The sequence below is a fragment of the Lampetra fluviatilis genome (genome assembly GCF_964198595.1).
Source record: "Lampetra fluviatilis chromosome 45 unlocalized genomic scaffold, kcLamFluv1.1 SUPER_45_unloc_2, whole genome shotgun sequence".
Classification (NCBI taxonomy): Eukaryota; Metazoa; Chordata; class Hyperoartia; order Petromyzontiformes; family Petromyzontidae; genus Lampetra; species Lampetra fluviatilis.
In genome coordinates, this window is record NW_027620426.1 from 410,090 (window position 1) to 482,178 (window position 72,089).

General features: G+C 50.3%; 2 protein-coding genes across 2 annotated transcripts; both read right to left on the bottom strand.

Moving 5' to 3' along the window:
- Nucleotides 1-3,364: 3,364 nt before the first annotated feature.
- On the bottom strand, nt 3,365-7,400 carry LOC144953829 (tumor necrosis factor receptor superfamily member 6B-like). Its single transcript, XM_078884480.1, has 4 exons — nt 7,338-7,400; nt 4,693-4,771; nt 4,218-4,346; nt 3,365-3,559 (listed from the first exon to the last, which is right to left on the bottom strand). The coding sequence occupies exons 1-4, from the start codon at nt 7,386-7,388 to the stop codon at nt 3,399-3,401; spliced, it is 420 nt and encodes a 139-aa protein (XP_078740606.1). The 5' UTR covers nt 7,389-7,400; the 3' UTR covers nt 3,365-3,398.
- A 10,925-nt stretch (nt 7,401-18,325) lies between these two features.
- LOC144953825 (uncharacterized) lies at nt 18,326-48,263 on the bottom strand. Its single transcript, XM_078884474.1, has 11 exons — nt 48,003-48,263; nt 44,475-44,633; nt 38,781-38,853; nt 38,257-38,385; nt 36,583-36,681; nt 25,764-25,871; nt 23,713-23,805; nt 22,832-23,146; nt 21,118-21,429; nt 19,854-19,964; nt 18,326-18,755 (listed from the first exon to the last, which is right to left on the bottom strand). Exons 1-11 carry the CDS (start codon nt 48,015-48,017, stop codon nt 18,415-18,417), a joined length of 1,755 nt encoding a protein of 584 aa, XP_078740600.1. The 5' UTR covers nt 48,018-48,263; the 3' UTR covers nt 18,326-18,414.
- Nucleotides 48,264-72,089: the final 23,826 nt, after the last annotated feature.

Genomic DNA, 72,089 nt, shown 5'->3' on the forward strand with positions numbered 1-72,089 from the left:
AACACACGCAGGGTTGTGTGTGTGTCTGTGTGTGTTACTGTCTCTCTGTATCTGTGTCTGTCTCTCTGTGTCTCTGTGTGTTTCTCTGTATGTGTCTATGTATGTTGATGATCTGGTGATTGCTGCTCACTCAGGAGAGGAGTTGGAGGTGCTGCTGCTGAACATGAAATGTGCCACTACGAGGTGGGGTCTTATCATTAGCCCCACCAAAACTAAGCATGGGTAGTTTGTGTGATGGAGCAGTTGTGCAAAGAGTGGAGAGTTTACCATGTCTAAGCAGTGTGCTTATGACCAGCTGCTGTTTGCACAGCAGAGGTCTCACTCTGAATTAGTCGGGCGGCATTATCTTTTCATCGGCTGTGCAATGCTGTGTGGAAGCTACCTGGTCTCTCGCTCCGCATGAAGCTCCAGGTCTCCGCGGCAACAGTCATGCCCTCCCTTTACTACGCTTGTGAAACATGGACCCCTCTAATGAAACATCTTCACCGGTTAGAAATATTCAGGCTGGCATGCCTACGATACATCCCAGGTTTAACCAGGCTGGATTGTGTGAGGAGCTCACAAATCCTTGAAAGATGTGGACACATTTTCATCAGTGGGCTCCTCGGGTAGGCAAGGCTGCATTGGCTGGATCATGTAGCCTGCATGCCCAGCCACAACATGCCCAAGCTGCTTCTGTTTGGCCGCATAGAGGGGGCTAAACGTGCACGACATGGGTTGGAAAAGAGATGGACTGATGCGGCATGAGAGGATGTGGAGCTGAGTAGACTTTCCAATGACTGGTTCCAGCGGTGTCAAGATCGGCCTCTATGGGGAAGGCTCGTGAAGGATGTGACTGGGCAGTTGGTGGCAGTCGCCCTCCATCATAAACGGAGGGCAGAGGAGCGACACTCACAACAACGAGTGGAGCACCGGGCGGATTAAAATACGGCACCTTGGCGCAGTGGGGTGTACAGCTGGTGGTGCATCTACTGGTTATCTCAGTCAGCCAACCCATGGAACCTGTTGGGTCTGTCCCGAGACCTTCTGCCAGCGAGGCTTCGACACTTGACATGGCCTCAAAGTGCACCTGGTCTGACACAGGCACCGAGGTGATGTCACCGTCACTTAGTGGCTAATGGCGGGTATTGGTGTTTGTGTTGGTGTCTTTGTGTGTGTGTGGGTAGCAGCAGTGTAGCGGTTAGCGCGCTTCGCTACAAACCCGGTGGTCCGAGTTCGATTCCCGCTCATGGCCAACAACCAGTGACAATTATCTGAACTGCTCCTGGGCCTCCCCTAGGTCGACTCGGCCTCAAATGAGTACCTGGTGCGGTATCTAAACATCGGCACTAAGGAAAAAAAGGCGGCCGGGCGTGGTGCTGGCCACCCACCCCCTCTTGTACCATGCCGGCCTTTATATGTACTCGCAAATAGCACTTTCCCAAACTGTGTTCAGGCTATATGGGGAATCTTTGTCGTTGTGTCTCCGGCAAAAGAAAACCGTACCTCCTCGCTGGTCCTGGATGGCAACGCTGAGATGGATGTGAGCAATGCCATGGAGAGAAAGCCAGATCCAAAATCGGCCACACCTCTTCATGGCACTTGTAGCCACCACAGCGGCCTAAAGGGGGCTCTGGACAGGTGCGAGAGGCTGGTAAACCCTCCACCTTTATTGAGTTACCACTAAACCACGTGAAAAACATAGAATGAAGCTTGTGTCAGAGGCCCCGGGGGGACAAGCGTCTATGACGTCTCCTGGTCAAACCTCATTTGGTGGAGCCTGGAGACTGAATCCTTACCCTCGGGTCTAATCCAGAAACAACAAAAAGTAATTGCGGGTGGCCACATTGAATGTTTGAATGCTCACTGGAGAGGAGAGGCTGCCACTCCTCTGTCGGGAGCTGGACCAGTACCGCCTGGATCTCTGCGGTATTCAGGAGGTCAGGTGGACTGGCTCTGGCTCCTGCCACCATGAGCGGTGGACAGTCCTCTACTCGGGGCAGGAGACTGCCAAACAACAGGGAGTGGTTCTTCTTCTGAACAAAATAAATAAGGGGGCGTGGGAGCGTGGCGGTGAGGTGTGGGAAGCTGTAATCCCCAGGCTACTGTGGGCTTGCCTTCTCATTAACCAGAGGTGAGGAGTGGTGGTCGTGGTTACTTATGCCCCCACCGAAGATAAACATCCATGGAGGGATGCAGGCAATTCCGATGAGCCAGATGCCTTCTATGACCTCCTGTCACAGGTGCTGGCTAAAGTGGCCCCTCGGGACAGAGTCATCCTGTTGGGTGACTTTAACGTCCAAGTGGGTCATGATGCTGGCACCTGGTCTGGAGTGATTGGAAGGCATTGGCCATATCAGCTGAATAACAATGGTAGGAGGCTGCTAGACTTTGTAGTTACCAACACACTGTTCTTGCATCTGCGCATTCACACAACATCATGGATGCACTGCGCTCCAATCAAGAACATCTGTTGGACTATATCGTCACGGAACAGCGTGTTATAGGCTACATAGGTGATCTCTGTCTGTATGTATCTAGGGACCTCTGCAAAAGTTAAATGTGCTGAAGCTGTGTCATCGGGTCGGCCAATCGGTGAATCTCAATGCAGCAACAATCACAACAAACATCTCCCGTATGTGACGTGGTGTGCGTACGTCCATCGGTTTGTCTTCGCATTCCGTTCCATGTCCGATGATGCACAAACGTGAATGTACGTCATAAGTTCGTCTCCCAATTTCATTTAGTTTCCGATGACGTACGTGACGGGGTGTACATCATCAGTGTGCCTTCCCGTTCCATTTCTGATTATGCACGTAACATGACTTGGTGTACATTGCGACGCGTGCGTGTGTGTGTGTACGTCATCCGAAATGGAAACCGGAAGTGAAAAAACTAAACATTTTTAAATATTGCTTTTGTATCGTCAAGTGCTGCAGTCAGTTCGTGTCGCTGCCGTTTTCTATCTCTCTGTGCGGTGAGTAACGACGTCTTCATAACAAAACAAGGGCTGCTTCTGCTGCTGCTGCTACTGCAGCTATCCAAGCCTCTCATGGTAAATCAAATTAAGGCCGAAACCGCTTCCGCACCACACGTGTGGGTGAGTGGGTGAGTGGGTGTATGTGTGTACGTGCGGTGAACTTCTTTCGCACCGTACGTAGCCGACTGTGGTAATATGTGAGTCAATATGGGTGTCTCTATGTGGGTATCTGTGGGTCTATTGGTGTCTTTGGGTCTCTGTGTATGTTTGTGCGTTGAACTTATTTAGCAACGTTCTGAGCCAACTGTGATCATCAGAGGCGCTAGCATCACACTAACACCGTGGCAACAAGCATCAGGGTTGCGGATCAAACCCACGACCTCCTGCACACCAGACGAGGTAGCCAACATCTAACTAAGCCACCGTGAGCATGGGGGCCTCAGCCTGCGTTCGTTTTACCACTGGATGCACCGGTCGGAGTTTGCGTTGCATTGCTTGGATCTTGTGTGCAGAAGTCGTGTCCGTCTACTTTGTGGAAGCCGGCTTTACATCGGCACAGCCTGTCGGAGCTCTCGGTGCAAGGCTGGTCAATTTCCTCATCTGTACAGGGAGACATGGGCGGGATAAACAATGAAAAATCCATGTGGTGACCACCACGGTGAGAGAGAGAGACGCAGACTAAAGATATACAGCAGCAGGTGTCGTCAGGGTCACGGGATCGAGCCCACGACCTCCCGCATACCAGGCGAAGGAGATAACAACTCGAAGGTAATACCACACGCAGTTCATCACATCTACGCCTCTATTTATGGAACGAAACAGGTGGACTTCTCCACAAATCTGGCTCTCGCCTGATGAAGCGGGTTGTAATTACTGGCAAAACGTCACGGTATTCAGATTGTAAATGTTGTGGCTTGGCTCTAAAACACACCGGTGTACTGTACTAGTACACTACATTATACACTACACTACTATACACTACACTACTATACACTACTATATACTACTCAACTATACTCTACACTAGTATACACTATATACCACTTTACACTACGATACACTGCACTACTATACACTACTACACCCGACACAACAACAGACTACACTACTATACACTATACTACTATATACTACACTACTGTATACTGCACTACTATACACTACACACTACACTACTATATGCATCCATACATCCAAATCGAATATTTAGAGGAACGCCAAATCGCATTGATAAAGATGCAAGGGAAGTGGCTGTTACCTTTCTCACATTCCTTGCATTTCCAACATCTTGATAGGTAGTTTTCTACGGCCATGTAGTATCCGTTAGGACAGTCCCCACAGGTCGAGGGGCCTTTGTTTTCCTTGCATCCAATCTCAACGAATTGCCCTGCAAGAGACAAGAGATGCAAAAGGTACAAACAAACATCATCTTCATCATCGTCATGCACCTCGTTATTCACGAATTTGGCTCTCCGCGAATCGTGCCTGGAACTCAATGCGACTGACTGCATCGAGAGAGATGCAGACTCCAAATACACAGCAGCAGTGCATGGTCATGGTCAGGGAATCGAACCCACGACCTCCTGCACACTAAGCGAGGTAGTCAACATCTCCCTAGCCACCATTGCTCACAAATGCACGCCTCAAAAACGGTAACTTTATTTTTGTCTACGACAGCGCTGCTTTACTTTAATGCCGTGACTGCACGATTTAGTTTCTGGCTCTGCCCTTACCTGGCTTGCACAGCTCACAGCAAAGGTTAGTTTCTACCACCCGGTGGAATCCATGAGGACACGGATACTCTGTTGGTGTCTGTGGGTGACAGAAAAGGGTTGCATTGGCTTAGAGCTTGTTTTTTTGTGTGTGTTTTTTTTTACGCGAGTATGTAACTTTGTTTGTGTAATAAAGCTCGTTGAGGCGACTTCTGGAATCCGTCTTTTATTCAACTTGTATTACAGCTTTCCTTCACGCTGCTGACAGGCAGCATGAGAGGGACAGATAGAGAGCAAGACACACTGCCACGTGGCAACCCGAAGCCCCGCTCCCGCGTGGCCCCCTTCCTCCGTTCGTTCCCATTCTGACCACGTGTCGTTCGTCTCCACCCCTATTTAATACCCGGGTCACGTGGTACGTTTCCGCCAATCCTCGTTAGCCTCCATGGAACATTCCAGGCTCCCTCGTAGGCTCCCGGGACCACGCCCCTGACTCATCTCCCCATTGGCTGTGGCCAAAGCCAGCAGAACCAATCCTTACAGCTGTTACCTTTCCATTACGTCAGGGCCACGCCCCTAGGCTTCCCCCCATTGGCTGTAAACCAGGACCGGCAGAGCCAATCATCATGACGAGTTGTGATACGTCTCTGAGCCGGATTTATCCTCACATTACATTTGTATGAGGTCGACACACTCCATCATCATCGTCGTCATCAAAGCAAAAACAAGGACGAAGATCCCCCGTATAGGCTACCGGCACTGTGGCACACACAGAGGGGGTGGGTGGCCAGCACCACGCCCGGCTGCCTTTGTCTCCCCCAGTGGTGGTGCAAATACACCATAGCACCAGGCACTCATTTGTGGCCGAGTCGACCTAGGGGAAGCCCAGGACTGGTTCAGATAATCGCTACCACTGGTGTTAGTGGCCGTGAGTGGGAATAGAATTCGGGATTCCGGGTGTGTAGCGTAGCGATAACCGCTACTGCACTACCACTCCCAAACACACGCAAACAGATACACAAACATATACACACACACACATAGATATATACACACAGACACACACAGACACACAGACACATACACAAAGACGAAGACAAAGATTCCCATATAGCCTTAATAGACTGTTGGGGCAAGTGCTGTTATCGAGTATCTATGAAGGCCAGCACAGCACACGAGGGGGTGGGTGGCCAGCACCGCACCCAACCGCCTCTGTCTCCCCAGTGGCGATGTTAACACATCGCACCAGGTACTCATTTGAGGCTGAGTCGACATGGGCGGGAATTGAACCCGGGTCGCCAGGTTCATAGGGCAGCGTGCACACCGCTACACTACCACTCACCCACTCAGATACAACAACAACCGCCATTCGCCACTAAGTGGCGGTGACGTCATCACGACGCTTGTGTCAGGCCATGTGCTCCTTGAGGCCTCGTGAAGTGTCGAGGAGGTCACGGGGCAGACCCAGGTGCCATGGGTCGACTGGCTGAGATGACCGAGATGACTGGCTGATGCACCACCTGTGCCCCCTACGGTGCCAACTTGCTGTGCTTAAGCCACCCGGCGCTCCGCTCGTTGTTATGAGCGTCGCTCCTCCGCCCTCTGTTGTTGTTGGAGGGCGACTGCCTCCAACTGCCCAGTAGCGTCCTTCACGAGCCTCCTCCACAGAGGCCGATCTTGACACCGTTGGTACCAGTCATCGGCAAGACCACTCAGCTCCACGTCCTCCTGTACTATCTCACGCCATCTCTTCTCTAGCCCGTGCCGCGCCCGTTTAGCCCCCTCGATCCAGCCGAACAAAAGCTGTTTGGGCATGCGGTGATTGGGCATGCGGGCTACATGACCCAGCCAACGCAGTGATGCCTGCCGGAGGTGCTCACCGATGGGACTTTGTCCAGATCTGTGAGCTCCTCACACAAACTAGCCTGGTTAAACCCAGGATGGATCGTAGGCAGGCCTGCCTAAATGTTTCTAACCAGAAAAGATGTTCCATTTGGGGGATCCACGTTTTGCAAGCGTAGAGAAGGGAGGGAATGACTGTGGCCGAGAAGACTTGAAGCTTCGTGCGGAGCGACAGATTCGGTAGCTTCCACACGACGTTATGCAACCGATGCAAAGATAATGCAGCTCGACTGATTCGGAGTGAGACCTCTGCTGTCAAACCGGAGCTGGTCATGAGCACACTGCCCAGGAATCGGAAATTCTCCACTCTCTCAATTGCCTCATCACCAATTGGGAGTTGTGGGGGTGGAGTGTCCGATGGAACAAAATACCCAGGCAGGTGCTTAGTTTTGGTGGCTTACTTTTATCTAACCGGGTGTGGCTAGAATCCACGCAGTGACTACCACGGGGAGAGAGAGAGACGCAGACTTCAAATATACAGCAGCAGGCATCGTCAGGGTCACAGACTCGAACCCACGACCTCCTGTACAACAGGCGAGGTAGTCAACATCTCCTAGCCACCGTGGTCATGAGAGAGATGCAGACTTCAAATATACAGCAGCAGGCATCGTCAGGGTCATGGGATCGAACCTCTTGTACACCAGGAGAGGGAGTTAACATTTCTCTCGCCGCTGTGGTGCCCATGATGATGATGATGAATGTCACCTACTGATAGCAGTGACCATCATCATCATGATCATCAACCCCTCCACCCCTTCTCTTACCGCAGCCACCAATCCGGCACAGCAGCACAGCGCCAGCACCGCCGTAAGCATCTTCCCCCGTTCGGAAACCACCATCGCCACCAACCACCAACTTTCTCTTCTTCTTATAATGATGATCCGATGGGCATCTCCTGAGCAACGCACCGCGCACACCACGAGATCGCAAAGAGGCCCCTTGAGTTGTTGCTGTGTTTTCATTTCACACGGTTCCGTGAGTGCCAACCCGTGTGTGTGTCTGCGTGTCTGTATGTGTCTGCGTGTGTGTGGTGTCTGCGTGTGTCTGTGTGGTCTGGCAAAAACAACCCCCTACCTCTTCGTTGGTGCCGGACGGTAACGCTGTGGTGGGCAGTGCCGTGGCGTGAGGGCCAATTTAGATTGGCCATTCCCTTCATAGCGTTTTTAGCCACCACAGCGGCCAAAAGGGCTCTGGATGGGTGCGAGGGGCTGGTAATCCTTCCAACTTAAAATGAATTACCACGATAGCTTGGGAAAAAATATCAAACGAAGCTTGTACCGGAGGCCCCGGGGGGACAGGCGTCTATGACATCTCCTGGCCAAACCCCATTTGGCGGAGCCAGGAGACTGAATCCATAACCCTCGGGGTTCCTCTAAAAGCAGCAAAAAGCCACTGCGGGTGGCCACGTGGAATGTTCAAACGCTCACTGTCGAGCAGAGGCTGCCACTCCTCTGTCAGGAGCTGGACTGGTACTGCCTGGATCTCTGTGGTATTCAGGAGGTCCGGTGTACTGGATCGAGATCCTGCCACCAAGAGGGGTGGACAGTCCTCTACTCGGGGCAGGAGACTGATTTAAAGGCAAGCTTTAAATCGAAATTTGACCTTCATGATGGTGAGCGGGCCCAGATTAAACTACGTGGCCAGGAGTCGGAGCCCTTCCCTGTTCACCTTGGGGTGCGACAGGGATGTCCTCTGGCTCCCACATTATTTAACATCTATTTCGACCACGTAGTTCGTGAAGCCTTCGATGGCTGTATCGGAGGAATTTCCATCTGGTACAGATACAATGGGAGGCTGATCGATACCCGGGTGTGCGGTCAAGGGATGGCTCCCTATTGGTCAACCATGTCTCGAACCCACTAGAGGGTTCCAGGGGCCTCTCTGTGAGGGCTACTGTGACCCTTGTCCCAGTTCGTCCGCTCTGCCGGCACACGTGTAGAAACATCGCCACTAGGGAGACAAAGGCGGCCGGGCGTGGTGCTAGCCACCCACCCCCTCGTGTACAGTTTGGGCGCTCGCACAGAGACTCACAGGCTCACGGAGACCCACACAGAGACTCACAGACACAGAGACCCACAGACACACAGACACCCACAGACCCACACAGAGACCCACAGACTCAGAGACCCACAGACACACACAGAGACAGAGACCCACATACTCACACAGAGACTCACAGACTCAGAGACCCACAGACCCGCACAAACTAGATCACAGATTCCCACACAAACTCACTACAAACACCCACACAGAGAGAGACCCATAGACTCACACAGATGCCCACAGACACGCACAAACTCACCACAGTTCCCATCACAGATTCCCACACAGAGGCTCGCTACAAATAACCACACACACAGAGAGAGACCTATAGACACACACAAACTCTCCACAGATACCCACAAGCTCACCGCAGATTTCCACACAGAGACTCACCACAAATGAGAGCACAAACTCTACGAGCGAAGTTCCTCTTCCTCGGATGGAGTTTAAGCTCCAGGTGTCTCCATCCCGCTGTCTCTCTCTCTCACCCCTCACCTGCCTCTGTCTCTAACTCCGATTAAAGCGAGAGACAGAGAGACAGACAGACAGACACAGAGAGACAGAGCGAGCGAGCAAGCGGCCCTCTACTTCCTCTTTCAGTTTGTACCCCGAGCCAGGGGGGAAGGGAGGGGGTAAGAGTGTACCTGGTTCCATGGTGTGTGTGTTGTCTGGCGTAGTAAACGTCGCCATTTTGGGAAGACAAAGGCGGCCGGGCGGGCGACCGGGTACCCGATACCCGTACCCTACCCGATACCCGTACCCGGCCGGGTACGGGTACCCGTTTGCGACCCTGGTGCGACCGGGTACGGGTAGACCGTGAGTCACTGGTGAGTAACTGTTTGTCACTCATTTCCCAACGTCTTGTGTCTCTACTCACAATTCAAGTTCCTAGAACCAACCCACCCGCGCCTGCAACATGGCTTCATCCCAGAGGTCGCAATCGGGTTACCCGTACCCTACCCATACCCGGCCGGGTATCGGGTAGGGTTCGGGTACCCGATTGTGACCCTGGTGCGGCCGGGTACGGGTAAGGAATCAAAACCCGTTTGTGACCTCTGCCTGACCCCCTACTCCCTCTGAGTGGTTGTCATCCCGAGGACAGATCCCTCCATACGGATTTATGGCTGAACCGCTGGAAGACAAAGGTGGCCGAGGAGGCTTCTCTATGGAATACATTTTCTCTTAGTTGCAGCGTGGTTGACCTATTTTGACTTTCTATTCTTCTGGATGACCCCTTGTTCTAATACCTAATAATTATTATTCGGTTTGTGATTTACCACGGTTATTACCACGTATATTCCTAGGGTTCATTGACGTTTGTTGTCTATCTGTATACAGGGATTACACTGTTTTACTCGAGTTATATTTTAATGTCCTGAGGTTAGATGTAACTAAGTTTTCACTTAAGCTTTCTTGACTGATGGAATTCGTATTCTTTGGTTTTTGGTAAGGTCACGTAGATATAAAGACACACAATATATATATGCGGTGAGTACGAGTAAAATAAGGGAATTACTAATAAAGCCACTATTGTAGACTACAGTCTTATCACGTTGATTTGTTCTTTTTGCTGAGTTTCAACTTTTACCGTTCAGGAAAACCGTTAAACAAAACGCGAGTTGTAACATTCTTAGGTTTTTTCCGTAAAGTCACGTAGGTAAAAACATTAAAATTAATAAAAGTAAAATAAAATAAAAATCACGACGTTTCGGAGGCAACACAAGCCTCCGTCTTCAGGTGGAACCGTCACAGCCACGACAGCTGTATCAAGTAAACTCAATTTTATTTTACTTTTATTAATTTTAATGTTTTTACCTATGTGACTTTACCGAAAACAACTAAGAATATGAATCCTTGCAGTCACGAAAGCTTCAAATCTAGAAAGTTGTAACATTGTTTGTCTTTGCTCTGAGCGTGTGTTTTTCTCTGGCCCCGCGTATTTTGTGCACCTCCAGAGCGGTTTGGGAATGTCGGGTCATAGACCTTTCGTCAATCTGGAGATTTCCAGATAGCCTCTAACCCCCATTTGCTCCGAAGTTTGTTGTTGAATGGTATTTTACGACCTCCAGATGCTTGGTGTGGCTTGTGAGGGGTAGAGTTGCGTTTTGGGGGTATCTGTTTTTTTTATATATATATACTTTTTTCCATTATGATTAAAAATTATTGGCCGAATTATTCTTAATATGAATTTGGAAAAAGGGGCATAAATACAACACCCCTCCACCCCACGGATCACGTGTGTGCGTTGCTAGGGGCAACCACCACGAGTCGGCCTTCTTGCGCATGCGCAGATGCGTGTTCTGGCACCACCCTGTTCTTATAAAAGGAAAAAAAAATGTTAATTTAACTACTTTAAAGTTGACATGTGAAATACGAAAAGCGCTTTTTCGTTCTGGGGCATACAGTGTGGCAAGGCCGTAATTACAGTATATATTGGGGGACACACATCCCACCCAATATTCAAATATGCTCAAAATGTCCCCCCCAATATATTGATATTAAAATAGATATATTTAAATAATTACTATGCTACGAAAGGCAACCACGCACCACCATCCGAAATAATCATGAGCAAATGTAACCATAATCATAACTAAACTTAACAACTTGCCATTATTATAACTACCAGTTCTAGTATTACGGTGCACTGCAAGTTCTGTGTGTGGTTTGTCCAAGTTGTGTTGCCCGTACCCCAGCAGAAGCCGTTGCTCGACTGCTGTGGGCAGGTACAATGTCAAACACTGTCCTGTCTCTCCATTTCATTACTTTAAAATTTATTTAAAAAATTTGGAAAACTAGACTTTAATATGAGTGTTACGTAGGCTATCACACTGTCGAGTGGAAACAAACGTTTTTTTGTGAAAACGGGCCGATTTGCGATTGCTAATCAATCATTTGAAAAGTTACTTGGAAAGTTAATTAGCCGCACATTCAGCCAGCGACCAACAATGGCGCTCACGGGCGTATTCAACTAACATTAATGTCTTTATTACGTTACATTTGTCAGGAAGCCCACGTGAAGTCTGAGTAAAGTGTTAACCATTTATGTTGCGCTGCACGTATAATATTTGTAGACAGTAGCTTTCATTGCATATTCGTATAGTATAGTGTGTAGTGTAGTGTGTAGTGTAGTGTGTAGTGTAGTGTATAGTGTAGTGTATACCATAGGTGGGACAAAGTCATTGTTATGCAAGTCCAAGTCGAGTCGCAAGTCATCAAATTCATGACTCGAGTCTGACTCGAGTCCAAGTCACATGACTCGAGTCCACATCTCATAGGTGGGACAAAGTCATTGTTATGCAAGTCCAAGTCGAGTCGCAAGTCATCAAATTCATGACTCGAGTCTGACTCGAGTCCAAGTCACATGACTCGAGTCCACATCTCATAGGTGGGACAAAGTCATTGTTATGCAAGTCCAAGTCGAGTCGTAAGTCATCAAATTCATGACTCGAGTCTGACTCGAGTCCAAGTCACATGACTCGAGTCCACATCTCATAGGTGGGACAAAGTCATTGTTATGCAAGTCCAAGTCGAGTCGCAAGTCATCAAATTCATGACTCGAGTCTGACTCGAGTCCAAGTCACATGACTCGAGTCCACATCTCATAGGTGGGACAAAGTCATTGTTATGCAAGTCCAAGTCGAGTCGCAAGTCATCAAATTCATGACTCGAGTCTGACTCGAGTCCAAGTCACATGACTCGAGTCCACATCTCATAGGTGGGACAAAGTCATTGTTATGCAAGTCCAAGTCGAGTCGTAAGTCATCAAATTCATGACTCGAGTCTGACTCGAGTCCAAGTCACATGACTCGAGTCCACATCTCATAGGTGGGACAAAGTCATTGTTATGCAAGTCCAAGTCGAGTCGCAAGTCATCAAATTCATGACTCGAGTCTGACTCGAGTCCAAGTCACATGACTCGAGTCCACATCTCATAGGTGGGACAAAGTCATTGTTATGCAAGTCCAAGTCGAGTCGCAAGTCATCAAATTCATGACTCGAGTCTGACTCGAGTCCAAGTCACATGACTCGAGTCCACATCTCATAGGTGGGACAAAGTCATTGTTATGCAAGTCCAAGTCGAGTCGCAAGTCATCAAATTCATGACTCGAGTCTGACTCGAGTCCAAGTCACATGACTCGAGTCCACATCTCATAGGTGGGACAAAGTCATTGTTATGCAAGTCCAAGTCGAGTCGCAAGTCATCAAATTCATGACTCGAGTCTGACTCGAGTCCAAGTCACATGACTCGAGTCCACATCTCATAGGTGGGACAAATTCATTGTTATGCAAGTCCAAGTCGAGTCGCAAGTCATCAAATTCATGACTCGAGTCTGACTCGAGTCCAAGTCACATGACTCGAGTCCACATCTCATAGGTGGGACAAAGTCATTGTTATGCAAGTCCAAGTCGAGTCGCAAGTCATCAAATTCATGACTCGAGTCTGACTCGAGTCCAAGTCACATGACTCGAGTCCACATCTCATAGGTGGGACAAAGTCATTGTTATGCAAGTCCAAGTCGAGTCGCAAGTCATCAAATTCATGACTCGAGTCTGACTCGAGTCCAAGTCACATGACTCGAGTCCACATCTCATAGGTGGGACAAAGTCATTGTTATGCAAGTCCAAGTCGAGTCGCAAGTCATCAAATTCATGACTCGAGTCTGACTCGAGTCCAAGTCACATGACTCGAGTCCACATCTCATAGGTGGGACAAAGTCATTGTTATGCAAGTCCAAGTCGAGTCGCAAGTCATCAAATTCATGACTCGAGTCTGACTCGAGTCCAAGTCACATGACTCGAGTCCACACCTCTGGTGTATAGCTGTACTTGCTTATGATAAATAGCATTATTAGTGTTTCTTTGATTAAAGCGCAAGCAGTTTTATTAGTCAGCTTTCATTCACAGTGAGTGTCATCATGAGCAAGAGGAAGGGTGGCAGTGACATTCGTCAGTTTTTTGGGCAGCTGCAGAAAAGAATAAAAGTAAAGTGTTGCGCCCGAAACGACGTGATTTTTTTTATTTTATATCTACGTGACTTTACCAAAAGAACCAAAGAGTATGGATTCCTGCAGTCACAAAAGCTTCAAATCAAGTTATGGTTATACTTTATTCATCCTTAATCTCTGCCATTACATATGTAATGTGAGGATATATCCGGGTCGCTGACGGATCACAACTCGTCACGATGATTGGCTCTGCCGGTCCTGGTCCATAGCCAATGGGGGGAAGCCTAGGGGCGTGGCCCTGACGTAATGGTAAGGTGACAGCTGTAAGTAGAGGATTGGTTCTGCTGGCTTTAGCCACAGCCAATGGGGAGACGAGTCAGGGGCGTGGCCCTGACGTAATGGGAAGGTAACAGCTGTAAGTAGATGATTGGTTCTGCTGGCTTTAGCCACAGCCAATGGGGGGACGAGTCAGGGGCGTGGTCCCGGGAGCCTACGATGGAGTCTAGAAGATTCCATAGAGGCTAACCAGGATTGGTGGAAAGGTACCACGTGACCCGGCTATTAAATAGGGGTGGAGACGAACAACACGTGGTCAGAACTGGAACAAACGGAGGGTGAGGCCACGCTGGAGCGGGGTCCAGGCTGCCACGTTGCTGCGCGTGTCTCTCTCTATCCCTCTCACGCTGTCTGTCAGCAGCGTGAAGGAGTGTTGTAATGAAAGACGAATAAAGACCGGATTCCAGATGTCGCTTCAACGACCTTTATTACAAATGTATAGGTTATATTTATTTTAGTTTCGACCACAATTATTGATGCTCTCTCTGGTCGCAGTAAGTCAGACAGATTGTTGCAAGGCAGGCTGTGTTTAGGGCACCTTTTCTAGCCCCCTAACCCATTTGGGGTGAGTAGAGTGGATCCTTGTGGGCTGCTCAGTCACAGCTACAGCTGCCGGGATGCTCTCCTGCCCTAATCCGAGTGCGTGACGACCTTCTATTAGCTGCCGCCTTGCTGCTGGGTTGTGACTAGGAGCTTCTAGCTGCATAGGCCTGCCCCGCTCGCCACTTGCCAATTGCCCAAGGGCTTTGGGTGTGTAGTGTGGTGGTGCGATGGCACAGTTTCTCTGGAGGGTGCCAGTGTGTGAATTAATGTATGTGCAGTGTGTGTTGCACACCAGCCTACTGCACGGGGCTTAACCAGGAACCAAGCTTAGGTCCAATGGTGAGGCAGAAAACCAAGCCGATTGGTAGGCTTCTCCGCCATATGCCATTGGCCATCTGGACTGTGGCTAATTCACACCACCGTGGTCGGCCGTTAGCCACTTGATATCCACCCGGGATGTTTTCAGGTTTTACTCCCTTAGCCTAAGTGGCTAACCAGTGCCCCGTTAGCCAGCGTGTTTCCATGTTGCGTCCAGACAGGCCTTCATGGTTACCGAAGCGGCCCAGGTGGTCGAATCACCCACCATACTTCGCCCTGTCAGGCAATCCTGTACTTCACCTGTTACTACCTCCCACTACGTGGACGAGGGGTTGGTTTTTGGGAGGCAGTCACCCACAGTCACTCACTCACCAACACACACACTCAACAACAAAACAACTGCCATTCGTCACTAAGTGGCACTTGTGCCAGGATATGTACACGTTGAGGCCAAGTGAAGTGTCGAACGCCCGCTAGCAGGTCACGGGGCAGATCCAGGTGCCACGGGTTGACAAATTGAGATGAGTAGCCAATGCGCCACCTGTGCTCCCTACTGTGCCAACTTGCTGTGCTTTAGCCACCTGGCGCTCTGCTCATTGTTGTGAGCATCGCTCCTCTGCCCTCCGTTGTTGTTGGAGGGCGACTGCATCCGACTGCCTAATAGCATCCTTCACAAGCCTCCTCCACAGAGGCTGATCTTCCTGTACCACATCACTTCTCCAGCCCATGCCGTGCCTGTTTAGCCCCATCTATCCGGCTGAACAAAACTTGTTTAGGCATGCGGTGGCTGGGCATGCGGGCTACATGAACCAGCCAATGCAGCCCTGCCTGCCAGAGGAGCTCACCATTGGGACTTTGTCCAGATCTTTAAGGATGTGTGAGCTCCTCACACAATCCTGCCTGGTTAAACCCAGGATGGATCGTAGGCAGGCCAGCCTAAATGTTTCTAACCGGCGAAGATGTTCCATTAGGGGGGGTCCACGTTTTGCAATCATAGAGAAGGAAGGGCATGACTGTGGCCGAGAAGACCTGAAGCTTTGTGTGTAGCGACAGACCAGGTAGCTTCCACGCAGCGTTACGCAACCGAGAGTGAGACCTCTGCTGTTAAACCAGAGCCGGTCATGAGCACACTGCCCAGGTATGGGAAACTCTCCACTCTCTCTACAACTGCCCTATCACCAATTGGGAGTTGTGGGGGCGGAGTGCCCGATGGTACAAAATATCCAGGCAGGTGCTTAGTTTTGGTGGGGCTGATGGTAAAGCCCCACCTCTTAGTGGCAAGCTCCAGGTTCAGCAGCAGTGCCTCCAACTCCTCCTCTGAGTGAGCAGCAATTACCAGATCATCGGCATACATAACGTGGTTCACCAATAGGGAGCCATCCCTTGATTGCACCCGGGCATCGATCAGCCTCCCATTGTATCTGTACCAGATGGAAATCCCTCCCATACAGCAATTGAAGGCTTCACGAACTACGTGGTCAAAATAGATGTTAAATAATGTGGGAGCCAGAGGACATCCCTGTCGCACCCCAAGGTGTACAGGTGTAGTTTTGTACAGACGGACTCTTCAACGTATTTTGTAGCACACACTTTTATTCGTCTTATGAACACAGTCCCTATGCACTGAGGGGTATACGGTCCCCTCACCCGTTACACTCAGAACGTACAAGCCTCCGCACCCTACAGGCTACTTAATATCCCGATCTTTCAATGTCCTCTGACTGGACCTAGGGAGATGTCTCCCCGACCACTGGTTACTCTGAACCCTAGCCCTTATAAGGGCTGGAGGGCTTGGTCCAGGGTCCTAGGCTTCTTCCGCCGTCTTGGGTCTTCGTGTAGTCGAACTCCCCGAGAGCTCTGAGCGCTCTGGCTTTATACTTGTTTGTGGCCGGGTTGTCCAATCCCCGGCCACCTTGTGGAACCCTGTGATTGGTCGTTCCCAATCTGCTTTAGGATCCCAATTCACCCTATCTGACCCTGACCGTTAGGTCGCGCGGGAAAACCTTGTCAACGATTAGCTCTCCCAGTTTGTGAACATCGAGTGGGTAACTCTACTACACAGGGAATGGCTCCGACTCCCGGCCACGTAGTTTTACCCGGGCCCGCTCACCATGGTGAAGGTCCTTAATGATCGTAAGCAGCGGGTAAGGGACTCCGAAAGCACGAAGAACAACCCAAAGCCCAGGCCTACTGATGGTATAATAGGCCTTGACCAGGTCAAAAAAGCAGAGATGTAGGTCTTGTGGGAATTCCCTACACCTCGGCTGTAGCAGACGGACAGAAAATATGGCATCCGTGCAGGACCGCCCTTTCTCAAAACCAGATTGGGGCTCAGCAAGCCTCTCCTCAGCGTGCCTGGCAAGGCGATGTTGAATAATCCTTGCCAGGACCTTTCAGGGCACACTGAGGAGTGAGATGCCCCTGTAGTTGTTAGTCTGTGCGGTCCACCTTCTTCAAGAGGGGGACCACCAGGGCATCCTTCCACTCCTGTGGATCTCCTCCACTGGTCTAGACAGTTCTTATGATGTCATGTAGGGCAGTCTGTGCACAAATGCCACCCTCCCTCAGCATTTCGCTTGGGAGATCATCTCTGCCCGGTGCTTTTCCTGGTCTCACACTCCGGATCGCCTTCAGTACTTCCTCAACAGATGGCACCTCAGCCAGCCACTCACAGGGGGTGACTTCTTCTTCCAATATTTGAGGCACCACACTCTCTCGCGCACTCTTTCACCCACTCTCTTACCCACTCGCTCACCCAGACACTCACCCAGACACTCACCCAGACACTCACTCACCCACTCGCTCACCCAGACACTCACCCAGACACTCACTCACCCACTCGCTCACCCAGACACTCACCCAGACACTCACTCACCCACTCGCTCAACCAAACACTCACCCACACACTCACTCACCCAAGTGGCTGTTCGTGATGAATGTCGGTACTATGGCACCAGGAGGTGCCTGGGTGGATAGGTGGGTTAGTCAACACCACGCCACGCACGCCCTGCCGCCTTTTTCTCTCTCCCCAATGGCGATGTTTAATGACCACTACTGCTACGACTCCACCGCAGTAAGCAGGGACAACTCATTTGAGGGCTGAGTCGACATAGGGGAGGCAGGGTTTGGTGGTAGTGGTGAGTGGTTGGTGGTTGGTGGCCTTGAGCAACAATCGAACTCTGCCCTCTTTGTCTTTTTGTAGCAGAAGCTGCTACCTCCCTCGCCTGGTATACTGGAGGGCAAAAGGTTCGATCCTGGACCCTGGCGAGATGTTAACTACCTGGCCTGGTATACAGGAGCTCGTGGGCGTCTTTAGTGTTGTAGTAGACGCTGCTAACCACCACCGCTCTCCACAGCCACAAACCACCACCAGCACCACTGCTTACCACCACCACCATCATTCATCACCGCCACCACCACCATCACCACCATCACCACCATCATCCCCACCGCTTAGCACCACCATCATCCCCACCGCTTAGCACCACCATCATCATCACCACCACATCCCCATCAACACCACCACCAGAGTTGAAGTTACAAAACTAAAAACGAACGGCAATGACACATACCGAGAAAAACGAAAAGAGGAAGACCTCCACCACCAACTCCTCCTACTCCTGCTCCTCCTCCACTTCTTACTGTTGTGTCTCTAGGAGTCTATATGTATGTCCTGCACCTCCTCCTCCCGCCACTCTTCCTCCTCCTCCCGCCTAGCGAAGCTGTCGCACAGCTTCATCACCATCCACGCCGTTCCACTAAAGCCGGCCTTGTCCAGCGCCTCGGCCAGCCTGCCGTAGGTGGCCCGCCGGCCCAGGCTCTCCCTCCAGTGCCTGAGCATGGCGTAGTTCCTCTCGTTCACGTTCCGCTCGTGGTTCTCGCTCGCCTCGCTGATGAAGGATTCCGCCAGGCCCGCGAGCCTCATCACGTAGGGGTAGGCCGAGACGACGTCGTTGTCGCACAGAGTCTGGTGGATCTGCAGCAGCTCCTTGTCTTGGGATGGTGGTGGGTGGGTGGGTTGGTGGTGGTAATAAACAAACATAATCTGATGAGCTATAAAGCTTTGTCAAGTAAAAACATGTTTTTTTTACCCTTTCTGACAGGAGTTGTGTTAAGATGTTCAAACATCTTAAATAGACGGCATTTCTTTTTTTTGCGAGGAATAAAGTTACTTAGTGGCATTAACCACACACATGGTACTTGTGGTGAACATGTAAACAAATATGGCTCTAATAATAAACTTGCATTGTCTATGAAACTGATTGGTCTATAACAGAGACAGCAGCCTTCTTTATGGTCGAATCTTACCACCAGTGTCTCACTACCCAGTGTCTCACTACCCAGTGTCTCACTACCCAATGTCTCGCTACCCAGTGTCTCACTATCCTGTGTCTCGCTACCCAGTGTCTCGCTACCCAATGTCTCAATATCCAGTGTCTCACTACCCAGTGTCTCGCTTCCCAGTGTCTCGCTACCCAGTGTCTCGCTACCCAGTGTCTCGCTACCCAGTGTCTCGCTACCCAGTGTCTCGCTACCCAGTGTCTCGCTACCCAGTGTCTGACTACCCAGTGTCTCACGACCAGTGTATCGATACCCAGTGTCTCACAATTAGTGTCTCACTACCCAGGGTCTCATTACCCAGTGTCTCGCTACCCACTGTCTCACTACCCAGTATCTCACTACCCAGGTTCTTGATCATAATCCGCATGTGTGGTTTATCTGGCTTGCGGATTAACCACGTGTTCGAGTTTTTGACGTAGCAACTACTGCTGCTACAACAGATTTTATTTGTACCAGGTCTAAGACCCCACTGCTGAGCTTTCTTGTAGCATCTCTTTCAGAAGCGACTTGCCCACCACACATTGTAGCAACTCAACCAAGTGGCTGATATCATCATCATCATGTGGACATTTGTAGCAGCAGCCAAATACTTGAAATCCATAGAGATACATCGAGACGCAGACCCATATAGATACACAGAGACCCATAAAAAATAAATATAGACCCATATAGTTACATATAGACCCATATGTATATACAAAGAGACTCATATATATATACATAGAGGCCCATAGACTAGACTAAACTCACCAGTAATTACAGGGACCCGAGTATGTCGTTTAGGATAAATCTGCGTGATTTGCTGTTCATCTTGATCCAATGCAGTCGAGTCGGGCTGATTAGAGTGACCAGGCTTCCCGTCTGGAGGTTGAACGAGAGAAAATAAAAAATCAAACGAATGCAGTCAAAATGTGCACTCAACCGAGGCTATTTTGCATACTTCATTTTTACTCAAACTAAACAATTTTTTTTTATTTTAACAGGTAAGGCTCCGCTACGGAGCTGTGTAGCAAATTTTCAGAAGCGACCTGGCCATCACGAATGATAGCGGCTCAACGAAGTGGGCTCATCACGTGGAAATGTATAGCAGCCAAATACTCTTTAACGCACGAGGTTGATTCTAAACGTGGAGGGAGGAAAACCTGGAGGACTTCCACGCAGTGACCACCACGGGGAGAGAGACAGAGAGATGCAAACTCCCAATATACAGCAGGCGTCAGGGTTGGCATTGTACCCACGACGTCCTGCTTACCAGGCGAGGTAGTTAACATTGCGCCACTGGGATTGTCTTTGTACTGTTCGCCTTTTGGCATTCTCTGATCTACTAACACACTGCTAGGGGTGCAGAGACAATGCCTTACATTGTTATTATCAGAGCATGTTTGCATGTATTTACACAAGTATGATGTGTGTATGTGGGTTAATGCATTAGTTCATGATATCTTGCAAAAGGCATCTAAATTCTGCATTACATCTTAACACCACCTCTTGTTTTTATTATTGCCAGACACGGCTGTGTATATAAATCACACCTGTTCTTAAACTTTCATCCGTTATTTTTGCATTTCTCAAGCTTCAAAACAAACAAACAAACTACACAAAAACAACACGGCTTTTCGATACCGGGACGGGAGGCCATCGTGTGATATTTTTTCGTTCACTCACCGGGGCGATGTTTCGCGCCCGTGTGCCTCTTAACAAGGATGGCACCCAAGTTTTGGTTCCACAACTGTAGCAGCGCTGTCTGCCATCTCTGGTGTAGAGGCCAATAAGTTCCGAACACTTAAATGAGGGTTATTATTCCAAAATTATCAAAGCAGTGTTTGCTTACATTGTCATTGTACTGTCCGTCTTTTGGCTTCATTATCTGGTCTAACATAGGTGCAGAGACAAGGCCATGGACAAGGCTGTCTCTGGTGTAGGCCAATGAGTTCCAAACACAACAAAACCGTAACATCAGAAGTATTTGTTTTATATCAAAGCAGCAGCCGTGTATCGTTTTGCATTGCTTTACCACAAGCGTGATGTGTGGTCGACACACAGGCTGAGATCCACTCCGTTAGCTGGGGGTAGTGGTCCTGTAGGCTTTCGAGAGCCCTCCAGAGCGTGAGGCACTCTTCCCTGTCGATGAACTCGTCGATCAAAAAGTTGGCGCGCTCCTCTTTCACCGTGATGTCGCGGGCCCTCTTGTATATGTCGCGAGAGATCAAATCCCTGCTGTCCAAGTAGTCGAGCAGGTACGTGGGGTCCCTGCCAATCCACTTCTTCAGTTCCGGCATCTTTTCTTTGATCAGCTTGGCAGCCATTGACTCGTCCATGTCTCGAACTGGTGAGTAGTGGAGGAGATGCGATGTCACAGTAAATGCCGGTGTTCATCTCTTTCTCTCCTCTCTCTGTGTGCGTGTGTGTATATAGTGGGGGAGTCCGGCAAACAATCCCTTACCTCCGTGGTGGTGTTGGACAGCAACACGGTGGTGGTTGTGAGCAATGCCATGGAGGGAAGGACAATTCATATCGGGTATACCCCTCATGGCACTTGTAGCCATCACAGCGGCCAAATGGGTGCTCTGGATGGGTGCGTGGGTCTGGTAACCCCTCCACCTTCAATTTAACTACCCCTAAACTACTGGGTAAAACAACATGTGCATTGTCGTTCTCTTCTAGCACCATGTGCACCTCTAGCATGTGACCTGTTGTTCTCTTTTAGCCCGGCCCCCCCCAATACGTTCCATTCATTGGCTACCACATTCAAATAAGCTCCTCCCCCCCTCCTCCCCCCCCCCCCTTAACTTGTATGTATGAACTTGTATCTTGAATTTGTTTTTGCCTCACTTGATGCAGCAAATCTGGCTGTGATGGTCCCACCTGATGACGGAGACTTGTGTTGCCTCCGAAACGTCGTGATTTATTATTTTATTTGTATTATTACTTTTATTAATTTTAATTTTATGTTTTTACCTACGTGACTTTACCGAAAAAACCTAAGAGTAAAAAAACATAACTCTGATAATGTGTGCACTGTCCTTGAAATTGATTGGTCCACACCCGAGACAGCTTTCTTTAGAGCCTAGTCTCACATGGTGTTGGACCAGATGACGCCAAAAGGCGCACAACTCAAAGACAATGCACCATCAGAATATGAGAGCTCGGGGTAAGCATTTACACCATTGGAACCTCATTTGCCAGTAGCAAAAGATGATAATTGGTTTTTTACCCTTTTATCTGGCAACAAAACTGACACCTTTTTTATAAGGAGTCATGTTTGCATTGACCACAATACCTGCAGTCGGAATGCAAACAAAAAAACACTAGGCTCTAAGGAAAGCTGTCTCAGGTGTGGACCAATCACTTTCAAGGACAGTGCATACATTATCAGAGTTATGTTTTTTGTTTGTATTCCGACTGCAGGTATTGTGGTCAATGCAAACATGACTCCTTGTAAAAAAGGTGTCAGTTTTGTTGCCAGATAAAAGGGTAAAAAAACAATTATCATATTTTGCTACTGGCAAATGAGGTTCCAATGGAATATCAAAGCAGTGTTTGCTTACATTGTCATTGTACTGTCCGTCTTTTGGCTTCATTATCTGGTCTAACATAGGTGCAGAGACAAGGACATGAACAAGGCTGTTTCTGGTGTAGGCCAATGAGTTCCAAACACAACAAAGCCATAGCATGAGTATTTTTTTCATATCAAAGCAGCTGCAGCATTTCGTTTAGCATTGATTTACCACAAGCATGATGTATGCTCGATGCACAGGCTGAGATCCACTCCGTCAGCTGGGGGTAGTGGTCCTGTAGGCTTTCGAGAGCCCTCCAGAGTATGAGGCACTCGTCCCTGTCAATGAACTCGTCGATCAAAAAGTTGGCGCGCTCCACTTGCACCGGCATGTCGCGGACTCTCTTGTATATGTCGCGAGAGATCAAATCCCTGCTCTCCAAGTAGTCGAGCAGGTACGTGGGGTTCCTGCCAATCCACTTCTTCAGTTCCGGCCTCTTCCCTTTGATGAGCTTGGCAGCCGTCGACTCATCCATGTCTCGAACAACTGGTGAGCAGTGGAGGAAATGCGACGCCACAGTAAATGCTGGTGTTCATCTCTGTCCTCTCTCTGTGTGCGTGTGTGTTTATAGTGGGGGAGTACGGCAAACACAATCCCTTACCTCCGTGGTGATGTTGGACAGCAACACTGTGGTGGATGTGAGCAATGCCATGGAGGGAAGGACAATTCCTATCGGCTAAACCCATCATGGCACTTGTAGCCACCACTGCAGCCAAATGGGTTCTCTCGATGGGTGTGAGGGGCTGGTAACCCCTCCACCTTCAATTCAACTACCACTAAACTACATGCAAAATATTGAGCTAAGCTTGTGACGGCTAGAGGTCGGCGTGGTAAAATCCAACATTGTTCCCTCTTCTCCTTTCCTCACCACCTTCGCCAAACTGCGCTGCCCCCGTGTGGTGAGGTTGTGGTTGAATTTTCACCCGTGGCCCGTAAGACAAGGTGGTGTACATGCAGATGTTTTGGAGTATGAAGAAGCCACTCACAAATCCTTGCAGGGCCCCAAGTATTTTGTTTGGAATCAATCTGCGTGATTTGCTGTTCATCTTTACCTGCATAAGGTCCAGTCTCAGGGATTGGTGCCTTCCAATTAAGCAGGCCCAATGCAGTCGATTCTTGCTGATTAGAGTTACCAGGCTCCCCTTCTGGAGGATGAAAGAAAGAAAATAAAAACAATCAAATGAATGCAGGCAAAATGTTAAAAAGGGTGTGCAGCCCTGATATTGCCCGTTCACTCTACCGAAGATGTTTGGCATACTTCATTTTTATAAAAAAAAGATACTAGTTTTGTGTATTCCCATTAAGCAGACCCAATGCAGTCGATTCTTGCTGATTAGAGTTACCAGGCTCCCCTTCTGGAGGTTGAACGAGAAAAGATAAAAAATCAAGTGAATGCAGGCAAAATGTAACAAAATTGTGTGCAGCCCTGATATTGCCAGTTCACACCACCGAGGATGTTTGGCATACTTCATTTTTACTAAAGCGAAACTCTTTATTATTTTACCAGGTAAGGCCCTACTGACTGAGCTATGTAGCTCTTTTTTAGAAGCAACCTGGCTATCACAAATGATAACGGCTCAACAAAGTGGCTGATTACCATCATCATCATCATCGCGTAGATATGTATAGCAGCAGCCAATACTCTTAAATGTGTGACGTTGATTCTAAATGTGGAGGGAAAAACCGGAGAACCTGGAGAAAAAATCGACGCTACCACCACGGGCAGAGGGAGAGATGCAAACTCCAAATATACAGCAGGTGTCAGGGTCAGAACCAAACTGACAACTTCCTATATACCAGGCGAGGAAGCTAAAATCTCACCCTCAGCCAATCAGCGACGCCCTTTTATGCATGGGGCATTTATTGACCTCAGACTTGGCTTTGCTGAACATGACAGTTGATCATCGATTATCCAGCACGCGATTAACTGGCTTCCAACATTATCCGGCGGTCCCGGGCCGATTCGGCGAAACCACTCCAAAGGCTGTAACCAGTCCGGTGATCGGCACCGCGTGCGTGACAAAGTAGCTACACTTGATTCCATTGTTAAATATTACGTACAGTGCATTGTACACTACATACAACTTAATGAAAATACTGCACGCATATGCATACGAATCAGCAGGCGTTCATAAGAGTATTCGGCTGCTGTACATTTCCACGTGGTGGGTAGCCACTTTGTTGAGCCTCTATCATTTGTGATAGCCAGGCTTCTGGAAACATGCTACATATTTCAGTGGGGCCTTACTTGGTAAAATCAAATACTTTTAGTTTAGTACTTGATTATGAATCTAACCCAAAAAAAACCTTTATCATGAATGATATTGTGAGTACGCCTTTTGGCGTCATCTGGTCCAACACCAATGGAGACTAGGCTCTAAGAAAAGCTGTCTCGGGTGTGGAACGATCAACTTCAAGGACAGTGCATATCATTATCATTATCAAAGTTGTTTCTTTTTGTTTGCATTTTGACTGCTTGTGTTGTGGTTATTGCAAACATGATGCCTTGTATAAAGGTGTCAGTTTTTGTACCAGTTGAAAAGGTAAAAACCTATCACTATATTTTGCCACTGGTAAAGGAGATGTCTCATAGAGTATGAATGATATTGGTTGGCATGAAAGCCCTAATACGCGTTAAATTGAAGGTGGCTTTAGTGGCTATTTAATCAGCTGTCTCCCCTATTGAGTCAACCGCCACTCTCTCCAGAGTGCAAGTCCAATGGTGGTCACATTCTGTCACGCTTTTACCTGGTCTGGTGAAAAACTTAAAGGTGCCATCTGTGGGAACAGAAGAGCTTCATAGATCATCAGATTTCCTCCAGTATAAAAATATAAATAAATAAACCTGATTCTGAACTTTATGACCTCACGCCCCCTTACTGGACCATGAGTGAATAACAAGCTTCAGGACTCTTGGGATTTTTTCTTCAAGTATATAAATAAATATTCTGATTTTCAACTTTCTGACGCCGTGCACAAACTGGACATGAAGTCAATGAAGAGCTTCACGGATCTTGGGATTTTCTCCGCCTCCAGTGAATAAATAAATAAAGATTCGAGTTCACAGGTGCAACGCGAGAAGTAAAAATGGTCGCTACTTTACCGCATGGAAATCTTCCCCCCTTCTTCTTGTAAATGAACGCAGCAGCAGCAGCGACAATCAGAAGCAGCAGAACCACGGACACCACAATACCCGCTGTCTTGCTTCCTCCTGTTTAAAAAAGAGACGCACGCAGGATTATGTGTGTGTCTGTGTGTGTCACTGTCTCTCTGTGTCTCTGTGTGTTTCTCTTTATGTGTCTGTGTGTATGTCTGTGTATGTGTCTATGTATGTTGATGATCTGATGATTGCTGCTCACTCAAATAAAGAGTTGGAAGTGCTGCTGTTGAAACTGGAGTATGCCACTAAGAGGTGGGGTCTTACCACCAGCCCCACCAAAACTAAGTATGGGTATTTTGTGTGATGGAGCAGTTGTGGAGAGAGTGGAAAGATTCCCATACCTGGGCGGTGTGCTTATGACCAGCTCCTGTTTACACAGCAGAGGTCTCACTCTGAATCAGTCAGGCGGCATTATCCTTTCATCGGCTGCGTAACGCTGCTGTGTGGAAGTTACCTGGTCGGTTGCTCCTAACGAAGCTTCGGGTCTTCTTGGCCACAGTCATGCCCTCCCTTCGCTATGCTTGTGAAAGACTGCCATATATAACCAGAGCATGTTTTTGTTTGCATGTCCACTATTGGTAAGTGTGATGAGTGCAGACAATTCCTTGCAAAAGGTTTCTGTTTGGTGTTTTAACATCTTAACACCTACTTTTTTATTTCCAGAAATGGTTGAACCTATTCTTATATTTTGATACTGGTGTAATAAAGCTCGTTGAGGCGACTTCTGGAATCCGTCTTTTATTCAACTTGTATTACAGCTTTCCTTCACGCTGCTGACAGGCAGCGTGAGAGGGACAGATAGAGAGCAAGACACACTGCAACGTGGCAACCCGGAGCCCCGCTCCCGCGTGGCCCCCTTCCTCAGTTCGTTCCCGTTCTGACCACGTGTCGCTCGTCTCCACCCCTATTTAATACCCGGGTCACGTGGTACGTTTCCCCCAATCCTGGTTAGCCTCCATGGAACATTCCAGGCTCCCTCGTCAGCTCCCGGGACCACGCCCCTGACTCATCTCCCCATTGGCTGTGGCCAAAGCCAGCAGAACCAATCCTTACAGCTGTCACCTTTCCATTACGTCAGGGCCACGCCCCTAGGCTTCCCCCCATTGGCTATAACCCAGGACCGGCAGAGCCAATCATCTTGACGAGTTGTGATACGTCAGTGAGCCGGATATATCCTCACATTACACTGGCAAGGGAGGTCCCATGATGGTGTTAGGATGTTCAAACTACCAAATAGATCTATTTTTTGCGAGGCATGAAATCTCCATTAACCACACAAACTTGTCGAAAAACATGCAAACACGCTCTGATAATAATGTAGTGGTTCACACGAGGGAGGAAGAGACTTCTTTGGAGGCAACACGTTTATTTCACAATAAGCCCTCAAACACTAAGGGGTATATAACTGCCCCTTCACCAGCTACCCTAGTGAGGTATCTCCTCCGGGCTCGCTAACGCTAGCTCACACGGGGTGGCTATTTCGGACCGGATGTGGCGTGACATGCCCACGTGGAAATTTACAGTAAACGCACAAGGTCACGCACTCCACATGCTGCACCCCTCCACAATAACTATTAGCGGGTGACATCACTCCACATGGGGCAACCCCCCCCCCCTCATTAATAATCATGAGCTGAACAATTTTTCTATTGAATATTTCACATTTACTGCAATATACACTGCAATATACACCCAGTCTTTGGACGAGAAAACAAGCTAGTAGTGTAAAGTCGTAATGTAGTAACTCGGCGGGAGACGACTTCACGGGTAGCACACTCTTTATTTCACCAAACTCGTTCACAGGTGACTAACAACCACTTAGTATCCCGGGTGACAACCACCCACTTAGCTACTCTGGCGACTAACGCCCACTGAGCTACTCGGGTGACTAACACCCACTTATCTACTCTGGCGACTAACGCCCACTGAGCTACTCGGGTGACCAACACCCACTTAGCTACTCTGACGACTAACGCCCATTGAGCTACTCTGGACACTCCCTGCCCGGGGTGTCCGTCTTGACTGTGGGTCCCCAGCCCGACCCACGTGGGCGTCGGACCCCGGGTCCCACAGTCTCGCCTCCGAGCCACACAGGGCCCCGGTCCCTACAAGGACGGCGGGACTAGGGGTCTCGGGGCACTAGGTCTTCAACTCCGTCTTCGATCTTCAACTGGATAACTTCTCCTCGAGTGCTCTCGCGCGTCCCCCTTTATACCCCACCTGCGGACGTCGCTGCGAGCACCCATCCTATTCGACCAATCACTGGGCGCTGGCTACGATCCTGTTTTCCCACATCTCAGCGTGCCTCACCACCCACGCCGCGCCGCCCCGTCATCTGTCACTCCCGGCGCGCGCGTCCATACCACGCCCACAACGCGTGCCCAACCCCGCACCCCGTGCCGCCACGTGATCCATCACTGTCACAGTCGGCGCACGTCAACACCACCACTACATCACCCCCTACCACATAGCTCGTAGCCGACCCGGCTGCTATAAAAATATACAAACCCCCCTTCCCCCTGTGTGCCCCGTAACACAACAACAACAACAAGAACAACAACTAACGTAACAACACAACACAACGCGAACACTGCCATCCGCAACCATCAACCAATGCCACCACGACAACAGAACAATATATACAATCCGGCGAGTGACAATACCAATGTGTATGCAGAAAGAAAAATAAACGTATTTTTTTTTTCTTTTTTTCGACTCGTGCAGCGTCCCATTCTTTCCGAGCGTCCCTAGAACGGGACATTACCCCGGCAGAGGGGAACACCGGGCGAGCTCGGTGTCGAAAAAAAACGTCTTCATGAAAATTGTTGTGCCCTAGCCCGAGTCCGCCTTGCCGGCCCGTCGTACGGCACCAGACGCGGTTGACCGTCCGGTGGTGCCGGCAGTTCAGGAAGACATTGGCCAGGCATCGAGGACCCGCGCGTGCCGCGGGGTTCCGGTTCCCGACGGTCACCAGCCGTCAAGCCCGAGGCACCTGGGGGTGGGTCAGGTGGAGACACGTGAGGATCAGCCTGCGACACATCCCCCCCCAAGTCGACGGTCACATCACACGCCCGGTCGTTACGGCACAGAACGGGGTCACACGGTGTCGCATAGGGCTTCAGTCGGGAGGGGTGCACGTACCAACGGCGTTTTTCCCATTTAATCTGTATACTCTGGGGTCGTGCAACCCGCACAATTTCCACCGGTCCCCTCCAAGGTCTCAACAATTTGGGGGACGTAGCCAACGGTGCATGTGGACAATGCAGCCAGGCCTTATCGCCTGGTTTCCAATCGTGCGTATGCACCCTCCGCCCATGCAATCTCTCGTTCGCGATTTGCCGAGACCGCGAATTCAACCTCGCCGCCTCCCGCGCTTCAGTCAATTTGGCGATATTAAATTTGATGTGATCTGCCAATTTTGATTTTGCACGTGGCTGGGAAATCCCCAGTTGGACGTCCATGGCCGGATCGGCCTCCCGCCCATACATAAGAAAAAATGGGGAAAACCCCGTCGCCGCATGAGGGGCCATTCGATAGGCCGCGAGTACCCCCGGCACCTGTAAGTCCCAATCAACCTGATCGTCGCAGACCTGTTGGCACAGCATAGACGTAATCGTCCTGTTCAGACGCTCAACCATCCCGTCAGTCTGCGGGTGGTAGGGGGAAGTACGCACTTTCTTTGTACCCAACAGGTCGCACACCTCGCGCAACAAAACGCTCGAAAAATTCTTTCCTTGATCCGTCAGCAAGCGTTCGGGGGCGCCCTTGTCCAAAACATAACCCTGGACGAAGGCGTCCGCCACCGCTGCAGCCGACTGGTTGGCGAGTGGCCATGCCATGGGCCATCGGGTGAAGTATTCTACGCCAACCAGCAAGAACCTATTTCCCCTCGGTGTAGCCGGAAAGGGCCCCAAGATGTCCAACGCAACCAATTCGTTTGTGCGCGAAACTTGAATGGATTGCAGCGGTGGATTAGCTGCCAATGGTGGCGGTTTTCTTTTGGCACACCCTACGCATCCCTTAAGAATGTTCGCCACGTCGTTACCCATCCCCGGCCAATAATAGTCTCGCTGGATTAGGGCGAGCGTTTTGTGAAAACCCAGATGCATGAGCCGTTCATGAGCTGCCAGAACGACCCTACCCCGCATAGCAACAGGCACAACGAGCGCGTGACGCCGGGACATGTTGTCCCACTTCATCAAAAGGCCCTGTCTGCACACCCAGGAACCGACCCGCGCATCCCCTACCTCGGGAGCGCCAACTTTTCGACGTAGCGTAAGTAGGGAGCTGTCGGACATTTGGAGACGGCCCCACTCAATGAGGGGCAAAGACAACAGCGAATCCCTCCCCGTGGGAGCGTCGACTCCCGGGGTGTCAGTGGCGGCGAGCGCAACTCCCGGGGTGTCGGCGACCGGGGGTTTGCACCGCGCCGATCCCAGCAAACATGCGCAGTCCGTGCGCGGTGGCAACCGCGACAAGGCGTCCGCATTTGAGTGTCGTAATCCCTTGCGGTAAATCGTCGTGAATTGGTAGTCCTGAAGGACCTCCAACCATCGGGACAATTGGCCCGATGGCTGTGCCACGCGCATAGCGTATTGTAGAGCCGCATGGTCCGTACGGACCGTAAAATGACGGCCGTAAAGATACGGCCTGAATTGCTGTGTAAAAAACACAATCGCTAACAATTCACGGCGAGTCACGCAATAGCGTTGTTCGGCGGGGGAAAGAACTCTACTACCGTAGGCGACCACCCGTTCAACCCCCCCGACCACCTGTGAGAGCACCCCCCCGATACCCGTGTTGCTGGCATTTGTGTCAAGCAAAAACGGTTGTGTGAAATCGGGGTAACACAAGGGGGGAGCCTGCACCAAGGCGTCACGAAGGGAGCAGAACGCAGCCTCCTCTTCCGCCCCCCAGTGAAACCGCACACCCTTAGCCGTCAAAGCGTGCAGGGGCCTGGCTATGGTGGCAAACTGCTTGACAAAACGACGGTAATAGGAGGCGAAACCAATAAAACTGCGAACCTCCGTGACCGAGGTTGGCGTTGGCCATGAGCTGACGCAGTGCGTCTTAGCAGGGTCTGTCGAGATCCCTGAACGACTCACGATATGGCCCAAATACCTGACCGATTCCCGAAGCAGAAAACATTTAGCCGGTTTAAATTTAAGCTTAGCGGAACGCATCCTGAGGAACACCGCTCTCAGTCGCTGGAGGTGCTCCTCAAAAGTCCGACTGAAAACGATGATATCGTCGAGATAAATCAAACAGGTGTCCCATTGGAGGCCCGACAAAACCAATTCCATGAGTCTCTGGAACGTGGCGGGAGCGGAATGTAAGCCCATGGGCAAACGGTTGAATTCAAATAGGCCACCAGGTGTCCGGAAAGCGGTTTTAGGTTTAGATTCGCTATCGAGTGGTAATTGCCAAAATCCGGAAAGCAGATCGAGTGTGGAAAAAAACTGTGCTCCCGCCAAGGCATCCAGCGACTCATCCATCCTGGGGAGCGGATACGCATCCGCCATCGAGATTTTGTTTAAGCGGCGGAAATCGACACAAAACCGCAAGGACCCGTCCTGTTTTTTAACTAGGACAATAGGAGCACCCCACGGACTAGAAGAGGGCGAAATGATATCGGCCGCCAACATATCATTAACCGCCGATTGCACACGCTCCTTCTCGGCTGGGCTGAGCCGGAAGGGATTCTGTCGAATAGGGGCCGCGTCCCCTGTAGCTATGTGGTGGCGCAACAGGTCCGTGCAGCCGATATCGTACTTATGTTTGCTGAACACGTCAGCAAACTCGAGTAGCAAACCCCTCAATGCTCCCAATTGCACTTTGGACAAGTTAGCAGAACCGGCACACAACGAGTCCAACCACTCTGTCCCCTCATCGCTTGGAGGATGCGACTCGACAGTGAAATCTGCTTGAGCCACGAGCCGTTCCTCAACGGGTAGCGGCGCGGCGTGAGCCAGCACCGTTCCCTGCGCAATTACGGCCGGCCGCGACCCCGTATTCAGGACCATTACGAACGGCTCACTGTCCCCTCTCACCATGGTTTGAGCAACCGCTAAGTCGAGGCCCCTTCTGGCCCTGTTAGACGGCCCCAACAGCACTCCCTGTGCCTCCGCACCCACCCCGAGTGGTTTCCTCAGCCGAAGGGGTACCAACATTTGCGATCCCGGGGGCACCCGTACAGTCTGAGTTGCCAGCGCCTGCACCGTCGCACAAACCGTGCGTATTTTGGTAGGGCTCGTCAAGAACGCAACCCGCCGACCCGACGGAAGCTCAATGCAGGCCTGATCCATGAGAATTTTGATGGGCATTTTGGACAAAAAGTCCGTACCTAGCAAACAGGGAACGGCCAGCGATGATGATACAAAAATAGGGCCCGCCAATTTGATGTCACCAATGCAAATAGTCGCCCGAATCTGGCCGATGATCCCCAGGGATCCCCCATTCGCCGCATAAAATGGCACGTCCACAGGCAGAAGGGGTCTACTTTGGACGGGAAGAATGTTATAAATAAGGTCCGAAATGATAGTGGCCGACGCACCCGTGTCCACAAGCACCCGGACCTCAACCCCGTCAATAAACCCCGTTACCACGGATGACCCGGCCGACGCAGCCACTATCCTGTGGGCCAATTCGGACCATTCGACTGCTTGCGGGCCGTGTACGGACCCCCCTCGCCGAAGTGAACCCCCGGCACCCAGCCGCGAACCCCCCACCGCCAAGCGGCGACCCGAACGTGCCGTGTATGTGGACCGAGCGTGTGAGGTGCCGCGACTTGCCGGGTTTTGTTGGGATGACTTGTGGGCCTGGTCGTCGTCCCGACGTGGTCCCGCGGCGCGCTGACGCGGGGCCCGGCACCCGGCTGCGACGTGACCCCGAAGGCCGCAGTTGTAGCAGACGACGAGGGACGTCGTAGGTTTCGGTTGCTCCAGCTTGCGGGATGAACGTGTGGGCGAACGACCTCCCGTTCTCCACTCCCCCGGACGCGATGCAGCGAAGGCCTGTTCCTGATCCGCCGCTGGCTGAGGTTCGGCGATCATGGCGGCCAGTGCCGCGTTCCCCGCCAATTTGCAGACGACCGTCGGCTTGCGCTTGAGGACCTCGTACGCGTGAATGCTCGTGGCGATCGCCAGGGAGCAGATATCCATTTCGTCTGCCACATTGATGGGGACCCCCAACTCGTGGGCCAACGCCAGCAGCTGCTCCGTCACCATGGCGTCCTTCCCCTCCTTGTCCATGCGGGGAAAAGCTGCGTCCGCCAAGGCGAGCAGCGCCGTGCGATAGGCGAGCGTCGTTTCTCCAGCCACCTTTCGCCGATCGTAGAACTGGTGGCGACAGGTGGAGGGCGGCCCGAACACCTTCGCCATCAGGTGTAGTGCGGCCTGGAGCGTAGAGCGGGACGACCTTGCAGCAGATGTGAAGGCTGCAAGCGCGTCGTCGTCGAGCATCGCTGGCAACGCACGCAGGGCAGTGGTGTCGGACCACCCCGACATTTCCTGATGAGCGAGGAACCTTCGTTGGAAGGCTCCCCAGTCGCCCCCATCCGCCTTGAACGCCGACAGCGCGGGCAATCTTTGCTGGAGGACCCGATCGTCGTCGACGTCGGAGAGATTTTCCCGCGCTCCGCTGTAGTTGTGTAAAATGTCGGCTCGGTCGTCAGGCGCAAAATGGAGAGCTCCGGCGCGCGCTGATGACGTGGGCTGCGCTGAGCGGAGGTCTCCGGCCACGTGGTGTCCGTGCTTCCCGCCAATCGATGGCGGCCCCTCAAAAACGGCGGCAACTTCAAGACTTTCGGCGCGAAGCGCCTTTTGGCGGGATCCCTCCAACCTCGCTTTCTCCACCAACCCCGCAGCCGTTTTTTCGCTCGCCGGAACGGAGATGTCCGCCAAGATAGCGGCGGCGGCGAGTAGCAACTCCGCCAAACGGGAGTGTGCGTCTTGGAGGCTGGTGTCGGAGGCGAGCGGAGCGTCGGCCATCACCGCGAAGTGCTGCATCGGCGGCAACTCCTCGTCCTCTCCTCCCGAGGTTGGTGTCCCCGGTACGCCGTCGTCTTCCCGACCTCGCTCGTGGGTACGGGTAGTCTTCCTCGTGTCCATTCTTCTTGAAGACAGGTTTACTTCTGACGCCAGTTGTAATGTAGTAACTCGGCGGGAGACGACTTCACGGGTAGCACACTCTTTATTTCACCAAACTCGTTCACAGGTGACTAACAACCACTTAGTATCCCGGGTGACAACCACCCACTTAGCTACTCTGGCGACTAACGCCCACTGAGCTACTCGGGTGACTAACACCCACTTATCTACTCTGGCGACTAACGCCCACTGAGCTACTCGGGTAACTAACACCCACTTATCTACTCTGGCGACTAACGCCCACTGAGCTACTCGGGTGACCAACACCCACTTAGCTACTCTGACGACTAACGCCCATTGAGCTACTCTGGACACTCCCTGCCCGGGGTGTCCGTCTTGACTGTGGGTCCCCAGCCCGACCCACGTGGGCGTCGGACCCCGGGTCCCACAGTCTCGCCTCCGAGCCACACAGGGCCCCGGTCCCTACAAGGACGGCGGGACTAGGGGTCTCGGGGCACTAGGTCTTCAACTCCGTCTTCGATCTTCAACTGGATAACTTCTCCTCGAGTGCTCTCGCGCGTCCCCCTTTATACCCCACCTGCGGACGTCGCTGCGAGCACCCATCCTATTCGACCAATCACTGGGCGCTGGCTACGATCCTGTTTTCCCACATCTCAGCGTGCCTCACCACCCACGCCGCGCCGCCCCGTCATCTGTCACTCCCGGCGCGCGCGTCCATACCACGCCCACAACGCGTGCCCAACCCCGCACCCCGTGCCGCCACGTGATCCATCACTGTCACAGTCGGCGCACGTCAACACCACCACTACATATGTTATGGTAGTATAGAGTAGTGTACTGTATAGTAGTGTAGTTTATAGTAGTGTATAGTGTAATGTATAATATAGCATAGGAGATAATAGTGTAGTATATAGTAGCATAGTGTGTAGTAGTGTAGAGTGTACTGTAGAGTGTAGTGTAGTTGTGTAGAATGTACTGTATAGTAGTGTAGTGTGTAGTGTAAAGTCGCGTAGAGTGTAGTATATAGTAGTGTAGTGTAAAGTGTATACACTAGTGTATTATACTCTTTGCTTCTTTCGGTAAAGTCACGTAGGTAGAAAAAATAATAGATCACGACGTTTCGATTGCAACACAAACAATCGTCCTCAGGTGAAAAATATAGCGGGAGAACTGCCGAGACATGAAATATATATGGTGGAAAAAATGTATACTAGTGTATTGTAGTATATAGTAGTACAGTGTATAGAGCAGTGAATAGTGTAGTGTATAGAGTAGTGTATAGTGTAGTGTGTATAGCATCTGAAAGCGCTGTGTGATGATGCGGTGACCATCTTTGTTTATATGATAATGATGATGATGGTATATATGATGATGATGGTTTATATGATGATGGTTTGTATGATGATGATGTTTTATATGATGATGGTTTATATGATGATGATGCTACAAGTATACTAAAACCACATTTTTGGTTTAGATATGTGGATGACACTTAGGTTGTCTGGCCACATAGTAAAGATACATTTAGTAAATTTATAAATCATCTGAATTCACAAAACCCGGCCATCCAGTTACCATGGAATTGGAGGTGAATAACACACGCCCATTCCTGGATATTTTGCTCGGACTCGGGCTAAATTGTAAACAACACACAGCGTTTACTGAAAGGAAACGCATACTGATGCCTATCTGAATGCAGATTCGCATAATCACCCTGTACAGAAATCCTCTCTCATAAAGATACTTATACATGGGGCTAAAACAATGTCAGATGGTGAAAGTCTGAGGAGAGAGATTAAACTTGTTAAAAAATATCTACGATTGAATGGCTACAATAATGCTCAAATGAACAGAGCATTGAATGCCAAACCAAGATCGAATAGCAATAATGCTGAAAGTGATCATGTCATTAAACACTAAAAATACCATATATCGTGGGAGTAACTGACAGACTAGCTAGCATTTTGGAAAAAAAAAAATCAGTAAGATTTGGCATGGTACACAAAATAAAAAAAAACTTGTATCTAAAGATGAATTGTCTAAAGATGAATTGCCTACGTTATCAGCAGAAGGTGTGTATCGGATTAATTGCTCATTTGGCAGATGCCATATTGGACAGACGGGACGCAACATCAGCGTAAGACTAAAGGAACACCAGAGAAATATTAAATAATCACAAACAAACCTGGTGTGGCAGTTGCAGAACGAAAATGCTTGCCAACAAGGACACTCAATTGATGTTGATCTGAGTACGACGTTTTGCTAGTTATTATAACTAGCTTCATCAGGCGACAGTCAAATTTGAGGAGAAATCCTCATGTTTCGTTCCTTAAATAGAGGGGTAGATGTGATGACGTCACTTGTGAGCCCTTCTTGAGTGAAGTGGCCTTGCTCTACAACAAACCGGTGTGCTGTGCTAGTACACTACACTATACACTACACTATACACTACACTATACACTACACTATACACTACTATACACTACACTATACACTAGTGCTGTACTAGTAACGAATTGGCACGTTCTGTTTACGTGAAAAACTTTACTAATTGGCTGTGTCGGGTGGTGGCGGGTTTAATGACACATTTATATATTTATGCAATCTAACCCAACAAACCTCTAATGGGAATGATATTGGTCGTTAAAGCCTACCTGTTGAACTGCATAACCCATCATCTGCTCTCTGGAAACCGGCTTTACATCGGCACAGCGTGTCGGAGCTCCCGGTGCAAGGCTGGTCAATGTCCTCGTCTGTGCGGGGAGACACGGGCGGGAAAAACGGAGAAAAATTCATATGGTGACCACCACGGTGAGACGCATATTAAACATATACAGCAGCAGGCGTCGTCAGGGTGACGCCTCTATATAAGGAGCGAAACAGGTGGACTTCTCCACAAATCTGTCTGTCGCCTGATGAAGCTAGTTGTAATTACTGGCGAAACGTCGTACTCGGATTGTAAATGTTGTGGCTTGGCTCTCCAACACACCGGTGTGGTGTACTAGTATAGTACACTATACACTACACTACTATACACTGCACTAATATACACTGTACACTACACTACACACTACACTACACACTACACTACACACTACACTATACACTACACACTACACTACTATACACTGCACCACGATACACTACACTGCTATACACTACACTACTATACACTACACTATACACTACTATATACTATACACCACTACACACCACACTACTATATACTACACTACTATACACTACTACACACTACGACACACGACTACACACTACACGAGTGTAGTGACATAGAATCGGCCACGTAGCAGCATCGCGCTGGCTGCTGGCGGGGAAGGGGATCTGAAGCTCACAGCAGCCCTGACTGACAGCAGGCCAGGTGATAGACCAGAGAGGGATCTACGGGAAAGGTCACGGAAGGGGCACATCAAAAATCTGCTAGTAGGTTCCAGAAAGGGGGCGTGACCCGGGGCAGAGCCAGGTCATGCCGACAGTACAAGAGGGGCCATTGTAGAGGACCTCACGGCTGTCGTGTGGAGTGGGATTCTGTCGTGCTGCTGGAGTCTTCACCATTCTTCTCGTTGTCTTCTCCGTCTTCCAGAGGTCGCAAACAGGTTTTGATTCCCTACCCGTACCAATACCCTACCCGTAATGAGTGACAAACGTTGACTCACCAGTGACTCATGGCCTACCCGTACCCGTACCCGGCTGCACCAGGGTCGCAAACGGGTACCCGTACCCGTACCCGGCTGGGTACGGGTAGCCGGGTATCGGGTAGGGTACGGGTATCGGGTACCCGGTTGCGACCTCTGCCATCTTCACCATCTCGATGTCACCAGTCAGGCAGTCTACCAACTGTTCTGACTGGGAACCGTAGTTCATTTAGTGACGAGTTATGAAGTTTAGATTTAAAGCTTTCGTGACTGCAGGGATTCATCTTCTTGGTTCTTTCGGTAAAGTCACGTAGAAGGGAAATAATAAAATAATACAAATAAAACATAATAATTGTATTTTATCTTTTATTTGTATTATTTTATTATTTCCCTTCTACGTGACTTTACCGAAAGAACCAAGAAGAGTTATGAAGTGTTAAGTGTCAGGCCGTGTTAATAAACAGAGTGCCTCCTTTTCTCAGTGTCTCCGAGTCAGTCACTACACTAGTATACACTACTCTACACTACTACACACTACTACACAACACACTACTATACACTACACTACCACACACTACCACACACTACACTAGTATATGCTTCGGTATATTCAAATCGGACATTTAGAGGAACGTCAATTCTCATTGATAAAGACGCAAGGGAAGTGGTTGTTACCTTCATCACAGGGCGTGCATTTCAAACATCCTGATAGGTGGTTAGCAATGGCAGTGTAGTATCCGTTAGGACATTCCAGACAGGTCGAGGGGCCATTGTTTTTCATGCATTCAAACAGCACGAATTGCCCTACAAGAGACGAGGGATGCAAAACGTACAAACAAACATCATCATCATCGCCATCCCCTCGTTATTGACGAATTTGGTTACTGGTAAATCGCATGTGGAACTCGACGCGAACTGACTATATCGAGAGAGAGAGAGACATAGACTCTGAATACACACCAGCAGGCATCGTCAGGGTCGGGATCGAACGAATGACCTCCTGTATACCAGACGAGCTAGTCAACATCTTCCTAGCCACGGTGGCAACAAGCATCAGGGTCAACGGATCGAACCCAGGTCCTCCTGCACACTAGGCGAGGTGGTCAACATCTCACTAGCCACCGTTGCCCACAAATGCATGCCTAAAAAAATGGCAACTCCTCGTGACTGCACGATTTTGATTTTGGCTCTGCCCTTACCTGGCTTGCACAGCTCACAACAAAATCCTTCTACGTGGTAGAATCCAAGAGGACATGGCTCCTCTGTGGGTGTCTGTGGGTGGCAGGAAAGGGTTGCATTTTATTAGACATTGTTTTTTGTATTTTTTTACATATGTAACTTTGCTATCATTGTCGTCATTATCAAAACAAAAACGAAGATCCCCCCGTGTAGCCAGTAACAGACTGTAGGGGCAACTATGAAGGCTACCGGCACTGTGACACACACAGAGGGGGTGGGTGGCCAGCACCACGCCCGGCCGCCTTTGTCTCCCCCAGTGGTGGTGTAAATACACCATCGCACCACGCACTCATTTGAGGCTGAGTCGACCTAGGGGAAGCCCAGGACTGGTTCAGATAATCGCTACCACTGGTGTTAGTGGCCGTGAGTGGGAATCTAATTCGGGATGCAGGGTTTGTAGCGTAGCGTTAACTGCTATTACACTACCGCTCCCAAACACACGCAAACAGATACACAGATACACACACAAACAGATGCACACACACTCAGACACACACTCAGACACACAGACAGATATACAAAGATGAAGACAAAGATCCCCGTATAGCCTTAATAGACTGTTGGGGCAAGTGCTGTTAGCGAGCATCTATGAAGGCCGGCACGGCACACTAGGGGGTGGGTGGCCAGCACCACGCCCGGCCGCCTTTGTCTCCCTAGTGACGATGTATACACATCACACCAGGTACTCATTTGAGGCTGCGTCGACATAGGGGAGGCCCAGGACGGATTCAGATAATCATCACTGGTGCTGGCCAAAAGCGGGAATCAAACCCGGGGTCGCTGGTTCATAGTGCAGAATAGCGCTAACCGCTACACTACCGCTCACACACACAGATACAGACACACACACAGATACAGACACACACACAGACACACACACAGATACAGACACACACACAGACACATGCGATCCATCAAATGCTGTAAAGAGCAGTTTCGAACAGGGAAACCCTCCGAGTCATTACAGAAACATTCTACAGAGCACCACCTCGGCGAGCCACCAACCATCGGTAAGCTGAGGCGAAGTCCAACAGAGCACGCAGTTCGGACGGCATCCCAGCTGAAGTCTCCGGAGTTGGCAGCCAATTGCTCACTTCAAGGCTCCACAAGCTGATCCATCTGGATCTGGCACGAAGAAGACCTCCCCGGCGGCCGTAGTAACAATCTTCAATAAGTCTTGATGTGGAAACTCAGGGGGGATCTGCTTCTTGTCCACTGCAGGACAGAGCCTGGTCCACATGCTGGTCAATCTCCTGAGTCCTGTTTGCTGAGAAGGTCCTGTCGGAGGCACGGTGTGGATCCCGACCATCCCAGGGCTAACCAACAGATTCAAGAGAAGTGTCGCGAACGGCATCAAGAACTGTCCTCGGTATTCATCAACCTAACCAAGACATTTGACCCCTCAACCGGGAAGCCCTTTGGGAGTATCCTTCGCCATCTTGGATGCCCGGAGAAGTTTGTCATTATCCTGCGGCTCCTGCACGAAGACACGACCACCACCGTGCCGAGTGGGGGAAATAAGACGAATGCCTTTCAGATCTGAAGGGGCATCAGACAGCGTTGTGTGATCGCCCCCACCTCATTCACCACCTATATATGGCCATGGTCACTCTCCTTGTCCATGGTGGCCTTCCATCTGGTGTCGGCATCCGGTAAACCGTCTGGACGGGAAGCTCTTCAACCTCGGACGTTTTCGGGCAAAGAAGAAGCTGACCCACAAACCTGGCAGACGACTGCTGTGTGGTGCCTGACTCTGTGCAGAACATCCAGACGACCCTCCATGTATTCAACTCTGCATACAGGAGACTTGGCTTAAACTGGAACATCACCAAAACCAATGTCCTTCACACACTGCCATCCAACAATGAGCCAAACAACCACTCACCCCCGGATCATCGATGTCGATGGAGAGGCACTTCAATACGTGGAGTAATTCCCGAACGTCCACCGTTGACGAGGAGGGGCAAGTGCTGTCCGGTGTGACAGCGCCACCTTCTACAAATTGCGCCAGCGCTGTCTTCAATGATGAAGATCTCCGCAGGATAAAAAAAAGCTCGTCGTTTACCGAGGGCCGTTTTCGTCCCGACGTTCCTCTATACTATGGCGTAACGTGGACAACCTACCGGGGGCCATGTCACTGCGCTTCAGCGCTTCCATCAGCGCTGCCTTCGCCAATTCCAGGGGGATCGAGTGGCAGGATCGCTGCACCGATTGCGAGTGTCTTCCTCCAAGCCGACACCACTGGCATTGAAGCGACGCGTAAAAAAAACAACTCTGACGAACCAGCCACTGCATTTGCATGACTGAGAAGCGCCTTCACCCAGCCAGATCATTTTCTCCGAAGGCTCTCCAATGGTCAGCGGATGAGAGGAGCACAAAGGCAGCGGTTTCAAGGATACCCTCACGTCCTCCCTGAAGCACGGAAAAATCATCCCTCGAGACTAGCAGGAGCAGCAGGCTGCCGACCGCCCAAGGGTGGCGCCGCTGCTTCCACCACCAGGTCGCGAGCTCCACTCATAGACCCAAAGTCTTAATGGCGAAGCGGATCGCTGCCAAAGAAGAAAGGAAGAGGAAGCCGACCTGACACTGCGGATTCCACTTCCAGCTGGGACCGTCACCGCGGTGCCCTCAATGCCCAAAGATCTTCGGATCCAGAATTGGTCTCCTGAGCCACCACCAAACCTGATGGACGTCATCCTCAAACCCCGAGGGACTGACGACGACGATGAGTCTCTGGATCTCTGTGGGTCCCTGTGGGTTTCTGTGGGTCTCTGTGGGTCTCTATGGGTCTCTGTGGGTTTCTGTGGGTCTCTGTGGGTCCCTGTGGGTCCCTGTGGGTCCCTGTGGGTTTCTGTGGGTCTCTATGGGTCCCTGTGGGTCCCTGTGGGTCCCTGTGGGTCCCTGTGGGTCTCTATGGGTCTCTGTGGGTCCCTGTGGGTCTCTGTGGGTCCCTGTGGGTCCCTGTGGGTCTCTGTGGGTTTCTGTGGGTCTCTATGAGTCCCTGTGGGTCCCTGTGGGTCCCTGTGGGTCCCTGTGGGTCCCTGTGGGTCTCTATGGGTCTCTATGGGTCTCTGTGGGTCTCTGTGGGTCCCTGTGGGTTTCTGTGGGTCTCTATGGGTCTCTGTGGGTCCCTGTGGGTCCCTGTGGGTCCCTGTGGGTCCCTGTGGGTCCCTGTGGGTCTCTATGGGTCTCTGTGGGTCCCTGTGGGTTTCTGTGGGTCTCTATGGGTCTCTGTGGGTCCCTGTGGGTCCCTGTGGGTCCCTGTGGGTCCCTGTGGGTCTCTATGGGTCCCTGTGGGTCTCTATGGGTCCCTGTGGGTCCCTGTGGGTCCCTGTGGGTCCCTGTGGGTCCCTGTGGGTCTCTGTGTATTCATGTCTATGTGTAATGTGAGCGTATGCTGGGGGGTCGCCGGTTGGTGGGGGGGGGGCTTCGCCGCCCCAGCCCCTAAGCCAACCAGGCAACACGAACCATCGGGGGCAGGGTTCAAGGGCGGAGCCCGCGGGCGCTAGGGGGTGGAAAGTTCTTAAGGGGTGTGGCGAAGGGCGGAGTCTGGGTGAGGCGGGAAGGGGATATAAGGGAGAGCCGGAAGGGGCTCGGGGTCAGTTGGTGCAGGCTGGAAGCAGGGCCACGTCGCGGGTCTCCGCGAGCCATCGGCCACGTGGCGACGTGGAGACGGCTCCCAGCGCGCCGTCTGCCAGCGGGGCGCGGGAGCGGGGAAGCGAGAGAGTGGCGCGGGAGCGGGACGACCGAAGAGAGCGGAACGCGAGCTGTCCAGATAACGAGGAAATAAACAGACGGAGATAGTCGCTTGTCGTCGACCTGATTTATTACATATGTATCTCTATGGGTCTCTGTGTCTATATGGGTATCTATGTGTCTATATGGTACTATGTATCTGTTTGGGTCTATGTATCTATATGGGTTTCTGTATATCTCTATGGGTCTTTGTGTCTATGTGTCTCTATGTATCTATACGGGTCTGTATTTATATATATATGGGTCTCTATGTATCTATATGGGTCTCTATGTATCTATATGGGTCTATGTATCTACATGGGTCTTTATGTATCTATATGGGTATCTATGTATCTATATGGACTCTAGGTATCTATATGGTTATCTATGTGGCTATATGTGTCTCTATGTATCTATACGGGTCTGTATTTATATACAGGTAGTCCCCGACTTACGATGGTCCGACTTACGATATTTCGATCTTACGATGGCGATAGCGATACGACAAAATTGTTAAATATTTTACATTTTGCGCGGCAAGCAAACGCAGCAGCAGCGTACGAGGTACGATACTGTACGTTGGGATGTACGCATCTCCCGCCTTGTGTGATGCCAGCGGTCGAGAGAGTTAAGTGGTCTTACTGTTAGTGCGAATCTTGCTGAGTACAGTACAATATGATACGTTACGATACGTTCAATGCATGTATGATACGTAGCTTTAGCGATTTCATTTTAAGGTTACCATGATACGATACGTTCAATGCATGTTAAACGTTTTTTTTTTATAGCAGATAGGATTGTTTCCTGAAAAAAACTTTCTATGAAATTGCAGTTCATATAGGTAGGCTAAGAATTTACCTTGTTTTTTACTTTAAATTTTACTGTGCAATACAGTATTGTAATTAATAAATACATATAGTTTATACAGTACGGTACTGTAAATTGCTCTGTTTTGCTAAATTATCACCATTCTTTAAGACTCCTGGGTAGGCGAGGCCATTTTCGACTTACGATATTTTCGACTTACGACGGGGTCGTCGTAACGCATCCCCATCGTAAGTCGGGGACTACCTGTATATGGGTCTATGTATCTATATGGGTCTATATATGTCTATGGGTCTCTATGTATCTCTATGGGTATCTATGTATCTATATGGGTCTGTATGTATCTATATGGGTCTGTATGTATCTATATGTGTATCTCCGTATCTAAATGGATCTCTATATATCTCCATAGGTCTCTATGTATCTCTATGCGTTAGAGTGTTTGGCTCCTGTGATATATTTCCACATGATCATGATCAGCCACTTGGCTGAGCTGGTATCATTAAATGTGATGGCCAGGTACCACTTCTCATTAAAAAAAAACTACATGGCTCAGTGGAGCCTTCCATCTGGTAAACTAATTTTTTTTTAAATATAGTTTAGATATCCACTGGATTGTGCAACCTCCGATGAGTTCTAAACTAAAATCTATAAACTTAAACTATTTTTTATCTTACCGAGTGCAAGGCTCCACTGAGGTATGTATCTCTTTTTCAGAAGCTACCGAGCTAAAATCCACACAGTGACTACTACGGGTAGAGAGAGAGAGATGCAGACTTCAAATATACAGCAGCAGCAGGCATCGCCAGGGTCAAAGACTCGAATCCACGACCTCCTGTACACCAGGCGAGGTAGTCAACATCTCCTAGCCACCATGGTCATGATGAGAGAGAGACGCAGACTTCAAATATACAGCAGCAGCAGCAGCAGGCATCGTCAGGGCCACGGTATCGAACCCACGACCTCCTGTACACCAGGAGCGGGAGTTAACATTTCCCTCGCCGCTGTGGTGCCCATGATGATGATGAAGGTCACCTACTAATAGCAGTGACCATCATCATCATGATCATCAACCCCTCCACCCCTTCTCTTACCGCAGCCACCAATCTGACACAGCAGCACAGCGCCAGCACCGCCGTGAGCATCTTCCCCCGTTCGGAAACCACCCCCGCCACGAACCACCAACTTCCTCTTCTACCTCTTCTTCTTATCATGATGATGATGATCCGATGGGCATCTTCAGTTCGTAGCTCCTGGGCAACGCACCACGCACACCACGAGATCGCAAAGGGGCTCCTTGAGTTGTTGCTGTGTTTTCATGCCGCACGGTTCCGTGAGTGCCACCCCGTCTGTGTGTGTCTGTGTCTGTGTGTCTGTGTGTGTGTGTCTGTGTGTGTGTGTCTGTGTGTGTGTGTCTGTGCCTGTGTGTGTGTGTCTGTGTGTGTCTTTGTGTCTTTGTGTCTGTGTGTCTGTGTGTCTGTGTGTCTGTGTGTCTGTGTGTGTCTGTGTGTGTGTCTGTATGTGTATCACTGTGTTAGGGTCTATCTGCGTGTGTATCTGTGCGCGTGTCTTTGATGTGTCTGCGTGTGTGTGGAGTGTGTCTGCGTCTGTATCTTTGTGTGTTTTTGTGTGTCTGTGTGGTCCAGCAAAACAACCCCCTACCTCCTGGTTGGTGCCAGACGGAAACGCTGTGGTGAGAACTCATGTACAGACACACACACATGGACTCACACACAAAAAGATCCCCCATATAGCCTTAACAGACTGTAGAGGCACTACAGTAGTACATGCTGACTGTATAGCAGTATAAAGGAATCTATAGCACAAAGTAGTAAGCAGACAGAGTGTCGTGGTGAGGTCTAGTCCTGTGCAGAGCCCCTGGCCTTGCCCAGATTTCCCAGTTCTAGATTTGAAGCTTTCGTCACTGCAAGGATTCATATTTTTAGGTTTTTTCGGTAAAGTCACGTAGGTAAAATGTTAAAATTAAAAAAAGTAAAATAAAATAAAAATCACGACGTTTCGGAGGCAACACCAGCTTCCGTCTTCAGGTGGAACCGTCACAGCACGCTTGCTGTATCAAGTAAGGAGAGACTTTCCAAGAGATACTACCCCGTATATATACTGGTTGAGGGGGGGGATGAGTCAGGACAGGCCCCCTTTCCCAGCCCGCCGAGGTGTGACCTTGGCAGGCTGGAGGCTGGGCCGCTCTCCCCGGCCACGCTACAATAATGGCATGTCAGCGCTATAATAATACTGGTAGAAACCCATTGGTTCCACCAGCCCACAGGGGATTATTGTGTCCATCCGTCCGTCGTGCAGGGAGGGGCTGGGTGGGGAGGGTGGGGCTGGGTGGGGAGGGAAGGGTGGGGAGGGGCTGGGTGAGGAGGGTGGGGCTGGGTGGGGTGGGAGGGGCTGGGTGGGGAGGGGAGGGTGGGGAGGGGAGGGTGGGGAGGGGCTGGGTGGGGAGGGTGGGGCTGGGTGGGGAGGGGAGGGTGGGGAGGGTGGGGCTGGGTGGGGAGTGGGAGGGGCTGGGTGGGGGGTGGGAGGGGTGGGGCTGGGTGGGGAGGGAGGGGCTGGGTGGGGGGTGGGAGGGGTGGGGCTGGGTGGGGAGGGGCTGGTCACCCCGTGGTGCCCTTATAAAACTCAACGTTTCACCTACTCACGCCGGCTTGTGCCCGCCCTCACAGTCGGCCATATTTGCGGAATACACCACGCCGCCGTTGACCCTGCAGGCCATTGGCCGAGCAACCCAACGTTCCTACCAGCTCCCTCCGCAGGAATGTGTTAATGATGTGTAGGGGCTCTATAGTAGTTTGAGAACGCATTGGGGTATCATTGGGGTGTGGTGGGGAGAAGAGGACATCGCACTGTGAAGAATTAACGTGTTTGGGGTGTTTGTGCTGCCTGTGTAAGGCGATTGAAAATAGGTGGCGATCGTGTGTGCGTTGCTAGGGGCAACCCATGTGAGCAGTGCAAAGTGTAAGTATATAAATGCTTATAATATTAATGTGTGCGACGTACGTCTTGTATAAATGCATATCATAGAAAAGTGTGCGACTTACCTGGGGCGATGGGCACGTGTGGGTAGCTAGGGGGGTAAACTAGTGGGCATTGTGCGCAAGTGCAGCTGGCTGCGTTGTCACACAGCGCGGGGAGAAGGGAAATACAGTAAAACCTTGGATTGCGAGTAACTTGGTCTGCGAGTGTCTTGCAAGACGAGCAAAAATTTAAAATAAATATTAATTTGATTAACGAGCGAGGTCTTGCAAAACGAGTAGTACGCGTAGTATACGCTTTGTCTACCGAGCGTCACGTGACCACAACTGATACTATACGAGTGCTTTGGATTACAAACACGTTTCCGGAACGAATTATGCTCGCAATCCAAGGTTTTACTGAACATAAATAATAGCGTAATAATACAAAATCGCCAAAAAAATCCCGCTAATTTAACTAATTTAAAGGTGACGGACGTGAATAAGGAATAGCCTATGCCAAGCATGGGGCTTAGGGCGTGCTGCCAAATCCCTCGCAAGAGACTTTTATATATAAGAAAAGAAGACACCACTATACACTACACTATACACCACGCACAGCACACTACACTATAACACTACACTACACACAATTATACACTACACACCATACACTACAATATACACTGTTATACAATACACATTACACACCGCGAACTGCTGTTTCCCGCCTATAAATGGCAGCGTGCATGCCAACTTCATGATCAGGCAAATCGCTCTCTCAACACGTGCATCACTTAGACACACACAGAGGCCCACAGACACACACAGAGACCCACAGACTCACACAGAGACCCACAGACTCACACAGAGACCCATAGACTCACAGAGGCCCACAGACACGCACAGAGACCCAAAGACTAATCACACAGAGACCCATAGACTATCACACAGAGACCCATACAACACTAGAGACCCACAGACTCACCACACCAGAGCCCCACAGACTCACACAGAGACCCACAGACTCACACAGAGACACACATACTTACACACTCACACAGAGACCCACAGACTCACACAGAGAACCACAGACTCACACAGAGACCCACAGACTCACACAGAGACCCATAGACTTACAGAGACCCACAGACACACACAGACTGACACAGAGGCCCACAGACACACACAGAGACCCACAGACTCACACAGAGACCCACAAACTCACAGTGACCCACAGACTCACACAGAGACCCACAGACTCACAGACTCACACATAGATCCACAGACACAGAGAGCCCCACAGACTCACACAGAGCCCCACAGACTCAGCTCCCACAGACACACACAGAGACCCACAGACTCACACAAAGAACCACAGACCCACAGACTCACACAAAGGACCACAGACTCACACAAAGAATCACAGACCCACAGACTCACACAAAGGACCACAGACTCACACAAAGAACCACAGACTCACAGACTCACACATAGACACAGAAACCCACAGACTCACACAAAGAACCACAGACTCACACATAGACACAGAGACCCACAGACTCACACAAAGAACCACAGACTCACACAAAGAACCATAGACCCACAGACTCACACAAAGAACCACAGACTCACACACAGTCTCACCACAAATGAAGACATAAAACGCTACTAGCGAAGTTCCTCTTCCTGGGCTGGAGTTGAAGCTCCAGGTGTCTCCATCCCGCAGTCTCTCTCACCTCGCACCCTTCACCTGCCTCTCACTCTACCTCTCAATAAAGCGAGAGACGGAGAGAGACAGATACAGTGAGAGACAGACAGAGAGACAGACACAGAAAGAGAGAGACACAGATAGACAGACACAGACACAGAGAGAGACACAGAGAGAGAGAGACAGGGCGAGCGTCTCCTACTTCCCCTTTCAGTTTGTAGAGTCAACGGGAGGGAGGGAGGAGGGGAGGGCAGAACAAGGTCGGGAGGGAGGGGGGAGGAGGATAGGGGGTAAGGGGAGGGGGAAGCAGGAAGGGAGGAGGAATGGAGGGGGGAGGAGAGGGGGGAGGAGAGGAGGGGGAGGAGAGGGGGGGGAGGAGGAGAGGGGAGGAGGAGGAGAGGGGGGGAGGAGAGGGGGGAGGAGGGAGGGGGCAGGAAGGGAGGGGGGAGGAGAGGGGGGGAAGGGGAGGAGGAAGGGAGGGGTTAAGGGGCGGGGGAGGGGTTAAGGGGAGGGGGAGGAGGGGGCAGGGGGGGGAGAGGTTGAAGGTGACGACGCCTCGGGTCGGAGTGACGGCTGCTGACAGAAGCCGTGCTGCTGCTGCTGGTTGTTGTTGGTCGTGGTGGTGGTTGTGGTTGATGTTCTTGTGGTAGTTGTGGTGGTTGTTGGTGGCTATTGTTGTAGTGGTGGTGGTGGTTGTTGTGGTGGAGGATGCTCGTGAGTGGGGAGCTCACAGCCACCACCACCAACAACACCACCACCAACACCACCACCAACACCATCACCACCAACACCAACACCACCACCAACACCACCACCACCACCAACACCACCACCATACACAACACCACCACCACCAACACCACCACCACCACCAACACCACCACCATACACAACACCACGTCACCACCACCACCAACACCACCACCACCACCAACACCACCACCATACACAACACCACCACCACCAACACCACCACCACCACCAACACCACCACCACCAACACCACCAACACCACCACCAACACCACCACCACCAACACCACCACAACCAACACCACCACCACAACACCACCAACACCATAACAGGTCCTGGGCCTTCATAGGTGCTCGCTAACAGCACTTGTCCCTACAGTCTTTTAGATTCTGCGTGGGGGACCTTTGTCTGTGTTAGGTGCTACTACTCGCTACTACTAACAGCACTTACCCCTACTATACACTACAATATATACCACTACTAGCTTGGATTCACCACGCCCGGCCGCCTTTGTCTCCCCAGTGGCGATGTTCACACACCACAGCAGTTACTCGTTTGAGGCTGAGTCGATCTAGGGGAGGCCCAGGACCGGTTCAAATAATCGTCACCGGTGGTGGCCGTGAGCGGGAATCGAGCTCGGTTCGTAGCGCAGCGTAGCGCTAACCACTACACCCACCGCTCCTCACACACCACACACGCAGACACAGACACACACAGACACACAGACACACAGACAGACAGACACACACCACAGACACACACACAGACACACACACACCACAGACACACACACATACATACACACACCACAGACACAACAACAACAACAACCGCCATTCGCCACTAAGTGGCGGTGACGTCACCACGACGCACGTGCCAGGCCATGTGCACCTTGAGGCCACGTGAAGTGTCGAACGCCCGCTGGCAGGAGGTCACGGGGCAGACCCAGCAGGTGCCACGGGTCGACTGACCGAGATGACCGAGATGACTGGCTGATGCACTACCTGTGCCCCCTACTGTACCAACTTGCTGTGCTTTAGCCACCCGGCGCTCCGCTCGTTGTTGTGAGCGTCGCTCCTCCGCCCTCCGTTGTTGTTGGAGGGCGACTGCCTCCAACTGCCCAGTAGCGTCCTTCACGAGCCTCCTCCACTGAGGCCGATGTTGACACCGCTGGTACCAGTCATCGGCAAGTCCACTCAGCTCCACGTCCTCCTGTACCACATCACTCCATCTCTTCTCTAGCCCGTGCCGCGCCCGTTTAGCCCCCTCGATCCGGCCGAACAAAAGCTGCTTAGGCAGGCGGTGGCTGGGCATGCGGGCTACATGACCCAGCCAACGCAGCCTTGCCTGCCGGAGGAGCTCACTGATGGGACTTTGCCCAGATCTTTCAAGGACTTGTGAGCTCCTCACACAATCCAGCCTGGTTAAACCCAGGATGGATCGTAGGCAGGCCAGCCTAAATGTTTCCAACCGGCGAAGATGCTCCACTAGGGGGGTCCACGTTTCGCAAGCGTAGAGAAGGGAGGGAATGACCGTGGCCGAAAAGACCTGAAGCTTCGTGCGGAGCGACAGACCAGGTAGCTTCCACACAGCGTTACGCAACCGATGAAAAGATATTGCCGCTCGACTGATTCGGAGTGAGACCTCTGCTGATAAACTGGAGCCGGTCATAAGCACACTGCCCAGGTATGGGAAACTCTCCACTCTCTCCACAACTGCCCCATCACCAATTGGGAGTTGTGGGGGTGGAGTGTCCGATGGTACAAAATACCACAGACACACACACATACATACACACAGACAGACAGACACACACCACAGACACACACTCAGACACACACACACCACAGACACACACACATACATACACACACCACAGACACACACACACACATACATACACACGCAGACACACACACATACAACAACAACAACAACCGCCATTCGCCACTAAGTGGCGGTGACGTCACCACGACGCTTGTGCCAGGCCATGTGCACCTTGAGGCCACGTGAAGTGTCGAACGCCCGCTGGCAGGAGGTCACGGGGCAGACCCAGGTGCCACGGGTCGACTGACCGAGATGACCGAGATGACTGGCTGATGCACCACCTGTGCCCCCTACTGTACCAACTTGCTGTGCTTTAGCCACCCGGCGCTCCGCTCGTTGTTGTGAGCGTCGCTCCTCCGCCCTCCGTTGTTGTTGGAGGGCGACTGCCTCCAACTGCCCAGTAGCGTCCTTCACGATCCTCCTCCACTGAGGCCGATCTTGACACCGCTGGTACCAGTCATCGGCAAGTCCACTCAGCTCCACGTCCTCCTGTACCACATCACTCCATCTCTTCTCTAGCCCGTGCCGCGCCCGTTTAGCCCCCTCGATCCGGCCGAACAAAAGCTGTTTAGGCTTGCGGTGGCTGGGCATGCGGGCTACATGACCCAGCCAACGCAGCCTTGCCTGCCGGAGGAGCTCACTGATGGGACTTTTCCCAGATCTTTCAAGGACTTGTGAGCTCCTCACACAGTCCAGCCTGGTTAAACCCAGGATGGATCGTAGGCAGGCCAGCCTAAATGTTTCCAGCCGGCGAAGATGCTCCACTAGGGGGGTCCACGTTTCGCAAGCGTAGAGAAGGGAGGGAATGACCGTGGCCGAGAAGACCTGAAGCTTCGTGCGGAGCGATAGACCAGGTAGCTTCCACACAGCGTTACGCAACCGATGAAAAGATATTGCCGCTCGACTGATTCGGAGTGAGACCTCTGCTGATAAACTGGAGCCGGTCATAAGCACACTGCCCAGGTATGGGAAACTCTCCACTCTCTCCACAACTGCCCCACCACCAATTGGGAGCCGTGGGGGTGGAGTGTCCGATGGCACAAAACACCCAGGCAGGTGCTTAGTTTTGGTGGGGCTGATGGTAAGGCCCCACCTCTTAGTGGCACGCTCCAGTCTCAGCAGCAGCGTCTCCAACTCCTCTTCTGAATGAGCAGTTATTACCAAATCATCAGCATACATAACGTGGTTGACCAATAGGGAGCCATCCCTTGATCGCACCCGGGCGTCGATCAGCCTCCCATTATATCTGTACCAAATGGAAATTCCCCCGGTACAGCTATTGAAGGCTTCACGAACTACGCAGTCGAAATAGATGTTAAATAATGTGGGAGCCAGAGGACATCCCTGTCGCACCCCAAGGTGTACAGGGAAAGGCTCCGACTCCCGGCCACGTAGTTTTACCCGGGCCCGCTCACCATCATGAAGGTCCTTAATGATCGTGAGCAGAGGGTCAGGGACTCCGAAAGCACGAAGAACAACCCAGAGCCCAGTCCTACTGATGGTATCATAGGCCTTGACCAGGTCAATAAAGCAGAGATGTAGGTCTTTTTGGAATTCCCTACACCTCTGCTGTAGCAGACACACATACGGACACATACACACAGACAACACGCTAACCACTACACTACCGTTCCCCCCACACACACACACACACATGCACGCGTCCATAGGTACACACACACGCGCTTGCTGCAGACACACACAACTTTCAGGGTGCGTACGGAATTAAACGACTGAAATAATAAAGCGGCAATGCTGCGCGAAGAACGCCTTAGACCTGCAACACATTTGTGTAATTCGAGCGTAAACACACAAACACATACAAACACACACTTACATACACACTTACATACACACATACACACAAACACATACACACACAAACACACACACATACATACACACACATACATACACACACACATACATACACACATACATACATACACACAGACATACACATACACACATACATACATACACACAAACACACATACACACGCGGGCGAATGGAACCAGGCTCAACCCCATGCACGACCACTGCGGCCGTCATGAGTCAGGGCGAGCAGTGGCGGTGAGACTGCTGGTGATGTCTGCACTGCTCTGCCTGCTCTTGGTGAGTTCAACCTCTCGCGATGGATACTTCATTCGATGTTAAAGGTTCCAGATAAACGTAAATGTTGTAATGCGAGCGTAAACGGGAGCCCGGTATGGGGGGCGTGTGGGAGGGGCCGCCGTTCACCTCGGCTCCAATGGGAAGCGAGGTGAATGGGGGTGGAGCCAGCAGGGCAGTATGGGAAGGCCGGATCTGACGATCCGGAAGGGGAGGAGTCAGGGTCACGTGGTAAAGAGGATAGAGGTGGGAGCCCGGAAGGGATCGGGGTCATTTGCGGGAGTTAAGAGGATGGTATCCGCGCCATCGGCCACGTGGCTGAAGGATGTTCGGCACGCCAGCGGTGCGCGGAGTAGGGGAGCGGAGGAGCTGTTGGAGGAGCGTGCGTGGGCGCGCGCGAGGAGACGCAGGAGGAAACAAGTAAACCCGTAAAAACAAAGTTTTTCACTCTAAATCCTTTATATGCGTGGCATCGGGGCGGCTAGAGTCCTCTCGTCCTCTGGCTTGAGATGGCTGCCACCTATGGGTCAGATGATTGTCTGGCAGCATTAAACAATTGGTAATTAAATATTTAAAAAAATTCCCCTAAACAGTTTAAAATTTTTGAAAAATTTTTTTCACGAAAATGCATTGTCACGCACAACGAGTCTGTGTGCAAAATGTCAGCTCGGTTGGATCACGGGAAGTGGGTTAAAAAACGACCGAAAGATTTGCACGGTCCTAAGCAAGCAAGCGAACTTAATATAAAGGATTTAATAAAAGACCAACGGATACCAGATGTGCCTGACGAAGTCTTTTATTACATTTGTATGGCACTTTACTCGCGGATGGTGACATGAGCAGGCACACTGCGTTACGCTTCTACATGCGCGGGTCACATGACAGATGTGACGTCACAGCCCACTTGCCGTGCAAAATATCAGTATTATTGTGCCCCCCCCACCACCCAAAAAAATACAAAGGTCTATTTTTTTTATAATGTTTGCATGGTGTACCGTCTGGAAAGTAGCCGCATGGTAAATTTCAAGTTTGTTGCATGTCGGGAAGTACGCTAAACATTTTTAACAGACGCACACATTCACAAATTTCACTTATATATATATGTAATGTAGTAACTCGGCGGGAGACGACTTCACGGGTAGCACACTCGTTTATTTCACCAAACTCGTTCACAGGTGACTAACACCTATTCAGCTACACGGGTGACCAACACCCACTCCGCTACTCGGCTATCCACTCGGGCGACTAACGCCACTTAGCCACTCGGGCGACCAACGCCCACTGAGCTACTCGGGTGACTAACACCCAATCCACTCATCTACTCTGGCGACTAACGCCACTGAGCTACTCGGGTGACTAACACCCACTCATCTACTCTGGCGACTAACGCCACTGAGCTACTCGGGTGACTAACACCCAATCCGCTCATCTACTCTGGCGACTAACGCCACTGAGCTACTCGGGTGACTAACACCCAATCCGCTCATCTACTCTGGCGACTAACGCCACTGAGCTACTCGGGTGACTAACACCCAATCCGCTCATCTACTCTGGCGACTAACGCCACTGAGCTACTCGGGTGACTAACACCCACTCATCTACTCTGGCGACTAACGCCACTCACTAAGTCTTCAACTCCGTCTTCGGTCTTCAGCTGGAACTTCTCCCTGAGTGCTCTCGCGCGTCCCCCTTTATACCCCACCTGCGGACGTCGCTGCGAGCCCTCATCCTATTCGACCAATCCCTGGGCGCTGGCTACGATCCTCTTTTCCCACATCTCAGCGTGCCTCACCACCCACGCCGCGCCGCCCCGTCATCTGTCACTCCCGGCGCGCGTGTCCATACCACGCCCCGAACGCGTGCCCAACCCCGCACCCCGTGCCGCCACGTGATCCATCACTGTCACAGTCGGCGCACGTCAACACCGCCACTACATCACCCCCTACCACATAGCTCGCAGCCGACCCGGCTGCTATAAAAATATACAAACCCCCCCTTCCCCTGTGTGCCCCGTAACACAACAACAACAACAAGAACAACAACTAACGTAACAACACAACACAACGCGAACACTGCCATCCGCAACCATCAACCAATGCCACCGCGACAACAGAACAATATATACAATCCGGCGAGTGACAATAACAATGTGTATGCAGAAGAAAAATAAACGAAATTTTTTTTTCTTTTCAACTCGTGCAGCGTCCCATTCTTTCCGAGCGTCCCTAGAACGGGACATTACCCCGGCAGAGGGGAACACCGGGCGAGCTCGGTGTCGAAAAAACGTCTTCATGAAAATTGTTTTTCCCTAGCCCGAGTCCGCATTGCCGGCCCGTCGTACGGCACGGGACGCGGTTGACCATCCGGTGGTGCCGGCAGTTCAGGAAGACAATGGCCAGGCATCGAGGACCCGCGCGTGCCGCGGGGTTCCGGTTCCCGACGGTCACCCGCCGTCAAGCCCGAGGCACCTGGGGGTGGGTCAGGTGGAGACACGTGAGGATCAGCCTGCGACACATCCCCCCCCAAGTCGACGGTCACATCACACGCCCGGTCGTTACGGGACAGAACGGGGTCACACGGTGCCGCATAGGGCTTCAGTCGGGAGGGGTGCACGTACCAACGGCGTTTTTCCCATTTAATCTGTATACTCTGGGGTCGTGCAACCCGCACAATTTCCACCGGTCCCCTCCAAGGTCTCAACAATTTGGGGGACGTAGCCAACGGTGCGTGTGGACAATGCAGCCAGGCCTTATCGCCTGGTTTCCAATCGTGCGTATGCACCCTCCGCCCATGCAATCTCTCGTTCGCGATTTGCCGAGACCGCGAATTCAACCTCGCCGCCTCCCGCGCTTCAGTCAATTTGGCGATATTAAATTTGATGTGGTCTGCCAATTTTGATTTTGCACGTGGCTGTGAAATCCCCAGTTGGACGTCCATGGCCGGATCGGCCTCCCGCCCATACATAAGAAAAAATGGGGAAAATCCCGTCGCCGCATGAGGGGCCATTCGATAGGCCGCGAGTACCCCCGGCACCTGTAAGTCCCAATCAACCTGATCGTCGCAGACCTGTTGGCACAGCATAGACGTAATCGTCCTGTTCAGACGCTCAACCATCCCGTCCGTCTGTGGGTGGTAGGGGGAAGTACGCACTTTCTTTGTACCCAACAGGTCGCACACCTCGCGCAACAAAACGCTCGAAAAATTCTTTCCTTGATCCGTCAGCAAGCGTTCGGGGGCGCCCTTGTCCAAAACATAACCCTGGACGAAGGCGTCCGCCACCGCTGCAGCCGACTGGTTGGCGAGTGGCCATGCCATGGGCCATCGGGTGAAGTATTCCACGCCAACCAGCAGGAACCAATTTCCCCTCGGTGTAGCAGGAAAGGGCCCCAAGATGTCCAATGCAACCAATTCGTTTGTGCGCGAAACTTGAATGGATTGCAGCGGTGGATTAGCTGCCAATGGTGGCGGTTTTCTTTTGGCACACCCTACGCATCCCTTAAGAATGTTCGCCACGTCGTTACCCATCCCCGGCCAATAATAGTCTCGCTGGATTAGGGCGAGCGTTTTGTGAAAACCCAGATGCATGAGCCGTTCATGAGCTGCCAGAACGACCCTACCCCGCATAGCAACAGGCACAACGAGCGCATGACGCCGGGACATGTTGTCCCACTTCATCAAAAGGCCCTGTCTGCACACCCAGGAACCGACCCGCGCATTCCCTACCTCGGGAGCGCCAACTTTTCGACGCAGCGTAAGTAGGGAGCTGTCGGACATTTGGAGACGGCCCCACTCAATGAGGGGCAAGGACAACAGCGAATCCCTCCCCGTGGGAGCGCCGACTCCCGGGGTGTCAGTGGCCGCGAGCGCAACTCCCGGGGTGTCAGCGACCGGGGGTCTGCACCGCGCCGAACCCAGCAAACATGCGCAGTCCGTGCGCGGTGGCAACCGCGACAAGGCGTCCGCATTTGAGTGTCGTAATCCCTTACGGTAAATCGTCGTGAATTGGTAGTCCTGAAGGACCTCCAACCATCGGGACAATTGGCCCGATGGCTGTGCCACGCGCATAGCGTATTGTAGAGCCGCATGGTCCGTACGGACCGTAAAATGACGTCCGTAAAGATACGGCCTGAATTGCTGTGTAAAAAACACAATCGCTAACAATTCACGGCGAGTCACGCAATAGCGTTGTTCGGCAGGGGAAAGAACTCTACTACCGTAGGCGACCACCCGTTCAACCCCCCCGACCACCTGAGAGAGCACCCCGCCGATACCCGTGTTGCTGGCATCCGTGTCAAGCAAAAACGGTTGTGTGAAATCGGGGTAACACAAGGGGGGAGCCTGCACCAAGGCGTCACGAAGGGAGCAGAAGGCGGCCTCCTCTTCCGCCCCCCAGTGAAACCGCACACCCTTAGCCGTCAAAGCGTGCAGGGGCCTGGCTATGGTGGCAAACTGCTTGACAAAACGACGGTAATAGGAGGCGAAACCAATGAAACTGCGAACCTCCGTGACCGAGGTTGGCGTTGGCCATGAGCTGACGCATTGCGTCTTAGCAGGGTCTGTCGAGATCCCTGAACGACTCACGATATGGCCCAAATATCTGACCGATTCCCGAAGCAGAAAACATTTAGCCGGTTTAAATTTAAGCTTAGCGGAACGCATCCTGAGGAACACCGCTCTCAGTCGCTGGAGGTGCTCTTCAAAAGTCCGACTGAAAACGATGATATCGTCGAGATAAATCAAACAGGTGTCCCATTGAAGGCCCGACAAAACCAATTCCATGAGTCTCTGGAACGTGGCGGGAGCGGAGTGTAAGCCCATGGGCAAACGATTGAATTCAAATAGGCCACCAGGTGTGCGGAAAGCGGTTTTAGGTTTAGATTCGTTATCGAGTGGTAATTGCCAAAACCCGGAAAGCAGATCGAGTGTGGAAAAAAACTGTGCTCCCGCCAAGGCATCCAGCGACTCATCCATCCTGGGGAGTGGATACGCATCCGCCATCGAGATTTTGTTTAAGCGGCGGAAATCAACACAAAACCGCAAGGACCCGTCCTGTTTCTTAACTAGGACAATAGGAGCACCCCACGGACTGGAAGAGGGCGAAATGATATCGGCCGCCAACATATCATTAACCGCTGATTGCACATGCTCCTTCTCGGCTGGGCTGAGCCGGAAGGGATTTTGTCGAATAGGGGCCGCGTCCCCTGTAGCTATGTGGTGGCGCAACAGGTCCGTGCAGCCGATATCGTACTTGTGTTTGCTGAACACGTCAGCGAACTCGAGAAGCAACCCCCTCAATGCTCCCAATTGCAATTTGGACAGGTTAGCTGAACCCGCACACAACGAGTCCAACCACTCCGTCCCCTCCTCACTCGGAGGATGCGGCTCGACAGTGAAATCTGCTTGAGCCACGAGCCGTTCCTCAACGGGCAGCGGCGCGGCGTGAGCCAGCACCGTTCCCTGCGCAATTACGGCCGGCCGCGACCCCGTATTCAAGACCATCACGAACGGCTCACTGTCCCCTCTCACCACGGTTTGAGCAACTGCCAAGTCGAGGCCCCTTCTGGCCCTGTTAGACGGCCCCAACAGCACTCCCTGTGCCTCCGCACCCACCCCGAGTGGTTTCCTCAGCCGAAGGGGTACCAACATTTGCGATCCCGGGGGCACCCGTACAGTCTGAGTTGCCAGCGCCTGCACCGTCGCACAAACCGTGCGTATTTTGGTAGGGCTCGTTAAGAACGCAACCCGCCGACCCGACGGAAGCTCAATGCAGGCCTGATCTATGAGAATTTTGATGGGCATTTTGGACAAAAAGTCCGTACCTAGCAAACAGGGAACGGCCAGCGATGATGATACAAAAATAGGGCCCGCCAATTTGATGTCACCAATGCAAATAGTCGCCCGAATCTGGCCGATGATCCCCAGGGATCCCCCATTCGCCGCATAAAATGGCACGTCCACAGGCAGAAGGGGTCTACTTTGTACGGGAAGAATGTTATAAATAAGGTCCGAAATGATAGTGGCCGACGCACCCGTGTCCACAAGCACCCGGACCTCAACCCCGTCAATAAACCCCGTTACTACGGACGACCCGGCCGACGCAGCCACTATCCTGTGGGCCAATTCGGACCATTCGACCGCTTGCGGGCCGTGTACGGACCCCCCTCGCCGAAGTGAACCCCCGGCACCCAGCCGCGAACCCCCCACCGCCAAGCGGCGACCCGAACGTGCCGTGTATGTGGACCGGGCGTGTGAGGTGCCGCGACTTGCCGGGTTTTGTTGGGATGACTTGTGGCCCTGGTCGTCGTCCCGACGTGGACCCGTGGCGCGCTGACGCGGGGCCCGGCACCCGGCTGCGACGTGACCCCGAAGGCCGCAGTTGTAGCAGACGACGGGGGACGTCGTAGGTTTCGGTTGCTCCAGCTTGCGGGATGAACGTGTGGGCGAACGACCTCCCGTTCTCCACTCCCCCGGACGCGATGCAGCGAAGAGCTGCTCCCGATCCGCAGCTGGCTGAGGCTCGGCGATCGTGGCGGCCAGTGCCGCGTTCCCCGCCAATTTGCAGACAACCGTCGGCTTGCGCTTGAGGACCTCATACGCGTGAATGCTCGTGGCGATCGCCAGGGAGCAGATATCCATTTCGTCCCCTACATTGATGGGGACCCCCAACTCGTGGGCCAACGCCAGCAGCTGCTCCGTCACCATGGCGTCCTTCCCCTCCTTGTCCATGCGGGGAAAAGCTGCGTCCGCCAAGGCGAGCAGCGCCGTGCGATAGGCGAGCGTCGTTTCTCCAGCCACCTTCCGCCGATCGTAGAACTGGTGGCGACAGGTGGAGGCCGGCCCGAACACCTTCGCCATCAGGTGTAGTGCGGCCTGTAGCGTAGAACGGGACGACCTTGCAGCAGATGTGAAGGCTGCAAGCGCGTCGTCGTCGAGCATCGCTGGCAACGCACGCAGGGCAGTGGTGTCGGACCACCCCGACATTTCCTGATGAGCGAGGAACCTTCGTTGGAAGGCTCCCCAGTCGCCCCCATCCGCCTTGAACGCCGATAGCGCGGGCAATCTTTGCTGGAGGACCCGATCGTCGTCGACGTCGGAGAGATTTTCCCGCGCTCCGCCGTAGTTGTGTAAAATGTCGGCTCGGTCGTCAGGCGCAAAATGGAGAGCTCCGACGCGCGCCGATGACGTGGGCTGCGCTGAGCGGAGGTCTCCGGCCACGTGGTGTCCATGTTTCCCGCCAAATGATGGCGGCCCCTCCAAAACGGCGGGAACTTGTAGACTTTTGGCGCGAAGCGCCTTTTGGCGGGATCCCGCCAGCCTCGCTCCTTCCTCCAACCCCGCAGCCGTTTTCTCGCCCGCTGGAACGGAGATCTCCGCGAGCAGCAACTCCGCCAACCGGGAGTGTGCGTCCTGCAGGCTGGTGTCGGAGGCGAGCGGAGCGTCGGCCATCTCTGCGATGGGCGGCATCGGCGGCAACTCCTCGTCCTCTCCTCCCGCGGTTGGTGTCCCCGGTACGCCGTCGTCTTCCCGACCTCGCTCGTGGGTACGGGTAGTCTTCCTCGTGTCCATTCTTCTTGAAGACAGGTTTACTTCTGACGCCAGTTGTAATGTAGTAACTCGGCGGGAGACGACTTCACGGGTAGCACACTCGTTTATTTCACCAAACTCGTTCACAGGTGACTAACACCTATTCAGCTACACGGGTGACCAACACCCACTCCGCTACTCGGCTATCCACTCGGGCGACTAACGCCACTTAGCCACTCGGGCGACCAACGCCCACTGAGCTACTCGGGTGACTAACACCCAATCCACTCATCTACTCTGGCGACTAACGCCACTGAGCTACTCGGGTGACTAACACCCAATCCGCTCATCTACTCTGGCGACTAACGCCACTGAGCTACTCGGGTGACTAACACCCAATCCGCTCATCTACTCTGGCGACTAACGCCACTGAGCTACTCGGGTGACTAACACCCACTCATCTACTCTGGCGACTAACGCCACTCACTAAGTCTTCAACTCCGTCTTCGGTCTTCAGCTGGAACTTCTCCCTGAGTGCTCTCGCGCGTCCCCCTTTATACCCCACCTGCGGACGTCGCTGCGAGCCCTCATCCTATTCGACCAATCCCTGGGCGCTGGCTACGATCCTCTTTTCCCACATCTCAGCGTGCCTCACCACCCACGCCGCGCCGCCCCGTCATCTGTCACTCCCGGCGCGCGTGTCCATACCACGCCCCCAACGCGTGCCCAACCCCGCACCCCGTGCCGCCACGTGATCCATCACTGTCACAGTCGGCGCACGTCAACACCGCCACTACATATACACTACACTATTATACACTACCACTATACACTCAAATATTATAGCCGGTATCATTAGACCTTCTTTGCCAGTACCAACATATAATAAGATGATTTTTTCCCCTTTTTCTGGCAACAAAACTGAAACCTTTTTACAAGGATTCATGTGTGCATTAACCACAATACTTGCAGTTTAAATGCAAACAAAAACACATTATGAATATATATGCATTATCCTTGAAGCTGATTGGTCCACACCAATGGACGGCTTTCTTTTGAGCCTCGACCTGGTCCGTAGTAGCACTTACGTTGTAACTAGTGTTACTAGCCTGGTGGTCACCAGCATAGGTTGTTATTCTGTTAGGGGAAAGTTACCCTGTGTGTTGGAACTGAATAAATGTGTTGCCTCCAAGTCTGTGTCTGCGACTCAGTTGAACACAATACAGTAGTATCTACTGACTCTACAGTAGTATCTACTGACTTTACAGTAGTATCTACTGACTCTAGTAGTATTTACTGACTCTGTAGTAGTATCTACTGACTCTAGTAGTATATACTGACTATAGCAGTATCTACTGACAATAGTAGTATCTACTGACTCTATAGCAGTGTCTACTGACTATAGTAGTATCTACTGACTATAGTAGTATCTACTGACACTACAGTAGTATCTACTGACTCTACAGTAGTATCTACTGACTCTACAGTAGTATCTACCGACTCTACAGTAGTATCTACTGACACTATAGTAGTATCCACTGACTATAGTAGTATCTACTGACTATAGTAGTATCTACTGACACTATAGTAGTATCCACTGACTATAGTAGTATCTACTGACTCTTCGGTAGTGTAGTATCTACAGACTCTAGTAGTATATACTGACTATAGCAGTATCTACTGACTATAGTAGTACTATCTACTGACTCTATAGCAGTGTCTACTGACTATAGCAGTATTTACTGACTCTATAGCAGTGTCTACTGACTATAATCGTATTTACTGACTCTATAGTAGTATCTACTGACTCTATAGTAGTATCTACTGACTCTATAGTAGTATCTACTGACTATAGCAGTATCTACTGACTCTATAGTAGTATCTACTGACTATAGTAGTATCTACTGACTCTATAGCAGTATCTACTGACTATAGCAGTATCTACTGACTCTATAGTAGTATCTACTGACTATAGTAGTATCTACTGACTCTATAGCAGTATCTACTGACTATAGCAGTATCTACTGACTCTATAGTAGTATCTACTGACTATAGTAGTATCTACTGACTCTATAGCAGTATCTACTGACTATAGCAGTATCTACTGACTCTATAGTAGTATCTACTGACTATAGTAGTATCTACTGACTCTATAGCAGTACCTACTGACTATAGCAGTATTTACTGACTCTATAGTAGTAACTGCACCCATTGGGGTGAGGCGGGAGAAGAGGACATCACACTGTTCAGAATTTTCCTCAATGTTGTGTTTTATTTTGCCTTTTTAACGCCACATTCTGATGAGCTCCCCCCCCCCTCTCCTCCCCCCTCAACTTGCTTTTAAGGGATTACATCTTGAATCATTGCCTCACTTGATGCAGCTAATCTGGCTGTGACGGTCCCACCTGATGACGGAGACTTGTGTTGCCTCCGAAACGTCGTGATTTTTATTTAATTTTATTTTTTATTAATTTTGATGTTTTACCTACGTGACTTTACCGAAAAAACTTAAGAATATAATGAGAACCTCCCTCCCCATCGACGCAAGCCCACGTGCGTTGCTAGGGGCAACCGTTAGTCGGCTTTTCCACGTATGCGCAGATGCGTGCTTTGGCGCCTCGATCAGCGTGAAAATAAATTGTTACAAAGCGTGATTTTATTCTTTTACATTTGAGCAAGGTCAAAAACAAAGACCACTTTTCGTCCGGGGGGCTTAGTGCGTTGTATCTGTGTACCTTGTTCAAATGTAAACCCAAGAGTTTGTCAGTTAAAAGCATTGCAAGGCATGCACAGGCAGACAGAGAGACAGATCGACAAAAAAATTACTTTTATGGGTAAGATAGCGATCCATACGAAAACTACACTTTTTAAATTTTACCCCCTGAGTTACTGTGTAGCTCTTTTTCAGAAGCCACCTCGCCATGACAAATGACATCTCAATCAAGTGGCTGATATTATGGTCAAATACTCTTAAAACGCGTGGTGATGTTGAATCTAAATGTGGAGGGGCCCAAAAAAAAAACACGCAGTGAGAGAGATAGAGACGCAAAAAAGTTAAAATTTACAACAGCAGGCATCGTCACGGTTTGAACCAGAGGTCGCAAACGGGTTTTGATTCCTTACCCGTACCCGGCCGCACCAGGGTCGCAAACGGGTAACCGTACCCGTACCCGGCCGGGTACGGGTACGGGTATCGGGTACCCGGTTGCGACCTCTGGTTTGAACCCACGAACTCCTGCACACCAGACGAGATAATTAACATCTCGAACCCACGACACCTCCTGCATGCCAAGCGAGGTAGTGCACATGTTTGCAGGCATTGTACACCAAAGGTCGCAAACGGGTTTTTATTCCTTACCCGTACCCGTACCCGGCCGCACCAGAGTCGCAAACGGATACCCGTACCCTACCCGATACCCGGCTACCCGTACCCGGCCGGGTATCGGGTAGGGTACGGGTACCTGATTGCGACCTCTGGGATGAAGCCATGTTGCAGGCGCGGGTGGGTTGATTTTAAGAACTTGAATTGTGAGAGAGACAAGACGTTGGGAAATGAGTGACAAACGGTGACTCACCAGTGACTCACGGCCTACCCGTAACCCGTACCCGGCCGCACCAGGGTCGCAAACGGGTACCCGTACCCGGCTGGATATGGGTAGCCGGGTATCGGGTAGGGTACGGGTATCGGGTACCCGGTTGCGACCTCTGTTGTACACGCGTGTTACACGCAAGTGGTTGAACGCAACTCGCCATCTTTACGATTATTCAGAAGCTGTTCGCCGGATTCTGCCCCTCCGCATTGGTCTCCATCGGAACCAACATCTTTCGGATTATTCAGACGATGTCCGTTGGGGTCGGCCGCTCCGTGTTGGTCTCCATCGGAACCATCGGGCTGCGTCGTGGTTTGCGATTCCCTTTGATTTGCGTCGGACTCTGAGGCTGACGGCTTTCTGTCCAGCGGATGTCCAGCGGAGCCGGAGGCGTCTTGACACCCGCCAGAAGTTGGAGTGACTGATCGAGGTGGGTGGGAAAAGGAAAATGCAACATGTAAAAGTCAAGGTGGGTGCACCACTGCGGAGGAGGAGGCTCGTGAAGGACGCTACCAGAGGGCGCAAGTAGTGACTAATCCCATATCTGAATTTCCCATAAATATGCAATAGCTCCGCTGTGCACATCTGCATATCCCAACGATTCCACCTCGCCCAGCAAGCTGCCCGGATCGTCGCAGACAAGGCGGACGATCTCCGCACGGTTGTCTTTGATGAATTTTACTTCGATAGAATCTGCAAAGTTCGATTTAAAGCTTTCGTGACTGCAGAGATTCATCTTCTTGGTTCTTTCGGTAAAGTCACGTAGAAGGGAAGTAATAAAATAATAAAAATAAAACATAATAAAATAATTCTCACGACGTTTCGGCTACAACGCAAGCAGCCTTCTACGTGACTTTACCGAAAGAACCAAGAAGAAGAATCTGCAAAATTTAAGTGAAAAATAATCACGAGATTCAGAATACTGAATATTGCATACCGCAGGAGGAATCCGATGAGCTGTAATGCTCTTTGATCACAGATGGTCAAGGTAGGGGGTCACGTGGTCAGAACGTTACAACAACAAACAGTCCAAAAAACACGATAGGAGTACAAATATGGCACATTAGGAATGGATCACTCTTTTAATTATATCCTTGTGCAGCAAGGGAGTAAAGTGTGGTTCTGTGAAGGTCCTGATGTGCTGTGCAGTGCATCAATGCATGTGTGTACAGCAGCATGTGATGACTGAGTCGGGCCTGTAGGTGGCTGGCAGGGTTATTGAATGACCACGTGGATATACCAGTCACGTGGTTAATGGCGGCTCGGGCGCAAGGCTGGTTGCAACACACGTGCTGTTGCATTTTACAGGTAAAAGACCCAAAGGTTGTTTTTGATCGTTATATAAATGTTCTAGACTTATTCTAGACTTGTTCTAGACTTTAAGCTTGGCTTTGAATTGTTCGTTTGTGATGTATGCAATTAGAGGCGTTTTAGCACTGTGCATTGTAAAGAGAAGACGCACTGTAATTAGTTACTGTCATTGTAATTCTCTAACTCTAATACTGTTTAGTCCATAACCATGCCCATGTACCCAGAGTATGACTACTTGCAATGCTATTGAGAATAGAACACATGTAAAGTAGTAAGCTCTACAATGGTGAGATACAGTACGTATACTGTACACATACAGTACATATAATGGGTGTAAGATACCGATATAAGTGGATGGTATAGATAGACATACAGCTTAGGATTAAAGTAATATTCGAATAGTGATGTGCAAATGTGATTGTTAAAGACAAAGATGGTTTATCAGTAGCAGAATTGGGTTTAAGAGAAAGAGTTAATGAATAACCGCGCGGATATACCAGTCACATGGCTAATGGCGGCTCGGGAGCAAGGCTGGTTGCAGAGGTGGGACAAAGTCATTGTTATGCAAGTCCAAGTCGAGTCGCAAGTCATCAAATTCATGACTCGAGTCTGACTCGAGTCCAAGTCACATGACTCGAGTCCACATCTCATAGGTGGGACAAAGTCATTGTTATGCAAGTCCAAGTCGAGTCGCAAGTCATCAAATTCATGACTCGAGTCTGACTCGAGTCCAAGTCACATGACTCGAGTCCACACCTCTGGCTGGTTGTAACACACGTGTTGTTGCATTTGACAGAGTGACGGCGCTGTTCTTCACCAAGATTAATATTAACCACAATAAATAAATGTGCTTGCCTTCGATTTGGAGCACCTGCCCACGTCCTTCATTTCGAGTGTGCAACACAAAGTACAAGAAAGGTAAACAAATCACCCAAACAAAGACAAATGCACAACACCAAACCATGCACCCATCATACCGGACAAGCCCCACTGAGGAAATGCACTATTTTTTTAACAAGCGACCAGGCCTATCACAAATGATAGCGGCATAAAAAAGTAGCTGATTACCGTAGTAGTAGGTTTTTACCCTTTTAAACTGGTACAAAACTGACACCTTTATTCAATGCATCATGTTTGCAATAACCACAACACAAGTAGTCAAAAAAGCAAACAAAAAGAATCAACTCTGATAATGATAATAATATGCAAACATGATGCCTTGAATAAAGGTGTCAGTTTTGTACCAGTTTAAAAGGGTAAAAACCTACTACGATATTTTGCCACTGGTAAAAGAGATCTCATAGAGTAGCTGATTACCATCATCACCATCAGCCTCATGGTTTTGTGTGTTATTCTCAAGCAGATGCGATGCAGTCGATCCGGGCTGATCAGAGTGACCACGCTCCCTTTCTAGAAGTTGAACGAGAGAAGAAAAACAAAAATCAAATGAATGCAGTCAAAATGTTAAAAATGGGTGTGCAGCCCTGATATTGCCCCTTTCACACCACCGAGGATGTTTGGCATACTTAATTTTTACTGAAACGAAACTGTTTTTATTTTATTGGGTAAGGCCCCACTGAGTTACGTGACCTGGCAAACACAAATGACAGGGGCTTAACAAAGTAGCTCATTACCTCCAGATTTGAAGCTTTCGTGATTGCAAGGATTCATACTCTTAGTTCTTTCGGTAAAGTCACGTAGGTAAAAAATGAAATAAAAATTAATAAAAAATAAAATGAAATAATAAGTATTATTTTATTTTTTATTAATTTGAAATGAAATTAAAATTAATAAAAAATAAAACAAAAGAATAATAATTATTTTATTTTTTATTAATTAAAATTTCATTTTTTACCTACGTTATTTTACCGACAGAGTATAGCTCATTACCATCATCATCATCGCCTAGAAATGTATATCAGAAGCCCAATACTCTTAAATGCGTGACGTTGATTCTAAATGTGCAGAGAAATATCCACACGACTACCACGTGAGACAGAGACGCTTCTGAGCAATTTTTTTCAGAAGCGACCTGGCCAACATGAATGATACCAGCTCAGCCACGTGGGCTGATCCACCATCGTGGAGACATTTATAGCAGCAGCAGCCAAGTCTAGTGGTGGTCACATTCTGTCACGCTTTTACCTGGTCCGGTGAAAAAAACTTACTGGCGCCATCTGTGCGAACAGAAGAGCTTAATAGATCATCAGATTTCTTCCAGTATATAAATGTATAACTTGATTCTGAACTTTATGACCTCATGCCCCCTTACTGGACCATGAGTGAATAAAGAGCTTCATGGCTCTTAGGATTTCCTCCTCCAGTATTTAACTAAATAAAGATTCTAGTTCACAGGTGCAATGCCAGAAGTGAAAATGCGCGCTACTTTACCGCATGGAAATTTCCCCCCCTTCTTCTTGTAAATGAACGCAGCAGCAGCGACAACCACAAGCAGCAGAATCACGGCCACCACAATGCCTGCTGTCTTGCCTCCTGTTTAAAAAGAGAAGCACGCAGGGTTGTCTGTGTGTCTGTGTGTGTCACTGTCTCTCTGTATCTGTGTCTGTTTTTCTGTATGTGTCTGTGTGTATGTCTGTGTATGTGTCTATGTATGTTGATGATCTGGTGATTGCTGCTCACTCAAAGGAGTTGGTGGCGCTGATGCTGAACATGAAATGTGCCACTAAGCGGTGTGGTCTTATCATCAGCCCCACCAAAACCAAGTATGGGTATTTTGTGTGATGGAGCAGTTGTAGAAATCATTGGAAAGATGTTATCAACCACGCAAAAAAGACTTAATTACACTTTTTTGGACCATCTTATCTGACAGGCACTATTTTACTTTACTTTACCGAGTGTTAACATCCCCAGTGTTTAACAGTAATCTCTTCATCGTTCAGCCAGCATTGGTATAAACATAAACATGGGCATTTCCGTTCTTTTCTATCATGTGTATCAGGCCTCCCCCTCCCCCCCCTCTCTGTTCAATGCGTTGGCGTGTGCAGCAGTTTGTCGCTTGCGCACAATCGCTTCCACGCCGTCGCCCACCCTTTTGGCCCCGCCCCCCCTCCCTCCCGATACGTTCCATTCATTGGCTACCACATTCTGATGAGCTCCCCCCTCCCGCTCCTCCCCCCTCAACTGTGTTTAACAGTAATCTCTTCATTGTTCAGCCAGCATTGGTATAAACATGGGCATTTTCGTTCTTTTCTATCATGTGTGTCAGGCCTCCCCTCCCCCTCTCTGTCCAATGCGTTGGCGTGTGCAGCAGTTTGTCGCTTGCGCACAACCGCGTCCAAGCCGTCGTCCATCCTTTTGGCCCCGCCCCCCTCCCCCTCCCGATGCGTTGTACGTGGCACTCCGTGCCGTCTTTGAGCCCCGCCCCCCTCCCTCCCGATACGTTCCATTCATTGGCAGAAAGATACGTGTTCTCTCTCTGTGTGTCTTTGTGATGTCTGTCTGCTTGTGTGTCTGTCTCTAGTTTTCTGGTTAGATTTTTGTTGCTATTTCTTTTATACCTGATGATAATTGCTTGTGTTGCAATCGAAACGTCGTAGTATGCTATTATTTAATTTATTATTTTATGTTTATACGTGATTTAACCGAAAGAACCAAAGAATAATGCTCCAATGAGCCAAAGTTGACGCTTCGTCAGGTACGCCAAATTCTACGTGTCTAAGACGCACCCCATTATCATGATTATTATTACAATGTAAAAAATTAAACCTTCATTCTGATGAAAAATAAGAATAGGTTTTAACGCTTGTCTGACAATAGTAAAACATGAGGTGGTATTTCGATTTAAAGCTTTCGTGACTGCAGGGATTCATCTTCTTGGTTCTTTCGGTAAAGTCACGTGACTTTACCGAAAGAACCAAGAAGACATGAGGTGGTGTTAAGGTGTTCGAACTGCCAAATTGATATCTTTGGCGAGGCATAAAGTCACCAATAACCACACAATCTGACAATGATAATAATGATAATGAGATGCATTGTATTTTAAACTGATTGACCAACACCAGAGACAACCTTCTACATGGTCTTGTCTCTGCACCAGAAGCGCGTTAGTAGACCAGAGACCAGTGCCAAAACGTGAACAGTACAGAGGCAATGCTAAGTGTTGGAGTTATATCTGTCAATTGTAGAGAACAGATGTAGCTGCTCAAAACTACGCTTATACACTACTCGGAAAGGGAATAGGCGTTCCAGACGGTATACAGTGTAGTGTATAGTGTAGTGTATAGTGTAGTGTGTAGTGTAGAGTAGTGTATAGTGTAGTGTAGAGTAGTGTATGGTGTAGTGTAGAGTAGTGTATGGTGTAGTGTAGAGTAGTGTATAGTTTAGTGTAGAATAGTGCATAGTGTAGTGTAGAGTAGTGTATAGTGTAGTGTAGAGTAGTGTATAGTGTAGTGTAGAGTAGTGTATAGTGTAGTGTAGAGTAGTGTAGAGTAGTGTATAGTGTAGTGTAGAGTAGTGTATAGTAATGTATAGTGTAGTGTATAGTAGTGTAGTGTATAGTAGTGTATAGTGTAGTGTATAGTAGTGTATAGTATAGTGTTGTGTATAGTAGTGTATAGTAGTGTAGTGATGGTTTATATGATGATGGTGATGATGATTGTTTATATGATGATGATGGTTTATATGATGATGATGATGGTTTATATGATGATGATGGTTTATATGATGATGATGGTTTATATGATGATGATAGTTTATATGATGTTGATGATGATGGTTTTTATCGCTCCGTGACGAGATCGTCGAAATGTACCAGAATCAGGGGGTCCGGTGGTACTTGATGTCACAGGTGGAACAGAATCTTTCCTGCAGAAAATGTCGCCGCCAAGCTGATGGTAGCCGGGTTTGCAACGGCACCGTCTGTTTGTGGATGCGCTGCATTGCCGCTCCTCTTCCTCATCTGTGGATGAGAGAAAAATATTGCTTAGTGTATAGTGTCGTGTATAGTAATGTAGTATATAGCGTAGTGTATAGTGTAGTGTATAGTAATGTAGTATATAGTAGTGTATAGTGTAGTGTATAGTGTAGTGCAGTATATAGTGTAGTGTATAGTGTAGTGTATAGTGTAGTGTATAGTAGTGTAGTGTATAGTGTAGTATATAGTAGTGTAGTATATAGTGTAGTGTATAGTGTAGTGTATAGTAGTGTAGTGTATAGTAGTGTAGTATATAGTGTAGTGTATAATGTAGTGTATAGTGTAGTATATAGTGTAGTGTATAGTGTAGTGTAGTGTATAGTGTAGTGTATAGTAGTGTAGTGTATAGTAGTGTAGTATATAGTGTAGTGTATAGTGTAGTGTATAGTGTAGTGTATAGTAGTGTAGTGTATAGTAGTGTTGTGTATAGTGTAGTGTATAGTAGTGTAGTATATAGTGTAGTGTATAGTGTAGTATATAGTATAGTGTATAGTAGTGTATAATAGTGTATAGTGTAGTGGATAGTAGTGTATAGCGTAGTGTATAGTAGTGTATAGCGTAGTGTATAGTAGTGTATAGTGTAGTGTATAGTAGTGTACAGTGTAATGTATAGTGTCATGTATAGTAGTGTATAGTGTAGTGTATAGTAGTGTATAGCGTAGTGTACAGAATAGTGTATCGAATGTTAGGCAAATTATGCTTCAGCACACAAGACAATCGGGGATGAGTCGCTCACCAGACTCACAAGGTGAGCACTCCATGCATTTTGGTGAGCTGTTTGGTAACTCCGTATAATAGCCACCTTCGCAGACTTGACAGCCGGAGTGTCCCTGTTCAGCTGTGCAGTCCGATATTAAATACTCCCCTTTTGGGAGCAAAACACAAAACACACGAACAGACGGACAAACGTTCAGAAATGATTGTTTTTATGGAAGAAAAAAAATTTACTCGGCTAAACTTATACTAATAGGGGGTTTTCCCCTTTTTTCTGGCAACAAAAACTGACACCTTTTGCAAGGAATCATGGTTACATTAACCACAATACTTGCAGTCAAATGCAAACAAAAAACAATACTCTGATAATTTATGCATTGTCTTTGAAACTGATTGGTCCACACCAGAGACAGCTTTCTTTAGAGCCTAGTCTCATATGGTGTTCGACCAGATGACGCCAAAAGGCTAAACTTATATATTTTTCACCCTACGATGTGTAAGACCCCGCTGAGCTACGTAGATCGTTTTCAGAAGTGGCACCTTAACATCGCAAATGATAGCGGCTCAACTAAAGTGGCTGATATCGTGTGGAAATTTATAGCAATAAAATAATGTAAATACTCCTAAACCGCGTGATGCTTATTCTAAACATGGAGGGAAAACCCGGAGGACACGGAGAAAAATCCACGGGGGGAAAGAGAGAGACGCAGAGTCTGGGATCGAACCAACGACCTCATGGATACCAGGCGAGGTAGTTAACATCTCGCAGGGTCCAGGATCGAACCCACGACCTCCCGTATACCAGGCGAGGTAGTTAACATCTCGCAGGGTCCAGGATCGAACCCACAACCTCCTGTATACCAGGCGAGGTAGTTAACGTCTCACAGGGTCCGCGATCAAACCCACGACCCCCTGTATACCAGGCGAGGTAGTTAACATCTCTTAGTATCTGGGATCAAACCCACGACCTCCTGCATACCAGGCGAGGTAGTTAACATCTCACAGGGTCCAGGATTGAACCCACGACCTCCTGTACACCAGGCGAGGTAGTTAATATCTCACAGGGTCCAGGATTGAACCCACGACCTCCTGTACACCAGGCGAGGTAGTTAACATCTCACAGAGTCCAGGATCGAACCCACGACCTCCCGTATACCAGGCGAGGTAGTTAACATCTCCTAGCCACAATGGCACCCCAAATTGTACTGTGATTGCACAATTGCCATAATGTGTTTGTACTTTGTTATTCTTTGCCCGC

Excerpts from the sequence above, each read along its gene's own strand:
- LOC144953829 (XM_078884480.1), bottom strand. The coding sequence starts at position 7,388 with ATGCTTACGGCGGTGCTGGCGCTGTGCTGCTGTGCCGGATTGGTGGCT. Across the intron at positions 4,772-7,337 it reads GTGCCGGATTGGTGGCTGCG|ACACCAACAGAGTATCCGTG; the intron begins GTAAGAGAAGGG and ends TGTCACCCACAG. Across the intron at positions 4,347-4,692 it reads CTGTGAGCTGTGCAAGCCAG|GGCAATTCGTTGAGATTGGA; the intron begins GTAAGGGCAGAG and ends TGTCTCTTGCAG.
- LOC144953825 (XM_078884474.1), bottom strand. Across the intron at positions 38,386-38,780 it reads TTGTGAGCTGTGCAAGCCAG|GGCAATTCGTGCTGTTTGAA; the intron begins GTAAGGGCAGAG and ends CGTCTCTTGTAG. Across the intron at positions 23,806-25,763 it reads GGGGGGAAGATTTCCATGCG|AAGGGGAGCCTGGTAACTCT; the intron begins GTAAAGTAGCGA and ends TTCATCCTCCAG.